Source organism: Gossypium arboreum, chromosome 6 (assembly GCF_025698485.1).
Source record: "Gossypium arboreum isolate Shixiya-1 chromosome 6, ASM2569848v2, whole genome shotgun sequence".
Classification (NCBI taxonomy): Eukaryota; Viridiplantae; Streptophyta; class Magnoliopsida; order Malvales; family Malvaceae; genus Gossypium; species Gossypium arboreum.
This window is the reverse complement of record NC_069075.1, coordinates 41,478,270-41,550,358: the sequence shown is the minus strand read 5'-3', so window position 1 is coordinate 41,550,358 and position 72,089 is coordinate 41,478,270. Positions and strand designations below refer to the sequence as shown.

The 72,089-nt window shown below is 36.8% G+C and overlaps 1 protein-coding gene and 1 non-coding gene across 2 annotated transcripts; one reads left to right on the top strand and one right to left on the bottom strand.

Annotated features, from left to right (window-relative positions):
* Nucleotides 1-26,018: 26,018 nt before the first annotated feature.
* On the top strand, nucleotides 26,019-26,654 carry LOC108465011 (uncharacterized). Its single transcript, XM_017765311.1, has one exon. The coding sequence runs from the start codon at nucleotides 26,019-26,021 to the stop codon at nucleotides 26,652-26,654; it is 636 nt and encodes a 211-aa protein (XP_017620800.1).
* A 13,942-nt stretch (nucleotides 26,655-40,596) lies between these two features.
* On the bottom strand, nucleotides 40,597-40,702 carry LOC128294982 (small nucleolar RNA R71). The gene has a single exon (XR_008285289.1). It is a non-coding gene; the product is annotated as a small nucleolar RNA R71 (small nucleolar RNA).
* Nucleotides 40,703-72,089: the final 31,387 nt, after the last annotated feature.

Below are 72,089 nucleotides of genomic sequence, written 5' to 3'. Positions count from 1 at the left end.
AGAGATGCTACGACCAGATCCGAGGCTCAAGCGCTCTGCTAGGGCTTATGCTAGACGCACGCCGAGGATGCTTCCTCGCCAGATGTTATTACCGGTACTTTCACTCTCTTTGATACTAATGTGATTGCTTTGATTGACCCTAGTTCTACTCATTCTTATATATGCGAAACCTTAGCATCCAGTAAGACTTTACCTATTGAGTCTACTGAGTTCGTAATTCGGGTGTCAAATCCCTTAGGTCGTTACGTGCTTGTCGACAAAGTGTGTAAGAAATGTCCCCTAGTAATTCGAGGTTCCTGTTTTCCGGCAGACTTGATGCTTTTGCCGTTTGATGAATTTGATGTCATTCTTGGTTTGGATTGGTTGACCGTGCATGATGTGGTTGTGAATTGCAAAAGCAAGACTATTGATTTGAGGTGCGCAAATAACGAGATGATCCGAGTTGAGTCTACGGACTTAAAAGGGTTGCCAGCTGTAATATCATCAATGTTGGCCCAGAAATATGTAAGAAAGGGGTGCGAAGCATACCTTGCGTATGTACTTGATGATAAGGAGTTAGAAATAAAACCCGAATCTGTGCCGGTGGTTTGTGAATACCCGGATGTTTTTCCCAAAGAATTACCGGGTTTGCCACCTGTTCGGGAGATAGAGTTTGGTATTGAGCTTGTACCTGGGGCTACGCCGATTTCGATAGCTCCGTATCCTATGGCACCAACCGAGTTAAAAGAGTTGAAAGCTCAGTTGCAAGAATTGACGGATAGAGGTTTCGCTCGACCAAGTTTCTCACCTTGGGGTGCACTAGTATTGTTTGTGAAAAAGAAGGACGGAACCATGAGGTTGTGCATTGACTATCGTCAGCTGAATAAAGTGACGATAAAGAATAAATATCCGTTACCGCGTATTGATGATTTGTTTGATCAAATAAAGGGAGCCTCGGTGTTTTCAAAGATAGATTTGAGATCTGGTATTACGATTCATAATTCGAGATTCGGATGTACCCCAAACGCTTTCGAGCGAGGTACGGTCACTACGAGTTCTTAGTGATGCCGTTTGGGCTCACTAATGCCCTGCGGTATTTATGGATTTGATGAATCGGATCTTGAGCGAGATTTGGACCAGTTCAGTAGTTGTGTTCATTGATGACATCTTGGTCTATTCAAGAGATGAGACCGAACATCTTTGAACACCGAGATTAGTGTTGTAAATTTTACGGGATAAGCGGTTATATGCTAAGTTCAGCAAGTGTGAGTTACGTTAAGAGAGGTTAGCTCCTTGGGTCATGTGGTATCGCATCGGTATTCGAGTCGACCCGAGCAAAATTTTAGCCATACTTAACTGGAAGCCTCCGAGAAATACTACTGAGGTTCGGAGCTTTTTAGGACTTGTCGGTTACTACCGATGGTTTGTAAAAGGTTTCTCGATAATAGCCACACCCATGACGAAGCTACTTCAAAAAGATGTTAAGTTCGAATGGACGGAAAAATGTCGAAAAGTTTTGATCAACTGAAAACTTATTTGACTGAAGCTCAATTTTAGTGCGGCCGAATCGGGCAAAGAGTTTGTCATCTATAGTGACGCCTCCCTACTTGGGTTAGGTTGCATATTGATGCAAGAAGGTCGGGTTGTGGCCTATGCGTCGAGACAATTAAAGCCATATAAGAAAAATTATCCGACCCATGATCTCGAATTAGCTGCCATCGTATTCGCCTTGAAAATATGGCGACATTACTTATTTGGTGAGAAGTGCCATGTATTTTCGGATCACAAAAGTCTCAAATATTTGATGACTCAAAGAGACTTGAATCTGCGACAAAGACGTTGGCTCGAGTTGTTAAAAGATTATGAGCTTGTCATTGATTATCACCCGGGAAGGCTAATGTGGTTGCGGACGCCTTAAGCGAAATCACTTTATTTACTTCTGACGATGAATGTACACTTGTCTATTCTACCCGACAATGTGTTAGTAGCGAATTAAAGGCCAAACCATTATTGATTCATCAAATTCGTGAAGCTCGTAAAGTCGACGATGAGTTGGTTGCAAAATGGGCTGAATGTGTTCAGAATGTGGAATCGGAGTTTCAAATTGATGATGACGATTGTTTGAGTATAAGAAATCGGTTGTGTGTTCCAAGAAATTCAGAACTCATTTCGATGATTCTGAACGAAGCTCATTGTAGCCGAATGTCAATTCACCTGGAGTACGAAAATGTACAACGATCTGAGATGCCGTTTTGGTGGCATGGTATGAAACGAAACATTTCGATTTTGTTTGAAGTGCTTAGTATGTCAGCAAGTGAAGGCGGAACATCAAGTGCCTACGGGTTTGCTTCAGATGATCATGATACCGAATGGAAATGGGAACGAGTCACGATGGATTTTGTATCTGGGTTGCCAATGTCGGCAAGTAAGAAAGATGCGATTTGGGTCGTTGTCGATAGGCTGACTAAGTCGGCTCACTTTATCCCCGTACGTACGGATTTTTCATTGGATAAACTAGCTGAATTGTATGCTTCTCAGATTGTGAGATTACACGGGGTACCGATTTCTATTGTGTCAGATAGAGATCCGAGATTCACCTCGCGATTTTGGAAGAAATTGCAAGAAGCTTTGGGTACCAAACTGCATTTTAGCACTACTTTTCATCCACAAACAGATGGTCAATCCGAGCAGATAATTCAGATACTTGAGGATATGTTGAGATGTTGCATCCTCGAGTTTAGTGGTTCATGGGAACGGTATTTACCTTTGATTGAATTCGCTTACAACAATAGTTTTCAGTCAAGTATTAAGATGGCACCTTACGAGGCTTTGTACGGTCGAAAATGTCGTACGCCATTGTTTTGGACTGAACTCGGTGAAAGTAAAATTTTCGGAGTGGACTTGATTAAAGATGCTGAACAGAAAGTAAAGGTAATCCGTGAAAGTCTAAAGGCAGCCACAGATCGTCAGAAATCGTACGCGGATTTGAAACGAAAAGACATTGAATATCAGGTGGGAGATAAAGTGTTGCTTAAAGATTCACCTTGGAGAAAGATACTTCGATTTGGCCATAAGGGCAAACTGAGTCCGAGATTCATCGGGCCATATGAGATATCCGAACGAGTCGGTCCAGTTGCGTATCGTTTGATTTTGCCCCCTGAACTTGAAAAGATTCACAACGTCTTTCATGTTTCGATGCTTGACGTTATAGATCCGATTAAATCGCACGTAATTAGTCCATCGAGGTTGAAATTCAAGCCAATATGAGTTATGAAGAAGAACCGATTCGTATCCTAGCACGTGAAGTGAAAGACTTGCGAAACAAAAGGGTTCCGCTAGTGAAAGTGTTATGGCCCAAACACGGGATAGAAGAAGCTACTTGGGAACCCGAGAACTCTATGAAAGAGCGATACCCAAACCTATTTACCGGTAAGATTTTCGAGGACGAAAATTTCTTAAGTGGGGGAGAGTTGTGACAGCCCTAAATTGACCCTAGTCGGAAAATGGTCTCGGGACCACTAAACCGAGTCACAAAAATAATTAGCCGTCATAGTTGATGCTCATTATATGTACATATGCATGTGTGAAAAATTCATGTTTGAATTTTGTTAATTGTAAGTGAATTTTATCAAATAGGACTTATGTGAGAAAATTTAGAAATGTGCTAGGCAAATGTAAAGTGGCCTATTAATGCATGTTGTGAAAATGATGGGCTTGCATGTCAAATTTCCCTAGATTAAAGCCTAGTGGCCGGCCATGACAAAGGGGGATGGGCAAAACATGTCATAAAACATGTTGTGTAAGTGGTTTATGTTGGAATAAATAAAATAAGGAGTATGGGTAATAAAGAAATGGAAAAAAAAAGGAAAGAAGGTGTGTGATTCTCCCCCCCCCATTGCCGTGAGTTGAAGAAAAGAGAAAAAAAAATTTGTTCATCCTTTTCATTTTCTTTTGGCCGAAAATTCTAAGGAAGAAGGAAGGAATTCTTGCTCCATGTTTGGTTTAGAAGAGGATTAGGAGGAGGTTTGGCCATACTTGTATCAAGATTAAGGTATGTTTGATGTTGTGCCATGAGATTCATGCATGTTTTTAGTTGCTAGCTTGATGTTCTTATTAGCCCATGGTTCAAATCTTTGCTATGTCATGGGGATGGTATTCGGCCAAGGTGGATTTTGTGTTGATATCATTGCATGCTAAATGTGAAGCTTGTTAATGATGCATGTGATGGTGGATTGATAACTCTTGAATCTCCTTTTAGCATCCTTGAGTGAGACATTAAGTTCCTTGTTCAACCATGACAAAAATTGAAATGGTAAGGTGTTGTGATGCATTCGGCCATGGTAGGATATAGAAGAGAAATAAGGTTGTTGTTAGATGAAGTAGAGTCTAACAAATGAGCTCGTATGTGCATTGGTTGCTAAATGGAGAAGAATCGGCTAGCAAGTTGTGTGCTAAGGCCGAATGTAATTTGGTATATTATGGGTAATGCATGTGTTGAATTAGTGTAAAGGGAGAGGATGCTTTAATAGTGTATATATGTGTATTAGCCAAGTTTTGAACTTGAAACAAATGGTGTTTAGTCAACACAAGTGACCATACTTGTAGAATGTATTAAGTGTTGCAATCGGCCTTAGCATAGATGTGTATGTTCGGCCATTGGTAGCCTATTGATGGCTTTAGCTTGACTTAGAAAATTCGGCTAAGGGGAAATATTAGCTAGTATGTTGAATTCGGTTCGTGATTTCGTACATATGTGACTCTAATGTCTAATGTATATATATGGGCTAAGAACCTTGAGCTTCTCTTTTGATGTTCGAATGAATTGTATTAAATTGTTGATGTGATTAAAAATGCGTATGATCATTGTGTATTTGAGCTAAAAGGTGGCCATATGACCTATCAAACTCCTTGTCATATTCGCCATAAGCTAGCAAAATGAGACTTTGATAAGTTAAATTTGTTTGAATTAGCTCAAGAGCTTAGGGACCACAGTTGGATAAGGGAAAGGAAAAAGTGATCGAATAGCCGTTGAAGCCGTTCGACAACATCCGAGGTAAGTTTTCGAGTAATGGAACTTAAATTATGATTCGATTAGATTATGTCTTAAGTAAATCAAAATCATGCTCTTTGTATGTGGCTATTGAGCCGAAATTGTAAAAATGATAAGTGTCTTGTGTTGAGCTTTGGTAATGAAAATGAAATATGGATGTGTCATGATTTATTGATATATGTGTGCATGGTTCTTCGAATGATGTCCGGGCTAAGTCCCGAAGGCTTTGTGCTAAGTGACTATATCCGGACTAAGATCCGAAGGCATTTGTGCGAGTTACTAAATCCGGACTAAGATCCGAAGGCATTTGTGCGAGTTACTAAATCCGGATAAGTCCGAAGGCATTTGTGCGAGCTACTATAACCGGGCTATGTCCGAAGGTATTTGAACGAGTAGCTATATCCGGTTAAACTCAGAAGGTACGTGATTCGGGAATGAATGAACTTGCTGTAAAAATTTCAGTTAATACGCTTGTGAAATCCCGACAATAAGGTATGTTTCAGTATGTGCTTTGAATTAGTCGAGCCCTTACAATTAAGTATTCGCCGGTTGATAAATGAGCTACGGCCTTTAGCTAAGTTGATCTTTGTGTATGAACATAAGGGTTGGTAATGTGAAGTAAGTATGATATTGAGAATTTGTGCATATGAAATTATCCGTTTAGCTATATGAATCTTTGTGCTTTTGTTGTCTTTGGAATCCCTTGCTCAAAACTTACTAAGCATAAATTGCTTACTCCGTTTCTTTGTTTCTCTGTTTTATAGATTTTGGCTCGTCACTATCGGACTCGGGATATTTGGAAGTCGAAGTCTCCCACACTATCAAAGCCCCTTTTGGTACAATTTTGGTTGAACTTTGAAATGGCATGTATAGGACTACCCTTTTGTTGTTGGTCATGTACCCATGGATTTTGTGTAAATTTGGATAGCCATGCGAAAATGGCTTATATCGTTTTAGCATAGTACTATAATCGTTTTGTATCTTGATCACTAAGAGGTATGGAAATGTTTGGAACGATTAGCCATTGGAATGGTTAATCATGATTATACTTTGTGCTATGTATGCAAAAAGGGCTAATTGAATCATGGAAACTATGAAATAGGTAAAGTCTACCTTAAAGGCAGATGCTGACAGCAGCAGCGATGTGGATGTGAAAAATCACTAAAAATAGTAGGAATGGAATTAAATAGTGAATAAATTATGTAAATGAACCTTGATGAATATACTTTCATATGGAAGAAACGAAACGGTCATATGAGTTGTATGTTAAGAGATATTTAGGTTTTCGTGAAATAGGGCCAGAACAGTTTCTGGATTCCCTGTTCCGACTTTGGAAATTCATTATATATTAACCAGAGATAATTAGGAGTCATGCCATATATTTATAGATTCCACTTTGAGTCTAGTTTCTATAGAATCAAACGGAATCAGTATTGAAGCCCTGTACAGGGAGATATCCAGGTCGTAATGCATGATGGTCAGTGTAGTCGCACCCTGTAACAGGAGAGAATTTAACTAATAAACTGTACTAATTGGCCCAACCAAAAATTCTAGAAAAATATTTGTAGATGTATATATGAGTCTAGTTTCATGGAAAAATTACGAAACTGATTTTCGAGTTTTGGAACTCAAGATATGATTTTTAAAGTGACAGTGATGTAGTTAGCCAACTGCCTGGAAAATTTTTAAAATGGACTGTGAAAATGAATGGTTTAAGCCGTTAACCCCTCGTGTCCGACTCCGGCAGCGGTCTCGGGTACGGGGTGTTACAGGCACTGTTTCACAAAAGTTTAAATATCTCATAAAATATAATTTATATGCCTGTTTTGTTCAATCCACATGAAAATATACTCATTAAGCTTCAATTTCATAACTTACTCATCATTTATTTCCATTTATACTATTTTAGTGATTTTTCAAATTCATGTCATTGTTCTTGACAATATTCTGCTTTTAAGGCAAGTTTCATCTTTCCATGAATTTTTATGAACTAGATAACTGTTAAACTTCCATGATATCAAACATGATCTAAATTAGCCATCACCATGACTTATCAATATCAAACATTTTCTCAACCAAACATGGCCATATCATAAAATTATTTACACAAAATAAGTATATTGCTATACATGCCATACTTAAGTTTTACAAGCCATTTACCCAGATGAAAGTCCTTTGGATAGTGTGATCGAACCTTCGACCCGTCCTGATTCCCGAGCTAGCTTGTTCAAAACTAAAGTAAATAAAGAGTAGGGAGTAAGCATAAATGCTTAGTAAGTTCATATGTAAATAACAAGTAACATAACAATACAAATATACCAAACAACTTTAGCGTGGTACCACCAAAACATATATCACATCTTTAAACATCATTCATCATCTTACCACCTTATCGTTGTTGTATCTATTTTCAACCCGAGGGTTAAGAACATACCTGTCCAAAGTGTCCATTTCACAACACTTACCCAAAACATCACTTATATCTTAAGTGCTCTTCCATTAAACTAAAAATTTCACCCGTTGAACACATCGGAATATAACTCGGATACATGGATAATTTGCACATAAGTGCCACATATGTAATCAAGAAATCATGTAACCCGCCCCTAAGTGAAGTCAAACTCAACTCAACGAGCTCGGGCGTTCGCATCCATAAATGAAGTCGGACTCAACTCAACGAGTTTGGATGCCTAGTTACATCTCACGAACTCGGACTCAACTCAACGAGTTCGGACATTTGCATCCATAAGTGAACTCGGACTCAACTCAACGAGTTCGGATGCTCAACCATCCTAGTGACATGTCACTTGTATCCTAATCTATTCCTAAGGTTCAAACGGGATTTTTTCCTCGATCTCACATCTTTGCCATCTTCCACGGGATATCGAAATTGATACTTCGGTGATAGTTCATACTCATCAAGTAATTCACATAATTACATATTATTCAACAATAACCACAAAGCATAATATTTCATGATAATAATCAGCATCATATCACATAAACAACATTAAATTGCTTAAAATGACAATTATGTTACTACATTTACACATGAACTTACCTTGGTACCAAAATATAAAGATTTTGCAATTTAGTCCACAATCTTTTCTTTTCCTTGATCACGACTTGAATCTCGTTTTTCATGATCTATAATACCAAATTAATCTTATTTAATACATACATTTATCAAAACAGCATTTAATACGAACTTTAAAAAAATTACACTTTTGCCCCTAAACTTTTGCATAATTACACTTTTGCCCCTAGGCTCGGGAATTAAACTTTATTCCTTATTCTTATGTTTTATAACATGCTGATGACTTTTCCTTCTATGGCAACATCAAATTCTCTCTCTAACATATACTTGTGACTATTAGGTATTTTTGCCGATTAAGCCCTTTTACTCGCTTTCACTAAAACCGAGTAGCACAAGTTGTCTAACATAATTTAAAACCCCATATTCTATCATAAAACATCAAAATACACAAATTTCACCTATGGGTATTTTTCCAAATATAAACCCTAGGTTGAATTATTGCTAGCATAAGCTTAATCGAGCTTCCGGATTTCAAAACGTAAAGAACATTAAAAGCGGGCTTGGAATCACTTAGTATGGAGCTTGGAAGCTTGAAACAAACCCTAGCTATGGAGAACCCTTGAAATTTCGGCCTAATGAAGAAGATGGACAAAATTGGCTTTTAATTTTGTTTTTAATTCATTTTAATAACTAAATGACCAAAATACCCTTACTACTAAACTTTCCAAAATTCCTTCCATGTCCTAATTTTGTCCATGAACTTAAAATTGGTCAAATTGCTATTTAAGACCTCCTCATTAATATTCCAAAACAATTTCATACTAAAAACTTCTAGAATGCAAGTTTTGCAACTTATTCGATTTAGTCCCTACTTTCAATTTAAGCACTTTAGGCATAGAATTTCATCACGAAATTTTCACACAATCATGCAATCATATCATAAACATCAAAATCATTGTAAAATAATTATTTCTATCTCGTATTTGTGGTCACAAAACCACTATTTTGATTAAGCCCTAATTTAGGATATTACAACTCTCCCCCCCTTTTAAGGATTTTCGTCCTCGAAAATCTTATCGGTAAACAGGTGTGGGTATTGGTTTCTCATAGTTTCTTCAGGTTCCCATGTAGTCTCTTTTACCCCATGCTTTTGCCACAACACTTTTACAAGTGCAACACTTTTATTTCTTTGTTGTTTGACTTCTCGAGCTAAAATCTTAATCGGTTCTTCTTCATAAGTCATATCCGGTCGCCGTTCAATTTCTGTCGGTGAAATTATATGTGAAGGATCCGAACGATACTGACGTAACATAGATACGTGAAACACATCATGAATCTTCTCTAATTCGGGTGGTAACGCTAGCCGATATGCTACCGGTCCAAATTTTTCAATTATTTCATACGGTCCAATAAAACGCGGACTTAACTTGCCCTTTCGTCCAAATCTAAAGACTTTCTTCCATGGAGACACTTTCAAAAATACCTTATCACCAACTTGAAACTCCATTTCCTTTCATTTCAAATCCACATAAGATTTCTGTTTATCTGAAGCAGCTTTTAAACAATCTCGAATCACTTTCACCTTTTCTTCGGTTTCTTTTATTAAATCAACTCCATAAATCTGATTTTCCTTGAGTTCAGTCCAATACAATGGGGTCCGACATTTACGACCATATAATGCTTCATAAGGTGCCATCTTCAAACTTGTCTGATAACTATTATTATAAGCAAATTCTACCAACGGTAAATACTTTTCCCAACTACCTTGAAATTCCAATACACAACATCCGAGCATGTCTTCAAGAATCAATTACTCTCTCCGATTGTCCATCGTTTGTGGATGAAAGCGGTTGAAATTTAACTTTGTACCTAATGCTTCTTGCAACTTTTGCCAAAACCGTGAGGTAAACCTCGGATCTCTATCCAAATGATTGACAAAGGTATCCCATGAAGTCTAACAATCTCGGATATACAATTCAGCCAACTTATTAAGAGAATAATCAGACGCACGAATAAAATGAGCCGATTTAGTCATCATCAACTATTGCCCGGATGGCATTTTTCTTCCCGAGTTAACGGCAACCCCGATATAAAATCCATAGTAATCCGATCCCATTTCCATTCAGAACCATAATAGGTCAAGTAATCCCGAAGGTACTTGGTGTTCAGCTTTCACTTGTTGGTAAACTAAGCACTTTGATACAAACTCGGAAATATCTCTTTTCATTCCACTCCACCAGTACATTTTCTTCAAGTCATTATACATCTTCGTACTACCAAGATGAACCACTAAACAACCATTATGTGCTTCATGCAAAATCTTTTGAATCAACTCATCATTTTCGGTACAAAAATCTGATTTTTAAACATCAAACAACCATCGAACCGATTCAAATCGATCCCGTGTCGCCTTCACATCGCTTTTCTTTCGGCTAGCAAATCTTGATCATTTTTTGAGCTTCGAAATTTCTTATAAAACATCGGTCTTGCTCTTAACTCGCTAGAATCGAACCGTCATCTGAAATTTTCAACGAGCGCTCATAACTCTCAAAGCAAACAACAACTTTTCGCTTAAAGCATCGGCAACCACATTTGCTTTTCCGGATGATAATCGATAACAAGCTCGTAATCTTTCAATAACTCCAACCATCTTCATTGTCTCAAATTCAAGTCTTTTGTGACATCAAGTATTTAGGACTTTTGTGATCGGTATATACTCGGTACTTTTCACCATACAAATAATGTCGCCAAATCTTCAAAGCAAATACCACCGCACCAATTCCAAATCGTGAGTAGGATAATTCTTCTCATGAGGTTTTAATCGCCTCAAGCATAAGCCACCACTTTTCCTTCTTGCATGAGTACACACCCCAAACCATTTAGAGAAGCATCACTATACACCACAAATTCTTTACCCGATTCGGGTTGTATCAACACCGGTGCTTCATTAATAACTTTTTCAATTCTTCAAACTCGTTGACATTCTTCCGTCCATTCAAATTTAACATCCTTTCTGAGTAGTCTAGTCATAGGAGCAACAATTATAGAAAATCCATTTATGAACCATCGATAATACCCACTAGCCCCAAGAAACTTCTAACTTCGCCACGTTTTTGATGGTTTCCAATCAACAATGGCTGAAATTTTACTAGGATCACCAGTATACCATCACCAAACAATATGACCCAAAATCCAACTTCCGGAGCCAAAATTCACTTTTACTAAACTTAGCATACAAATGCTTATCTCTCAAAGTTTGCAAAACTATCCTCAAATGCTCAAAGATGCTCGTCTCATCTTTTGAATAAATTAAAATATCATCTATAAACACCACAACAAATCTGTCCAAGTATGGCGAAATATGCGATTCATTAAATCCATAAACACAGCAGGAGCATTTGTCAACCCGAATGGCATAACTAAAAAGTCATAATGACCGTACCTTGTTCTAAAAGCAGTTTTAGGCACATCTGACTCTTTTACTCGCAGCTGATAATACCCAGATCTCAAGTCAATCTTTGAAAACCATGTCGCTCCTTTTAGCTGATCAAACAAATCATCAATTCTCGGCAGCGAATACTTGTTTTTGATTGTCACCTTGTTTAACTACCGATAATCAACACATAATCTCATAGAACCATCCTTCTTTTTCACAAATTACACGGGAGCACCCCAAGGTGAAAAACTCGGTCTCACAAAGCCTTTATCAGTCAACTCTTACAACTGTGACTTTAATTCTTTCACCTCTGTTGGTGCCATTCTATATGGAGCAATCGAGATCGGAGCTGTTCCCGATATTAAATCAATATCAAATTCTACTTCCCTGACTGGAGGCAAACCCGGTAATTTTTCTGGAAATACGTCCACAAATTCACACACAACCGGCACTGATTCAACTTTCTTTTCAACTTCTTTTGTATTAATTACATACGCCAAATAAGCTTTATAACCCTTTCTCAAATATCTCTGAGCCGACATCGAAGAAATCATACTAGATAATGCCTCTGATTTGTCTGGCTCAACCCGCAGAATTTCACCACTTTCACACTTTAATTCTATAACCTTTTCTTTGCAATTTATTATAGCATCATGCAATGTCAACCAATCCATACCCAAAATAACATCAAATTCATCAAACGGCAACAACATCAAGTCGGCCGGAAAGTAATGACCCCGAATCATTAAAGGGCGTTTCTTGCTTACATTATCAACTATCACGCATTTGCCTAACGGGTTCGACACTCTAATCATAAATTACGTGTTCTCAACGGTATATTCATACTAGACACCGTTTAATGCATACGATGAATAAGTAGAACCAGGATCAATCAAAGCAATAACATTAATATCATAAAGAGAAAATGTACCGGTAATCACATAGGGCGAGGAAGCATCTTCACGCGATTTAATAGCATAAGTTCTAGCGAGCTCTTCCTCGATCTAATCACTGCATCTCTGGCTACATTCTTATCGCTTGTTTCACTTCCACTTTTCTCGGATACCTTCCCTCGAGTTTGCACCACTAGCTTTTACACTCTGAAAATTTTCTTTCTCAGCTCTCTCTGGGCCGTCTCTAATAAAATGATCTCGAGAACCACATCGAAAACATTCATTTGCTCGCACGGACCAAAATGATTTCTACCACACCACTGGTACTCGGGTTTAAAAATCTCGTATTTCCACACTAGCCACGTAGTAGTCTAAGATTTAGGACCCACATTTCGCTTCTTAAAATTTCCATTTGATTGCCCAAATTGAAACTTGGGAACGAGGATTCATATTTCTTGACTTTCCGGTTTCTTTGTGAGGGTGCATTACTCATTGGTCTTTTCTTCCAATTTCGCGTTTGATTCTACCTTTTTCTTTTCCTTCAAGAATTCTTCACCTTGCAAGCTCGATCGACAAGTACCACCATTTCTTTTAGTTCAAGGATCCCAACAAATACCTTAATGTCTTCGTTGAGCCCGTCTTCAAATCGTCGGCACATCTTGGCTTCAGAGGAACATATTCCCCGCATACTTACTCAATCGAACAAACTCTCTTTCATATTCGAGACTGTCATATTACCTTGCTTCACTCAAGAAACTCTTTACATTTCGATCAATAAATCTTTCACTAATATATTTCTTCCAAACTCTTCTTGAAAGAATTCCCTGTGTTACCCTCTCTTTCGGTACCACCAAATCAAAGTCTTCCACCAATTATAGGTGAATCTCTCAACAAAGATGTAGCACATTTCAAACATTCTTCGGTTGTACAAGATAATTCATCAAATACCGGATAGAATTTTCAAGCCGTAACTCGCTTTCTCGCATCATCATCAATATTTGCTCTAAATTCTTCACCCCTTGTTTACGAATTCTATCAACGGGGTTCTGTGAAATTTTATCATATCCACTCCTTGAGGCATTGGAGGCATAGGTTGAGGAATTGGGGAGGTGGGGAGGTCGTACATTTGGGTTCGTATTTAACGAACTCGATGTACCATGCACTCATTATTTGGAGAAAGGCTTCCGATCCCTTTCTCCTCCTTCCCGACCAACAAGAGGAGGTGGGTTTTGGTCGGCACGCCCTTCAAAGGAGTTGGCACATTACTCTCTACTTCATCGCCCTAACCGGATCGGGATCCATTTACTATATAAAATCATTTAAAAGGTCAAGTCGTCACACTATCACAATTCATACATATGGCATGTATAGCAAAATCAGACATACAACACGTAGTCCGAGAACCGACTAAACTTGCTCGATACCACTAATGTAACGCCCCACGCCTCAAACCGTCACCGAGTCGAGCTTGAGGGGTTACCGAACATAATTTATCAAATTAAGAACTTCAAATCATTTGTTTCTACATTCACACTTTCTAACTACCCGCATCACGCTTACAAGAAAAATCATATCTCGAGTTACTTAAACTCAAAATCAAGATTTGTAAATTTTCCTAAATATAGACTCATATATCTATTTACTAATATTTTTATAAAATTTTGGTTGGGCCAATTAGTACAGTTTATTAGTTAAAATCTCCCTGCTTCGTGGTTTGACTGCTTCCGACATTGTGTATTACTTAATCGATATCTCTATACGTAATTTCAATGACTACGAGGTTCATTTTTATTAAAACTAGACTCAATAAGGAATCTTAATATATAAATAAAAACTTCTAATTATTTTTGTAAAATGTATTATGAATTTTTAAAATCGAACGGAGATCTAGAAATCAGTCTGCCCCTGTTTCACAAAAGTTTAAATATCTCATAAAATATAATTTATATGCCTGTTTTGTTCAATCCACATGAAAGTAGACTCATTAAGCTTGAATTTCATAACTTACTCATCATTAGTTCCATTTATACTATTTTTAGTGATTTTTCAAATTCATGTCATTGTTGCAGCAATATTCTGTTTTAAGGCAAGTTTCATCTTTCCATGAATTTTTATGAACTAGATAACCTGTTAAACTTCCATGATATCAAACATGATCTAAATTAGCCATCACCAGGACATATAAATATCAAACATTTTCTCAACCAAACATGGCCATATCATAAAATTATTTACTCAAAATAAGTATATTGCTATACATGCCATACTTAAGTTTTACAAGCCATTTACCCAGATGAAAGTCCTTTGATAGTGTGATCGAACCTTCGACCCGTCCCGATTCCCGAGCTGGCTTGTTCAAAACTACATAAATAAAGAGTAGGAGTAAGCATAAATGCTTAGTAAGTTCATATGTAAATAACAAGTAACATAACAATACAAATATACCAAACAACTTTAGCATGGTACCACCAAAACATATATCACATCTTTAAACATCATTCATCATCTTACCACCTTATCGTTGTTGTATCTATTTTCAACCCGAGGGTTAAGAACATACCTGTCCAAAGTGTCCATTTCACAACACTTACCCAAAACGTCACTTATATCTTAAGTGCTCTTCCATTAAACTAGAAATTTCACCCGTTGAACACATCGGAATATAACTCGGATACATGGATAATTTGCACATAAGTACCACATATGTAATCAAGAAATCATGTAACCCGCCCCTAAGTGAACTCGGACTCAACTCAACGAGCTCGGACGTTCGCATCCATAAATGAACTCGGACTCAACTCAACGAGTTTGGATGCCTAGTTACATCTCACGAACTCGGACTCAACTCAACGAGTTCGAACATTTGCATCCATAAGTGAACTCGGACTCAACTCAACGAGTTCGGATGCTCAACCATCCTAGTGACATGTCACTTGTATCCTAATCTATTCCTAAGGTTCAAACAAGCTTTTTTCCTCGATCTCACATCTTTGCCATCTTCCACGGAATATCAAAATTGATACTTCGGTGATAGTTCATACTCATCAAGTAATTCACATAATTACATATTATTCAACAATAACCACAAAGCATAATATTTCATGATAATAATCAGCATCATATCATATAAACAACATTAAATTGCTTAAAATGACAATTATGTTACTACATTTACACATGAGCTTACCTTGGTACCAAAATATAAAGATTTTGCAATTTAGTCCACAATCTTTTCTTTTCCTCGATCACAACTTGAATCTCGTTTTTCTTGATCTATAATACCAAATTAATCTTATTTAATACATACATTTATCAAAACAGCATTTAATACGAACTTTAAAAAAATTACACTTTTGCCCCTAAACTTTTGCATAATTACACTTTTGCCCCTAGGCTCGGGAATTAAACTTTATTCCTTATTCTTATGTTTTATAACATGCTGATGACTTTTCCCTTATATGGCAACATCAAATTCTCTCTCTAACATATACTTGTGACTATTAGGTATTTTTGCCGATTAAGCCCTTTTACTCGCTTTTCACTAAAACCGAGTAGCACAAGTTGTCTAACATAATTTAAAACCCCATATTCTATCATAAAACATCAAAATACACAAATTTCACCTATGGGTATTTTTCCAAATATAAACCCTAGGTTGAATTATTGCTAGCATAAGCTTAATCGAGCTTCCGGATTCCAAAACGTAAAGAACATTAAAACGGGCTTGGAATCACTTACTATAGAGCTTGGAAGCTTGAAACAAACCCTAGCTACGGATAACCCTTGAAATTTCGGCCTAATGAAGAAGATGGACAAAATTGGCTTTTAATTTTGTTTTAATTCATTTTAATAACTAAATGACCAAAATACCCTTACTACTAAACTTTTCAAAAATTCCTTCCATGTCCTAATTTTGTCCACGAACTTAAAATTGGTCAAATTGCTATTTAAGACCTCCTCATTAATATTCCAAAACAATTTCATACTAAAAACTTCTAGAATGCAAGTTTTGCAACTTATTCGATTTAGTCCCTACTTTCAATTTAAGCACTTTAGGCATTGAATTTCATCACAAAATTTTCACACAATCATGCAATCATATCATAAACATCAAAATCATTGTAAAATAATTATTTCTATCTCGGATTTGTGGTCATGAAACCACTATTCCGATTAAGCCCTAATTCAGGATATTACATTTTTAGTAATTTTTCAAATTCATATCATTGCTGCAGCAATATTCTGTTTTAAGGCAAATTTCATCTTTTCATGAGTTGTTATGAACTAGATAACCTATTAAACTTCCATGATATCGAACATGATCTAAATTTAACCATCACCATGACTTATCAATATCAAACATTTTTTCAACCAATCATTGCCATATCATAAAATTATTTACACAAAATAAGTATATTGCTATACATGCCATACTTAAGTTTTACAAGCCATTTACCCAGATGAAAGTCCTTTGGATAGTGTGATCGAACCTTCGACCCGTCCCTATTCCCGAAATGGCTTGTTCAAAACTACAAGAATAAAGAGGAGGAGTAAGCATAAATGCTTAGTAAGTTCATATGTAAATAACAAGTAACATAACAATACAAATATACCAAACAACTTTAGCATGGTATCACCAAAACATATATCACATTTCTAAACATCATTCATCATCTTACCACCTTATCGTTGTTGTATCTATTTTCAACCCGAGGGTTAAGAACATACCTGTCCAAAGTGTCCATTTCATAACACTTACCAAAACGTCGCTTGCATCTTAAGTGTTCTTCCATTTCACTAGAAATTTCACCCGTTAAACACATCGTATACAACTTGATACACGGATAATTTGCACATAAGTGCCTCATATGTAATCAAGAAATCATGTAACCCGCCCTAAGTGAACTCGGACTCAACTCAACGAGCTCAAGCGTTCAGATCCATAAGTGAACTCGAACTCAACTCAACGAGTTCGGATGCCTAGTTACATTTCACGAACTCGGACTCAACTCAACGAGTTCGGACATTCGCATCCATAAGTGAACTCGGACTTAACTTAACGAGTTCGGATGCTCAACCATCCTAGTGACATGTCACTTGTATCCTAATCTATTCCTAAGGTTCAAACAGCTTTTTCCTCGATCTCACATTTGCCGCCTTCCATGGAATATCGGAATCGATACTCGGTGAGCAATTCATATTTATCAAGTAGTAAACATAATTTGCATATTACTCAATATTAACCACAAAGCATAATATTTCACGATTAAAAATCAGCATATCATATAATTAACATCAATAACTTAAAAATAACAAGTATGCTACATTATTTACACATGAACTTACCTTGGTACCAAAATATAAAGATTTTGCAATTTAGTCCACAATCTTTTCTTTTCCTCGATCGCGACTTGAATCTCGTTTCTCTTGATCTATAATGCCAAATTAATCTTATTTAATACGTACATTCATCAAAACAAAGATTTAATACTTAACTTTGGAAAATTACACTTTTGCCCTAAACTTTTGCATAATTACACTTTTGCTCCTAGGCTCGGAATTAAAATTTATTCCTTATTCTTATGTTTTATAACATTCTGATCATTTTTCCCTTCTATGGCAACATCAAATTCTTACTCTAACATATACTTGTGACTATTAGGTATTTTTGCCGATTAAGGCCTTTTACTCGTTTTCACTCAAAACCGAGTAGCACAAGTTGTCTAACATAATTTAAAACACCATATTCTATCATAAAACATCAAAATACACGAATTTCACCTATGGTTATTTTTCCAAATATAAACCCTAGGTTGAATTATTGCTAACATAAGCTTAATCGAGCTACCGGGATTCCAAAAACGTAAAGAACATTAAAAACGGGGCTTGGAATGACTTACTATAGAGCTTGGAAGCTTGAAACAAACCCTAACTATGGAGAACCCTTGAAATTTCGGCCTAATGAAGAAGATGGACAAAAATTGGCTTTTAATTTTGTTTTTAATTCATTTTAATAACTAAATGACCAAAATGCCCTTACTACTAAACTTTACAAAAATTCCATCCATGTCCAATTTTTGTCCATAGACTTAGAAATTGGTCAAATTGTTATTTAAGACCTCCTAATTAATATTTCAATGCAATTTCATACTAAAAACTTCTAGAATGCGAGTTTTGCAACTTATTCGATTTAGTCCCTACTTTCAATTTAAGCACTTTAGGCCTAGAATTTCATCACGAAATTTTCACACAATCATGCAATCATATCACATTCATCAAAATAATTATAAAATAATTATTTCTATCTCGAATTTGTGGTCACGAAACCACTATTCTAATTAAGCCCTAATTCAGGATATTACATAGACTCTTACATGTGCAAGGTTAGTCCGAGAACCAACTAAACCATAGCTCTGATACCACTAAATGTACACCCTTACCTGTGTTCGACACTGGGACAAGGTACGAGGCATTACCGAACTTAAACATACACATACATGAAAAAATCAGGCCATAAAATTTCTTTTAATTCAAATATTTTCAAACACATGCATGTCATCCCTTATTTGGCTAGCCTAAAACACACATCGGGATTGATTCGGGACTAAATCGAGAACTTTGAAAGTTTCAGGAAAACTTAGAAAATTTTTCCATGAAACAGGGTCACAAGCCCGTGTGGACATAGGGACACGCCCGTATCCTCAAGCCGTTTAACTCTCTACTTATGATGTCAGCATGCAAATCGAACCACACAATCGGGCCACACACCCATATGCTAGGTTGTGTCATCCACATGGCTGAGACACATAGTCGTGTCTCTGCCCATGTGGCTAACATTACACTATTTTCCAAGCCTTTTGTTACCATTAATCCCTGACATCTTTACACACATTAAACTTATTCATCATGGCATCATTTTAATGATTTAGCATACTTCACTAAGGTGTATTCTCAACTTTAACATGCTATCGTACACAAGTTTCACCTACTCATATAATATCAAGTCTAGACGCAATAAATCCATATTCATGGACCTTGTCGAGTGATCTTATTTAAACATTAAGCATTCATGTTCAACCATCATTGTCTTGTTTCTATACCATACAATTACTTTATGGCTATAACCATTTTGATTGGGCATGAAACATTTATCATACACGCATGTCTTAACACCCAACATGCATGTCCCACAAGCATAAAAACATCATCGCATCACAAGCATTAGAACTTATCATGGATAACTAGGATTACAAGCCACAATCATTATAAGCCACATCTCATGGCTATATAAAATAAATCAATATAAGCCAATACATTTGGCTGATCATAACAACATCTATCATAAAAACTAAGTCCCTATACATGCCATTCACTTAAAGGTACTTAATACACATATGTTAGTACTCCAAAGGTGATGGCTTGATAGTGTGATGCTACCTCCGATGATCTCCAACCCCGAGCTAACCTGACAACACTAAAGAAATGGAAAGGATAGGTAAGCTTTATATCTTAGTAAGATCGTACGAAAATAATAAGCAATTTATCAACTTGCTTCTCAAGGTAATACAACCCTATTTGCATTTTTACTTATGTTCTAGTCAAGTTGTTTTCTAGAGTCATAGCTACTAAATTATTTATATCTGGAGCTACGGAACTCCAAATTAAGATCCGTTAATTTTTCCTAAAACTAGACTCATATTTTTTTCTTACCATAAAATTTTTAGAATTTTTGATCTAGCAAATAAGTACAGTTTATTCCATAAAGTTACCCCTTTTTTGTTGTCTAATAGTTTCGACCCCTCTTCACTAAAAATTAATTATCTCATAATACAGGACTCAGATGATGTTCCTATCTATTTCTCTTCAAAATAGACTCATTAATAATTCTAAGCATATAAATTATAACCCATAAATATTTTTATACAATTTTCAATTAATTTCTCAAATCAAAACATGGGATTTCGAAATCATTCTAACTCTGTCTCACAACAATTTAAATATTTCATAGTATGAAAATCCTTTGCTGACACCGTTTCTTCTATGTGAAACTAAACTCATTAAAATTTAATTTAATATTTCATTCAGCCTCTAACTCAATTTCCACAATTTTTGATGGATTTTCAAATTCAGACTACTGCTGCTGTCCAAAACTGTTTTAGTGTAAATTAATGATACTAAGTTCGTCACACCTTATTAATTCATTTTCACCGCATTGGTGAAAATACATGTTTATACATCATAAGTATAGACCTACAATCACAAGGTCATCACAAGATCATTATCATAGGAATGCCTTATCCATTTACATCCTCACCAAATGTGCACCATAAACCGAAATCATTTCTCATGAGTTTGGCATACATACCTGTGTTACTCAACATGCTCATATACTTACTCATATTCATTCCTTATTAATCATACAACATTCACATCTCATCAATTTTATATAAGTGCTTGTACCACTCACAACATAGCCATAAGCTCTATCATTTCGATATAAACCACACATCTCCCGTTGAACCATTTGGAATACTACAGGATATTAAATAGCCCAAACTTGGGATAAGATGTCGACGTCATGTCCTAGACATGGCCTTACACTAGTTAGGACATCAAAGTCAATGCCATGTCCCACACAGGTCTTACATTGACTTTTATATATCGAGGCTAATGCCGTGTCCCAGATAGGTCTTACACTGGCTCTCATTTATCGATGTTGATGCCATGTCCCAGACAGGTTACACTGACACGCAACAAGCTAACACCATGTTCCAGACAGGTCTTACACTAGCTTGTATATCTTGAGGCTGATGCATGTCCCAGACATGTCTTACACTAGCTCTCGTCTCAATTCTGATGCATGTCCCAGACATGTCTTACACTGGCTTGTACATCTCCAGGCCGATGCATGTCCTAGACATGTCTTACATTAGCACACACATCACCTAATGTCATGGTATGAATATCCCAATCTATTCCTAAGGTTCAACCGAGAGTTATTGCTACGTAAATTCTCATAATTTACATTCACAATGCAAGTCAACAATTTAGACCATACTAATTGTACAATACATGGTAACATTATATTTGCATTATTTACGTACAACTTACTCGTTTCAATGGAATATGATATTCCATCAAATTTCTAATGTATTCTATCATCACATGAGTGTTATTAACTTTTGGCATCACTTTCTCATACATAACTCCATCAACATATAATTCAATACACTTATAGCAAAATAGATTTCATGTATATTAACAATAATATGGATAACATGCCTATTTAGTCACACGGACTTACCTCGAATGCAAATTTTGGACAATTATTCCATTTTAGTCCATAACCTTGTACTTTCCTATTTAAGCTTGAATCTTAATTTTCTTGATTTGCAAAGGGTGAAGAGTGGCTGCAAATTTCAAGCTTTCAAAACCCCTATTTTGCTGGTATTTTTAGTGGAGAGAATGAAGGTGAAAAGATGATATCACTTTCTCTTTATTTTATTTTATTTTATTTCTAATCGAACAAGTCACCAATTTCACCTAACCTTTGAAAATTTTCATTCCCTTGTCTTTGTAGCTAGCCACCACTAATTTAAAGGCCTATTTGCACTTTGAAGACCCACAATTATGGTTCTCTAGCTATTTAACACATTTGGCTAGCAAAACAAAACTTTTGCCCTTTTTGCGATTTAGCCATTTTTCTCAATTAAGCTCACAAACACTAAAATTAATTCACCAAAATTTTCATGCTCTCATATAATCTTGTTATAATACCCAAAATAATTTCTCCGACCTCAAAATAGTGGTTCTGAAACCACTGTTCCGACTAGGCCCAAAATCAAAGTGTTACAGTATCTATGATAAAGGAAGATGAACAACTGAATGACAGCAAGAAAAAGCAGGTTATTAATTTAAATCTAGCTAAGAAGACAAGCTGGAAAAGAATTGCTCTAGTGGTCACAATAAATCAAAGAAAGGATGAAAGCAACACGAGGAAAAGGAAATACCCAGAAGAACGAATCGACATTTGTGGGATGGAAGTTGCATATGAAGATGGAACAAAAAGATTAAAAAAGGAAGGAAAAGAGGACCTTAGTAAAGTCTTAGCAGAAGCGATGACTAAAAACTCAGAGAAAATTGATGCTTCAAAATTTATGGGATTGGCGGTTGCCAAAAGGCAAGCCGACCGGACGCAATAAAAAACATAAGTTGGAATGTCCGTAGATTGGGGAGTCTATGGGCGGTAAGAAGTCTACGGTATTTTTTAAAGCAACACAATCCCCATATGGTCTTCTTAATGGAGACCAAACTTGACAAGCAACGCATGGAATAGGTCAAAAGGAGCTGTGTTTTCTAAATGGGATTGATGTCGAAGCTGAGGGTTCACGAGGTAGATTATGTTTAGCATAAAAAGGCGATATTGTAGTTAATTTAAAAAGTTTCTCTAAGAACCACATTGATGTCTTGGTTAAAGAGGAAAATGACAAAAAAGAATGGAGATTCACGAGTTTCTATGGTTCACCCTATGTTAATAATAAGAATGCTTCTTGGAATCTGTTAAGAAAATTATCAAAATCACTCATGGTTAGTGAGTGGTGATTTTAATGAAATCATGTATTCTTTTGAAAAAAGTGAAGGGATACTAAGGGAGGAGAGAAGAATGGAGGCCTTCGGGGAGACTTTAGAAGAATGCTAGTTAGAAGATTTATGATACTCGGGGGTTTGGTTTACATGGAAAAGGGGGAATTTACGAGAAAAAATATAAAGGAAAGACTGAATAGGGGAGTTGTAAATGATAAATGGAGGCATCTATTTCCAACAAGTAATATTCAACATTTATCCCATTCGATGTTTGATCACTATCCACTTCTTCTAAATACAAAAAGTGGAAACAATTATGTAGGAAACCCAATATTTAAATTTGAGGCGTGGTGGATCATGGATGAGACGCTTGAGAAAGAAATTAAAGCATCATGGGAATCAATAACAGGCACAATAGTGGAGAAACTTGAACGATTACAATCAGATCTAAAGGTATGGGAGAGATCAATTAAAAAAGGGGGGGAGGGACTAAAGAAAAAGCTCACTGAGAATCTTGAGACGCTTATGGCGGAAGAAAGAAATAATGAAACAATGGCGAAAATTATTGATACTAAGATTTTGTTCAATATAGAAATTGATAAAGATGAACCATACTGGGAACAAAGGGCAAGGGCAAATTAGCTTAAAGTAGGGGACAAGAATTCAGCCTTTTTTCACAAGTACGCCTCATTTTGTAGACAAATAAACACAATATCTAGGCTAGAGCTAGATAGAGGAGGAGAGGCTACTGAAGCAAGTGAGATCAATGAAGCTGTTACTTTATTTTTTCAGAAGCTATTTACATCAAATGGAGTTAGGGATCTATCTCATCTCTTAACGGGCATAGAAAATAATATTTCGCAAGATATTAATATTGCTCTATTGTCAACTTATACAGAAGAAGAAGTACATTCAGGCTTTAAAGGAATGGGGCTTACTAAAGCACCAGGACCTGATGGTTTCCCAGCACTATTTTTCAGAGATATTGGCACATCGTAGGTGAGGAAGTCACTACTTTCTATTTGGAAATTTTAAATAATGATCAGAGTTTTGGCTCTCTTAACCTAACGGATATCGTGTTGATCCCAAAAATTCCAAATTCCATAAGTCTTGTCAACTATAGACCTATTAGTTTGTGTTTGGTCCTATATAAAATTGTGGCAAAGATAATTACTAATCGACTTCAAGCAGTAATTGGGAAATGTATTGATAAGGCCCAAAGTGCTTTTGTCCCGGGAAGGTTAATTTCTAATAATGTGCTCTTAGCTTATGAGATTTTGCATACTTTTCAACAGAAGCGCATAGGGAAAAAAGGATATATGGAAGTAAAGCTTGATATGAGCAAAGCCTATGATAGAGTTGAATGGGATTTTCTTAAGGAAGTTATGTTACGGATGGGTTTTGCAAAGGAATGGGTGGAACTGATTATGAAATGCATTACCACAACGTTTTATACAGTTAATATAAATGGAAGAATCTCTCAATCAATTAGAGGCTTGCATTAGGGAGATCCTCTAAGTCCCTTCATTTTTCTATTGTACAATAAGGGACTTTCATCATTGATGAGATTGGAAATGAAGGAGGGTTTGCTAAAAGGTACAAAGGCTAGTAGGAGAGGTCTAGAAATATCACATTTACTTTTTACAGATGATTGTATACTGTTCAGTAAAGCATTTGACAGGAAAGTGATGCTAATAAAAGGAATCCTGAAGGAGTACGAAAAATGCTCAGGCCAATGTGTAAATTTCAATAAATCCATGACCTTCTATAGTTCGAACACTTTAGAAGAAAAGAAAGATGAAGTCTCGGTAATCTTAGGGGTAAGAAGTTCAACAAATTTGGAAAAGTATTTAGGCATTCCTGATGTGGTTGATAGATGAAAGAAAGAGCTTTTTCAGAACCTTAAAGAGAAGGTTTACTCCAAAATTGAAAGGTGGAGCATAAGATTATTATCACAAAGAGGTAAGGAAGTCTTCATAAAATCAGTGCTTCAGGCTATTCCAACCTATACTATATATTGTTTTCTTCTTCCAAATTCTCTTTGTAGAGAATTAGAAAGTATTTTTGCTAAATTCTGGTGGCAAAAAGCACACAAGAAAAAGGGAATCCATTGCTGTCAATGGAAGTATATGTGTCGACCTAAAGAAGAGGGTGGAATGGGCTTTAGGAGTATGGCTCAATTTAATGTCTCACTGCTAGCTAATCAAGGTTGGAGAATTCTAAACAATCCAAACTCTTTAGTTGCACAAGTTTTAAAAGTGAAATACTTTCTAAGTGTGAATTTTTTAAATTCGTGTTTGGGGAATTTTTGTAATAGTTCGTACACATGAAAGAGCATATGGGCAACAAAGGGAATTTTAGAGGAGGGACTATGCTGGAAGGTGGGCAGGGGTGCGGATATTTCAGTTATTAATGACGTTTGGATTTCAGATACAAGAAATATCAGATTATCGTCTTTAGTTAATAATTTGAGCGATTTTAAAGTTTGCTAGTTAATTGATACTAATAGAAGAACATGGAAAAATGAGTTGATAGTCTCTACTTTTCCAGAGGAAGTAGATGAAAAGATTCTCCGCATCCCGTTGGTAGAGGAACCCCATGATGATTTTCGGACCTGGAGTGGTGAGCCTTCAGGAAAATACACAATACGTAGTGCCTATAAACTATTACAAAGCATGGAAGAAGATCTTAGAGCTTATGCTTTAAAACTAACTATAGGGAATTTTATAAAAAATTATGGCTACTCAATCTACCCTTAAAAATAAAAATTACAGTCTGGAAAATATCATGGAACTATCTACCTGTATAAGTCAACATGAAACATAGGAAGTTATCAAACACTACAACCTGCCCCCGGTGTGAAAAAGGAACAGAGAATATGAACCACCTCCTCTATGAATGTCCTATTTCAGTATCAGTATGGAGAGAGTTATCATGCCAGAATTTTCTATAAGAACCTCATTTGGAGTTTTTACAATGGCTAACCTAGGTGTTTGCGCAGAGTACTCCATCCCGTTATAGGATTTTTTTATGTGTCTTATGGGTAATTTGGGAGACAGGAATGCTAGAATGCATAAGAAGGTAAGCAAATCTGGAAAAGAAATAGTGAGTTTCGTTAGTAGCTACATTTCAGGGTTAAACGAGATTGAAAAAAGAAGCCCCAAAATTTCTCCAACAGTTAGTAAGTGGAACAACCCACTTGACCAGTTCGTGAAGATAAATTTTGATGTAGCATATGATGGGAGACTTTGTCAATCGACAGTGGGGATTATGGCTAGAAATAGTAAAGGCAATGTTCTGTTATCATGTGCAGAGATCCATCAACAAGTAGCATCAGCCTTTGCTGCTGAGGCTCTTGTGTGCTACAAAGCAACCCAAATCGGCACCGACATGCAATGGCCAAAGATTATCATTGAAGGCGATTCATTATCAATAATAAAAAAGTGCAAGGTGAAAAGTCCAGATAAGTCACTGGTAGGTGCTTATATACATGATATTCAACAGCTACTGTTAAAATCTAGAAACTGTAGATTTGAATATATCCCACGAATAGCAAATAGTCTAGCACATATTTTAGCTATTGAAACGTTGAAGAAGGAGTTTTACCTGGTAGGAAACGTCCCTGAATATGTAGAAAAGCAAACAGAAAGAGATAGGATGAGAGAACCAGACTAAAAATGAAGGGGAAAAGATGAAATATAGAGAGTTTGAAAATGGAAATCAACGGATTTAGTGGAAAAAAGCTCTCCTTGGTAATCTGAAAGCTTTTTAGGGATAGGGTGAGAGAACATGACTGAAAATGAAGGAAAAAGATGAAATATAGAGAGTTTGAAATAGAAAACCAATGGATTTGGTGGAAAAAGCTCTCCTTGGAAGTCTGAAAGCGTTCTAAAGAAGAAATGGCAGATGATAAGACAAGACATGCAGCAGATTGGTTTCTGATTGGACAGAGTAATGGCAGTTTTAATGCGGTTCTAAAGTCTTTTGATTTTTCTTTGCTTGAATTTTCCTGGCCAAACATTAATTTGGGCGTTCTTTTTCTGTTAATTTGATATTAGGGTTGGTTTCAGCTATTGTTTTAAATTTCATGGTTGATTTGTTCGGGCCAAGATCTATTTCTGAGCCTCTTTTCTATTTGTTTCTCCATTAGGTTTATGTTTTGTATTATTGATTTATTACAATAAAGCCCAATTTGATTATTAGTTTAAAAAAAATATTGTAAAAGTACAAAACACGAAAAAATCCAAGACAATTGGGTGACAAAAAATAAATTGAATAGTTGAGTGACCAAAAATAAAAATAATGATTAGGTGTCTATTTTGTAACATTTTATTGTTGAATAATTAAAAAGGAAAAGAACCATAGTTTTTAGTTTACCCTAAACAACACATAAATTGAAAAAATCTCCCTTCCCCCCCTCTCTTTGAAGAAACTGAATTCAAGATAAACTAAAAATAAAAATCTAATTTTTTTTAGTATATGTTAGTTATTTGCTTGATTTTCTATTAGATCTGATAATTTTAGGTCTTTATTTTTCATGTTTGGCTTTGTTTTTTTTAATTGGAACTGATAATGCCAAAGTTTTTTTTGGTTTTTTTATTCAAATCTGAACAGTGTTAAACATTTAAGTCATTTTGAATGCTTTAGGAGATTATTGCCATTTATCTTTGGAGTTTAATGTTTGGTCAATAAATAACAAGCAGTTGTGTTCGTGTTAACAACTTGACAAGGCTATTGAAGGAGGTGATGATACTTTTAACAACATTTTCAGTGAAACTAGTGTTGGAAAGCACATCCCTCGTGTTATGTTTGTTGAGCTTGAGCTCACTGTCATTGATAAAGTCAAGTCTAGCACTTCCCTCTAATGCTTCCACTCTAAGCAATTCATTGGCCAGGAGAGAGATAGAGAGGCCGAAAAGGAGAGGGAGAGAGGGGTTTGGTTCTGTTTGAGAGAGGGAAAGGCTAAGGTTTCGTTTTCTTATTTTTTTATAATTTAAATTTTTTTCAATTTTTCATCACGTGCAATTGGTTGACTGAGATAACAATTAAGGCTATAATGATTACAAAATTATATATTTTGAATATCTTATTAAGTGGGTGTCTATAAATATTAAGATAAGTTTTGATATACTTTAAATTCATATAGTCATTAGAAGTAGATTTCTACTTCATTTATACTTCTTATGCCTACAAATAGAGATTTTAAAGAAGCTTTGTAAATATTCCGATTGATCAATAAAATACGGTTTCTCTTTGCTTTCTCATGCTCTTCGTTCTTTTCTTTCTGTCCTTTTATTTTATAATACGTTATCAACACTATTCTCTTTTAATTGTTTTTCTCTATAAGCCACAAAAAATTTTCCCTTTCACCAAGCCTTACCCCTTTCAAGCAACAACCAATACAATAGTCGGTCACTCAAATTTTCTACTCAAGTTGTTGTCAATTGCCTTTTAGAGATACTATTATTTCAATATTCAATTGAGGCCTACTGATACGTAATATTCGTGATAGGTTTTAAAAATTAATCGTTCTTGAAACTAACTATTATCACGATGAAGGCAAGTGTACCTATCACACAGTAGTATAGCTTTAGCAAGACCAGATTGTCGAACCCAAAGGAACCAAGAGTACTAGTAATTGCTTTCTTTTTATTATCTAGCCTAAAAATTAAGGGATTTGTTTATCTAAACTAATTAACTAAATTAAGAGTGCACAGAGAGAAAATTGGGGAAAAGCTTTTGGGAAAACTTGATTGATTAAGACAATACCCAAAGAGAAATCCACCTAGACTTGACTTGTTATTTAACTCTGAATCAGACGATTTCTTCATTTGACTTGATCTGTAGAAATCCCTAAGTTATATTATTATCTCTCTCAAGACTAATAACGTCTAACCCTAGGTTGATTAATTGAAATCTCTTTCTAATTAACACCCTAGTGTTGCATTAACTCAATCTATAGACTCCCTTATTAGGTTTCACCCTAATCTGGCAAAAACTTGTCACCCTATCTCTAGGCGTGCAATCAACTCCACTTAATTACGAAAAATTTACTCTTAGACAGGGACTTTTTCTCCTCTGAATAAGCGCATTAACTTGAATCAATATCTTGGAATATTAAAACAAGAATTAAGAACACATAATTAAGAACAAGTCAAATATTTATCATACAATTCAGATAATAATAACAAGATCCGTCTTAGGTTTCATTCCCCTTAGGTATTTGGGGGATTAGTTTATAATTATGAAAGAAAACATCTCAAAAGAATAAAGATAACAAAACATAAAGAAAACCCAAAACTCCTGAAGGAAATTGTAAGGAGATCTTCAGTCTTTACGATGAATCTGGCTTCTGAGATGGATCAATAGGCTTTCCTTGAGTAATTCATTGCCTCCTACTCCGTGTCTCCTTTCTAAGTGCCTCCTCAGGTGTTTAAATAGGCTTTAAAATGCCTAAGAGCCCTCAAAAGTGGCCTTTTTCCAAATAGAACTATACTTGGGCTCGACAGGGACACGCCCGCGTGACACGCCTGTGTGCGATTGCTTCAGACCGTGGTCAAGGCAGTTAAATAGGCACGAGCATGTGGTCTACCCTTGTGAAGAAGTCCAGGCCGTGTTGATTTCCCATGTTGGTCCATTTTCTCTGTTTTTAGCCTGTTTCTCGTTCTTTTAGTCTCCTATGCTCACCTAAGTATAAAACATGAAATTAAAGGATTAGGAGCATCGAATTCACCAAATCTTAGGAGAAATCATCCATAAATGTGCTAATCATGGGATAAAAATATGTATAAATTACGGTTTATCAAATACCCCCACACTTAAGCATTTGCTTGTCCTTAAGCAAAATCCTCAACTCACAATCAAAATAAATTCTTCTCAACTTATAATCCCTATCAATAATATCTCAAGCTAATCCATAAGTGATCACACATTGAGAATTCAACTAGAAGAACATCAAAGTTTCAAACATTCCAAGTTGAGCATTTTCTCACGAAAACATAGGTGTCTCCCCTCATCTAAGTGATTACCTTTGATTTAAAATATTACAAAGTTTAACATCCTCACTAAAGATTCACTCAAATTACTCGAGGTGTTTAAGGACAGTAAATGAAGCACTCATTAGTCAATATGAAAAGTTATTACCATAGGCTTGTATGAAAATCAAATCTCCACCACTTTATATTGAGATGATACATCAATCAAAAGGTCTTTAGAGGGTTGTAACATGGCTTTGGTTAGGGGGTGTGTTCACAAGCTAAAAGAAAAGGTTAGAATCGAGATTGAATTGAAAAATTACCTAACTAGAAAAATAACTAATCATCAATTGAATACAAGTAAGCTTCTTCTCAGAATATGGAATTAAACACTTAAGCTCAAAAACAAAGAATTACTACTAATATATATGTATGTATTGTAATTTTTTTTAAGAACAAGTCAAATAACATAGGTTATCTATCAAAAAATAAGACATAGCTAAGCAATTTATTCAAATCAAATCTCGACAAAAATAGGAATCAAATTAATTTAGGGGATTTCAACAATAATGGGTTAAGGGTTAATGTTGAGGGTAAATCAGTGAATGGGTTGTTAGGCTCAAGGGGGTTCACTAAGGGTTAATTGTAAAGGTAGGCTTTTATGGAGTGAGTGGATTAAACCTAAGTGCCTTTATCATCTCGGTATATCAAATCAAATGGTGTGGTCTTGACATGCATAATCAAGCAAGTTCTAGAATAACATATCAAGATTGATGCACTCAAAGCAACAATAAAAGTGAGCATGAAAGGAATAATAGATGCTCTTTAAAGGTTCAAAATCTCACAAAAATTATGGCTTTTTGATGTTAAACCTGTGAATTTCAACTCAATATAATACCTAAACTTAGGGAAACATCCTAAAAATTTTTAAAACTCAAAAATCAACTTATCATGCTTGATTCTCTAATTCCTTAAAGTTTAAACCATCAATACATGAATACCTATGTTTTAATTCAAGACATATCAATAAAGATCATAAATTAATCAAAATTCATTCTAATACTGATATGAGAATATCACATGAGAATAAGACAAAATTTAGGGATTTTTCTGATAAAGATATAAACAACCCCCCACACTTAAGATGTACATTACCGTCAATGTACAATGATAGATATACTAAAAAGTATAGATATATAATCATAAGATAGGGAGAGTGTTACAGCCCAAAATTGACCCTAGTCGGAATGTGGTTTCGAGACCGCAAAACCGAGGCATAAAAATAATTTAATGCTCATTTTGATGCTTATGATATGTGTTAATTCGTGTGTGACATTTTTGATGTTTGATTTAGAGTTATAAATGTGAATTTCACTAGAAAGGACCTAGTAGAAAACTTTGAAAGTATGATGGGGAAATGTGTGATGACTAATTAAAGCATGCATGCAAAACAATGGCCTTGCTTGTCAAATATCCCTCTTTTATAGGAGGTGGCGGCCATGACAAGGAGTATGGGCTAAACATGTCATGAAACATGTTTTGTTGGTGCATTAGGGAGAAACAATAAACAAATAAGTATGGGTAATAAAGAAAGAAAAAAAAATGTGTGAGTGAACCCCCCCCATTGCCATGCATTGAAGAAAAGAAAAGAAAAAAAATTTGCTCATCCATTTCATTCTCTCTTGACCGAAAATACCAAAGAGGAAGGAAGGAATTTTTGCTTCATGTTTGGTTTGGAAGGGGATTAGGAAGAGATTTGGCTATACTTGCATCAAGATTAAGGTATGTTTGAGGTTGTGCCATGAGATTCATGCATGTTTTAGTTGCTAGCTTGATGTTCTTATTAGCCCATGGTTCAAATCTTTGTTATATCATGGGGATGGTATTTGGCCAAGGTGGATTTTGTGTTAATGCCATTGCATGTTAAATATGAAGCTTGCTAATGGTATATGTGATGGTGGATTGATGGCTCTTGGACTTTCTTTTTAGTATTTTTGAGTAAGACATTAAGTTCTTTGCTTAATCATGACCAAAATTATGGTGTTGTGATGTATTCGGTCATGGTATATCCATAAGTATGATTCATGCATGTTGCATGGTAGGTAAGATTTGAGCTTTGGATATGTGTTTATATTTGGATATAAACAACTTGAGATTCGCCCTTGCACCTACATGAATATATGTTTGCACATGATGTATTGGTATGACATATATACTATTTTAAGGTGTATATTTGCTTGTGATGTTGTTTGGTTATGAAGTAAACGAGAGATGTGTATTGAGCTACAATATGTAATGCGTTAGTTAGTAAAATGTATGCTGTTTTTTTGTGTAGTATTAAGTGTAAAATTGGCCTCAACATAGACATGCATATTCGCCAAATGAAGTAGATTGGTGTGCATGTATTCGGTTAGAGGCAACCATATTGAAGCCTTATCTTGGCTTAGATTATTAACTAAATGGGTAATAAGTGAGGATGGTTGCCGAATATACAAACATACATATGCATGTGTAATTGAATTATGAATGTTTAGCAAGATGGTTAAACTAGTTGATTTATTGATTAAGCTCAAGAAGTTAAAGAAGGAGAATCAAGCAAGGGAAAGACGAAGGTCATCGAGTAGCCGACTTGGACTATTTTACCCAACACAAGGTAAGTCACTAAGCATATATTTTGTATTGATTTGAATAGACATAATGTCTATATAATTATGCCGAAAGGAATGATGAATTTATATACATGTATGTATGTGGTGATGGAAGTATTGAATGAAAGGAAAAGAGGTGAGATGTATTGAGTTGTTGATTTCGGCACTAAGTGTGTGGGTATAAACATTTGTGATCATGAGAATGGCACTAAGTGTGCGGGTTTAAAACTTGTACAGCACTAAGTGTGCGAGTTTGATCATATAGCACTAAGTGTGCGAGTTGATTATATAGCACTAAGTGTGCGGACTCACTATATGCTTTTGAATCACTATTGACACTGAGTGTGCGACACTATTGAGTTGATCACGGACAGCGGATCGGGTAAGTACCTTGAGTTCATGGCTAATAGGCGCTATGTTTATATTTGGGGTTGAGCTTGGTAAGTTTGAACCTATGTGACAATGTAAATTGAAGTCACGTACATAAGAATTATCGTGGAATGAGTGAAAGGTCATGTAGATGTATGATTGTGACGAAAACAAAATGGTGTATAGAAATGCTTCAAATATCCTATTGATTAGTATATGGAATGTGAATGTGTAACTTGGTATGTGGTTGAATCGAATGGTCTAAGGAACTATGGTATAGTTCGGTTTGAATGGAGTAATTAGCCTCGTTCCATTTTGTTTCCTTTTGCGATAATGTTATTAATGGACTTACTGAGTTATATACTCATTCGGTGTTTGCTTGTCACCTATTTTAGGTTTCTTGGACTCGAATTTTTGCGTATTCGGGACCGTCATCGAAGTCATCACACCGACTAGCGACTTTTTGGTATCTTCTTCTTAGATGGTCTAAGAGAACATTTCGGCATGTATAGGCTATTATGTTTTGTTTGAACTTGGTATGTAAAATTTTGAATAGCCATGCGAAAGTGGCTTATAAATGTTTTGAGCATAATGTTATAATCATTTGGTATGTATATGCTCATTAAGAGGCACGGAAATGTTTGGCAATGACCAGCCATTAGAATGGGTCATCATGATTATATTTTGGACAATATATGAAAAAGGGGTGGTTGAATCATAGAAACTATGTGTTAGAGAAAGTCTACCCTAGAAATAGATGCTGGCAGCAACAATGATGTGGATGTGAAAAATCACTAAAAATAGTAGGAATAGAATTAAATAGTGAATAAATTATTTAAATGAACCTTGATGAATCTATATTCATATGGAAGAAACGAAACTGTCATATGAGTTGTATGTTAAGAGATATGTGGGTTTTCGTGAAACAGGGCCAGAACGGTTTCTGGATTCCCTATTCCGACTTTGAAAATTCATTATAAATTAAACCGAGACATTTAGAAATCATGCCATATATGTATAGATTCCTTTTTGAGTCTAGTTTCTATAGAAACAAACTGCATCAGTATTGAAGCCCTGCACAGGGAGTTATTCGAGTTGCAACGCACGAAGGTCAGTGTAGTCGACCCCTGTAACATGGGAGACTTTAACTAATAAACTGTACTAATTTGCTTTACCAAAAATTCTAGAAAAAAATATGTAGATGGACATATGAGTCTAGTTTCAGGGAAAAATTATGAAACTGATTTTCGAGTTGTAGAACTCAAGTTATGATTTTTGAAGCGACTAGTACACAGATTGGCAGCTTGTCTGGGAAATTATCAATAAGTGGTTTGAAGTTTGTTAACACCTCGTGTTCGACTCCGGCGACGGTCTCGGGTTAGGGGTGTTACAGAGAGAAGTGAAACTTCCTGAATGATGAATAGACTCCTTGAATTAGAGTTATGAAGAATAATCGGCTAAGGCAATGATGAGAGTGGAGGAGGATACTCCGGTGGTGGTAGAGGTTCATTAGTTCATAAGTCCTGCGCCAAAAGAATATTATATCTGGTAGTAGCTATGATCGTGGTCGAGTAGGACATGGCAGTCGTGGAGAACCTTTTCCAGTGGAGTTTTAAGTTCCTAAGTGATGATGAGCATTGGAGCTCTTTATAACTGTGATAAAATCAATAACTCTTTAGGAAATATAAGGAAGCATAATTACTCGTAATGAAATAGCCGAAATTATGAAGTGTTCAATAAAAATTATAACACCTAAAAATGAAATAGTATTAAAGGAAAATAAAATTAAAAGTACTTTAAGAAGATAAATAAAGGTAAAAGTGAAAATAAAAATAATAAATAAAAGGTTCTTAAACATCGTCATCGCAGGATGGTTCCCGAGGTGGTGGCGGTGATGAAATGTGAAGGTGCTGACAAATCTGATGTAGAGTAGCATCAATGTGATCAAAGCGCTGAAAACACTACTGCTCAAATAGAGTAAGGCACTCAGAGACATCAGAGTATGAAGCCACCGAATGAACTAGACGATGGATGGGTGGTGGTTAAGACGGTGGGTCCTCGTGCTGTGGAGGGACATCATCAGTAATATCCTCTGGGTCCTCCTCCTTGGCGGACTGGATGAGGCAGTACTAAGGAGGGTAGGTTCCACATCGTTTCTCGATCATCCTCATATGTAGCATACTCAAGATGCCCTGTGGGGACATCTAGCCAATGAGGGTGAGGGAGGATGATTGTGCTACTGTGTTGAGGAGCCCGAAGTACTGTGCCCGTCTAGTAACATAGGGGCCAATGGAGATGACTCCTCTCCTATGCCGCTCCGTCTGATGGCGAATGGCGAGAGCAATGAAATAGGCAAGGTCGAAGACTACCCATTCACCATGCTCCACAAGAAATAGGCATCGTGAGTGTTGACGATGCCAGTGCTCTCTCGCCATCCTTTCAGAGTGTAGGCCAAAATGGCGTGTAGGTACCGCAGGGATGGGGCGAGGGCTGATGCCTTAGAGCGGCTAGGGTCATAGGTGGTCGATTCAGGGACTAAAGCACTCCAGCACTTCAAAGGAGAATAGTGAATATGGCGATGGAGGGTGTCGAGTTCGTTGTCATCCATAAACTCCTCCGTGTACAGTCCCAGTGCGATTCCAAACTTAGGTACGCTCAACTGGATAACCAAACCACCGAGGCAGAACTGGACCGTTCCTGGATCATCAAACTTTATCATAACGGTTTGGAAGTGAAAGGTCAAACAGAGTTCCAGTGTGAGCTCGAGGTACGTCAGCTTGATGATCCCAAAGAAGAGTTCCCATGGATCAGTCGATAGAAGGGCTTTGACCACGCCAGCCAGTTGGACTTGTTCCAGTGCGGCCCAGTCAATGCAGCGGCCCACACCTAGAGGTCGGCCCCGTAGTATTTGAAAAAGTTCCTCCTGTTGTCCCAGTGGGAATTGGAGGAATAGGTGCCTGATTTTAGCAGTAGGACCCGACGATGATGCTGCTCCTTTCCTTCTCTTCAAGGCAAGGACGGTAGTTTTCTTACCATGATTTGACATGATGTCTGTAATGGCAAGGCGAAAGCATGGAAAAATATGCAATGCATGTTAGAACTAAATGAAGATACTTCATAGGAGTCATGTACTAAAAAAAATTATGCTGAAAGATAACCCAATCAGATATTTTAAGTCATTACTACGAATAGGAATACGAGAATAGTGCTTAGTGAATGATGCATATGGAAATGATAATATGTGAAATAGATTGAATTCCATGGCAACACAAGAATGAATGTACCATAATCCATTAACTAGATTAGCAAGAAATAAGGGGTATAAGCATTGCTATTATTAGAACTATGAAGATTAATAGTCAAAATAAAACAAGAAAAATCAAATTAGTAAACGAAATAGAGAGAAAAGAATGAACAAACGCAAGAGCTTGGTAGAGAGAAAAGCTTGGGTTGTCGATGGTGGTGTTGTGGTCGGCGCACGGGCGTTGCAGGAAGGCGTGGACAAGAGTTGTGGCAGCTAGGGTTATGGATTTTGTGGAAAGGAATGATGAATAGTAAGGGTTTATATAGATTTTGGGGCACACGGTCGTGGGGTACGCCCGTGTGCCCTTATTTAAGCCCGTGTTTATCGTGATTTTCAAATTTGGGCGCGTTTGAAATTTATCCCACGCTTGTGTCCTTTGGGCGTGTTGGTGCACCCTGCCGTGTCGCACGGTCGTGTCCTACTTCATTCGCTTCTCCCACGCTCGTGTGTATAGGCACACGCCCGTGTTGTTTTATTAGTCTTGAGCACAGGTAGTGGGCAAGGGCGTGCCGCACGCCCGTGCTAAATTCTCAGTTTCAACCATGGTTTCTAGACACGGGTGTGTCGCACGCCCGTGTTGTTTTGACAGATTCACCCACGGCCACGTCGCACAGTCGTGGCAACTTATCGCATCTTGTGTTGCGTAAAAATTTTGCCCTATTTTCACACGGCTGTATCACACGGCTGTGTCTCTGCCGTGGTGTGAGCACGGCCTAAGGCACGCCTGTGTGCCTGGCCGTGTGGATTAGAAAACCTGTGTTTCAAGGACTCAGTTAGTGATTAGATGTTAAAAACTAAAATTTTAAAGAAATCAATACTGTTAGTGCTCGTTTTGCCTCCCGAGAAGCGCTTATTTAGAGTCTAAGCTCGACTTACCTCCCTTTTGCATGGTCATGGTAGTGCGAGGAGTTTACACTCCTCGTTTTTGCTATCAATTTCATCAAAATAAGGTTTTAAATGAGTACTATTTACCTTAAAAGTGTCAAATTTGGGATGAATTACCTCGACTGTACCGTATGGAAAAATGCTGAGTGCCGTAAGAGGGATTGCTCCGTTAGGTTCAAAAGTGGTAATACGAGGGTCTGCTGCATCTAATAGTACTTTGTCTCCAACCTTAAGTTGATTTGGTGAAATATTGAGCTCGTCATGGCATGGTTTTGGTTTATTGTATGTCCTTGGTTTATGTGTTCGCCATTCATCTAGTTCCTTGATTTGCAGCCTTCATTCTTCATAGATGGGTTCTTTGTTGTTACTTGAACAATGCTCATGTGTGCTCTTCGAATGTGTTTCCTGTAAAGAAGGTTGCACCACATGGTCAGTATTAATAGGATTACGAGCTTGAAGCGTAACTGAGTCATCACCCACACGAAGTGTGAGTTCACCTATACCAACATCAACAACGGTTCTAGCAATTGCTAAAAAGGGTCATCCTAGAATTAGAGGTGCGTCACTACACTCTTCTATGTCTAGAACAACAAAATCAATTGGGAATATGAATACTCATCCTAGTTTGTTTGGGTTTCCCAAGACCTAGTTGTTTAAACATTTTGTAGGGCATGACATTAATACTAGCCCCTAAATCAGCCAAAGCATTTTTAACATTTAAGCTACCAATTAAACAAGGAATCGTAAAACTCCCTGGATCTTTCAATTTGTTGGCCAGCTTGTTCTGTAGAATGGCTGAGCAAACTACATTTAACTCTACATGCGATGTCTCATCAAACTTTCGTTTATTTTCTAAAAGCTTCTTTAAGAATTTGACTGCGTTTGGCATCTGCGAAAGAGCTTCAATAAACGGTAAGTTAATGTGTAATTTCTTTAATAGTTTAAGGAATTTACCAAATTGTTCATCTGTGTGGTCTTTCCTTGTCGTATTGGGGTATGACACTCGTGGTTTGTACTCTTTACTTACCAGTTTCTGCTCACTGTGGTCTACCTCGCCTTTACCTTTACTTACCACAATTCCTTGCCTCGGTTCTTGTTCAAGTTCAACTAACCCTTCCTCTTCTTGGATGGTAATTGCGTTGATTTGTTCCCTTTTGTTAGATTCAGTGTTACTCGGTAGGCTACCTTATAGTCGTTCAGAAATCAATTTGGCGAGTTGGCCTATCTAAGTTTCGAGCCCTTTGATCGAAGCCTGTTGATTCTCAAGTGCTGTCTCGGAATTCTAAAAACTAGTTTTTGACACCGAGATGAATTTTGTTAGCATCTCCTCAAGGTTCGGCTTTTTCTTTTGTTGGTAAGGTGGTTGTTGGAAGCCTGGAGGTGGTGGTGGTCTCTGATTCCCTTGGCCTCCCCATGAGAAATTTGGGTGGTTCCTCCATCCTGCATTATAAGTGTTGCTATAGGGATTATTTTGAGGTTGAAGATTATTACCCATATAATTATTTTAAGGTTGAAGATTATTACCCATATAATTTAATTGCTCGTTTTCCATTTTGTGGCCATAAGGTGGGTATTCTAAATTGCTCGTTCCTCCTTCACTTGCATTGTATTGCATTACTGGGTGTGTAACACCCCTCGCCTGTATCTAACGTCGGGACAGGGTTCGAGGTGTTACCTGACTTAAACTTAACCAACTATATAAAACGGGGTCGTAAAATTTTGATCAATTTAAAAATTTTCATTTCACATACATTTTGTCAATTAAACGGGCTCATGAGGCCCAAAACATGCATTAAAGGCGGTTCGGAGTGAACCAAGAACTTAAGAAAACTTGAAAAATTTCATCCTTTAAGGCTCCACCCGCCCGTGTGGGTATAGACCGTGTATTCACCATCAAGACTGAAGATCTCTCCTCAATTTCCCCTTCAGGAGTTTTGGGTTTTGTTAATGTTTTGTATTCTTTATTATTCTGAGATGTTTTCTTATTTAGTTATGAACTAAAACCCCTAAATACCTAAGGGGAATGAAACCTAAGATGAATCTTGTTATTATTTTCTGAATTGTATGATAAATATTTAACTTGTTCTTAATTCTTGTTTTGATATCCCAGGACACTGATTCAAGATAAGCTCTTATTCAGAGGAGGAATAGACCCTGTCTAAGAGTACATTTGTCATAATTAAGCGGAGTTGATTGTACACCTAGACATAGGCTGACAAGATTTTGCTGGATTTGGGTGAAACTTAATAAGGGGATCCATAGATCGAGTTAATACAACCCTAGGGTGTTAATTAGAGAAATGTCTCAATTATTCAATCTAGGGATTAGACGTTATTAGTCTTGAATAGGGATAATAACATTACTTAGGGATCTCTACGGAACAAGTTAAATGAATAAATCATCCGATTCAGAGCCAGAATAACAAGTACAGTCTAGGTGGATTTTTCCTTAGGTATTGTCTTAATTCAATCGATTTTCCCAAAAGTAATTCCCTAATTCCATTATCTGTGAATTCTTAGTTTAGATAATTAGTTAGTTAAAACAAAAACCTCTTTATTCTTAGGCTAGATAATAAAAAGACAGTCACTACTAGTACTTTTAGTTCCCTTGGGTTCGAAAATCCGGTCTTGCTAAAACTATACTACTGTTCGATAGGTACACTTGCCTACATCGTGATAATAGTTAGTTTCAAGAACGATAAATTATAAATATTTAAAACCTATCATGAAATCACGCGATCAAGTTTTTGGTGCTGTTGCCGGGGAACTAAGATATTAGGAACACTCAATTTTTATTACTTTAGCCATTTATTTTTCTTGCAATTTAATTTAATTTAATTACTTATTTTTTCCTTCTCTTGGCAGGTTTTTATAGTTTATGACTAGAAGAAACCCGTCAAGACCACTACTTTTTGACAAAAAAATCGATCACACAGTTCGCAGAAACCAAAAAGAAATAAGGACACAGAGAACGAGCAAGAGAACAATACTTAAACCCCAACTACAGAGATGGCTGAAAACCAAGACAATCAGCTACCTCCTGCAATTCAGTTAATCAAAATCCTGCTCCACGCACTATGTATGATTATGCTAAACCTTCTTTAATAGGAACTGACTCGAGCATAGTTAGACCTGCTGTAGCTGCAAATACTTTTGAACTAAAACCTAACACTATTCAAATGATACAGCAATTTGTTCAGTTTGATGGTTTGCAGGATGAGGATCCCAACGCTCATTTAGCCAACTTCTTAGAACTATGAGATACATTTAAAATTAATGGTGTTTCTGATGATGGCATTCATCTTCGGTTATTCCCTTTTTCGTTAAGGAACAAAGCTAAACAGTGGTTGAACTCATTACCACGAGGGTCAATCACTACTTGGGAACAAATGACCGAAAAATTTTTATTAAAATATTTCCCGCCGGCTAAAACGGCCAAATTATATAATGATATCTCTTCATTTGTACAGATGGACTTAGAAACTCTTTACGATGCATGGGAGAGATACAAGGACTTACTGAGAAGGTGCCCTCACCATGGGTTACCGCTTTGGCTTCAGGTTCAAACGTTCCATAATGGCCTGAATCCTTCGACTCGGCAAATGGTTGACGTAGCTGCTAGTGGAACCATCAATAATAAAACACCTAAAGATGCTTATGAGTTTATAGAGGATATATCACTCAATAACTACCAGTGGCAAGTTATGAGGACAAAGCCAACGAAAACAGTCGGTGTTTATAACGTCTATTCGGTCACCATGCTCTCTAATCAGGTAGAACTCTTGAATAAGAAAATTGATGGTTTTCTTAGTTTTTCACAGGTTCACCCAAGAATTAGTGCGAAGCAAGTGGAGGTGGAACAAGCCATTCGAAATACCAACCTTATGGCCACAACATCGATAACGAGCAATTAAATTACATGGGTAATAATCCTCGACCTCAAAACAATCCATATAGTAACACTTACAATACAGGTTGGACGAACCACCCTAATTTCTCATGGGATAGTCAAGGAAATCAAAGACCACAACCACCTCCAAGTTACCAACAACCACCCTACCAACAGGAAAAGAAACCGAGCCTTAAAGAGATGCTCACAAAGTTTATTGCGGTGTCAGAAACCCGTTTCCAAAACACCGAGATAGCACTTAAAAATCAACAAGCATCGATCCAAGGGCTCAAAACTCAGATAGGCCAACTTTCCAAACTAATCTCCAAATGACCACAAGGGAGCTTGTCAAGTAATACTGAACCTAACCCAATGGAACAGCTCAACGCGATTAATGTTCAAGAAGAAGAAGGATTTGTTAAGCCTGAGCCAGAACCGAGGCAAGAAACTGTGGTAAGCAAAGGTCAAGGTGAGGTAGATCACAATAAAAATAAATCTGTGAATGTCAAATATAAACCTCGTGTGCCATACCCCAACGCGACAAGGAGAGACCGCTCAGATGAACAATTTGGTAAATTCTTTAAACTCTTAAAAAATTTACATATTAACTTACCGTTTATTGAAACTCTATCACAGATGCCAAACGCAATGAAATTTTTAAAGCAGCTTTTAGCAAATAAACGGAGAAATTTTTAAAAGAGCTTTTAGCAAATAAGCGGAAGAGGGATGAGGCATCACATGTGGATAATGCATTTGCTCAGCTATTCTCCAGAATAAACTACCAAACAAACTTAAAGATCCAGGGAGTTTTACTATTCCTTACTTAATTGATAGTTTAGATGTTAATAATGCATTAGCTGTTTTGGGGGCTAGTATTAATGTCATGCCTTACAAAATGTTCAAACAATTAGGTCTCGGGAAACCCAAACAGACTAAGATGAGCATTCAATTAGCAGATAAAATTATAAGATTTCTTAGGGGTATTATTAAAGATGTGCTAGTTAAAATCGATAAATTTATATTTCCCGTTGACTTCATTGTTCTAGACATAGAGGAGGATAGCAACACTCTTTTAATTCTAAGAAGGCCCTTTTTAGCAACTGCTAAAACGATTATTGATGTTGGCACAGGTGAACTCACACTCCATGTGGGAGACGAAACAATCACTCTTCAAGCTCGCAATTCTGGCAACACATCGGAAATTGAAGGTGATCGTTTAACCCATTCTACTAAAACTGACAATATGGTACAACCTACTTTGTAGGAAATGAGTCTAAAGGAAGCACATGAGTCATTCTCAAGCAATAGTAGAGGACCTATTCATGAAGAACGAAGGCTACAAATTGAGCTTGATGAATGGCGAACGCATAAACCGAGAACACACGATAAACCAAAACTACGCCAAGACGAGCTTAATACCTTTCCAAATCAACTTAAGGTTGGAGATAGAGTCCTATTAGATGCCGCAGATCCCCATATTTTCACTACCACACCGAATGATGAAATCCCTCTTACGGTACTCAGCATTTTCCCATTCGGTACAGTCGAGGTGAGTCATCCCAAGTTCGGTACTTTTAAGGTAAACAACACCCGTTTAAAACCTTATTTTGATGAGATTGATAGCAGGAATGAGGAGTATATACTCCTCAAACCACTATGATCATTCAATGGAGAGGTAAGTCAAGCTTAGACTATAAATAAGCGCTTCTCGGGAGGCAACCCGAGCACTAACTGTATTAACTTCTTTAAAATTTAGTCTTCAACATCTAACTTACTAATGGAGCACTTGAATACAGGTTTTCCACAGGGACACGGCCAAGAGCACGGGCGTGCTTAGGGCCGTGTGAAAACAGGACAACAATTTTTCCCAAACATGGGCTACGATAAAATGTTACGACCGTGCGACATGGCCGTGGTTGAACCTGCCAAAACAACACGGGGGTAAGACACTCCCGTGTGGAAGAACCGTAGGTGAACCTGTTAAAATAGCACGGGTGTGCGACACGCCTGTGTCTAGCACCCGTGGTCGAACCTGTTAGATTGACACGGGCGTGGGTCTTAATACAAGGGCGTGGGAGAAGCGAACAACGTGCGACATGGCCGTGAAACACGGTCGTGTACACCCACACGCCCAAGGAAAACGGGCGTGTACTAAATGTCAGACGCGCCCAAATTCAAAATTCGCGAATCACAAGGGCTAAAATTGGGGAACACGGGTGTGTTACCTAGCCGTGTGCCCTAAAATCTATAAATACCCTGCGCTATTCATTGTCTTCTCCACTCAAAAACCCTAACCCTAGCCGCTGTAATTCCACACGACCTCCTTGCCACGTCCGTGTGCCGCCTCCAACTCCATTTTTGATGCCCATTCTCCTCTTTCTAGCGTTTTTCACTCCTTTCTTGTTTATTCTTACTAATTTCTAGGGCTATTCATCATAATAATATGAAATTTTTCATGTTCCTTTCTTATTTTTATCATACAAATGTCATATCTAGAATAGTTATTATCTTTCTCATGTTAAAATTCTTACTCATTATATGATTTCTCTACTTTATTTGATTAGTTAGAAGTAAATATTCATGATTAGAACAATATATATATACTCATGCCTTTAGTTTTAATATTTTTCATCCGTCACACATGTTGTATTCCATGAAATTCGTTGTCATTTTTATGCCATACAATTGATTGCTTTGATTAACTTGTTAGTCTTAGTAGTTGCTGAAATTATGATTGTTATTTACAAATTATCTTCATTTTACTTTGATCATTCCTCAAAATGAATTAATGGTTTTTGATCGTAGGTACCATGTCGTCTTCACGAGGAAAGAAAACTACTGTACCTGCTTCGAAGAAGAGGAAGGGAGCGTCATCTTCTGCAGGTCCAACCACGGAAATTCGTCACCCTCTCCTACAGTTCCCCCAAGGGCCCCAAGAAGAGTTTTTCTAAATACTTCGGGCCCGACCTTTAATTGCGGGCCTCTGCATCGACTGGGCTACCGTAGAACAAGTTCAGTTGGCTGATGCGATTCGGGCCCTCCTAACCACCGACCCTTGGAAGCTGTTCTTTGGGATCATCAAACCAACATACCTCGAGCTCACGATGAAACTATGCTCAACATTCCATCTTCAGACCGTAATGACGAATTACGATGATCCAGGCATGGTCCAGTTTCGCCTAGGCAGGTTAGTCTGCCAACTAAGCATCCCAAAGTTTGGTGCTGCACTGGGCTTATATACGGAGGAGTTCAAGGAGGAGAATGAACTACATGCTCTCACTTGCCACATACATTTCTCTCCTTCGAAGTGCTAGCACACTTTGGCTTCTAGCCCAGCCTCCTACAATCCTAGCCGCTCCAAGGCATCATTTCTCCCACCATCCCTGAGGTACCTACACGCCATTTTGGCTCACACGATTACAGGGAGGCGAGAGAGCACTGGTGTCATCAACACTCACGACGCCTACTTCTTATAGTGTATGTCGTACAGGCACGTCATCGACCTTGCCTATTTCATCGCCCTCGCAATTCAGCACCAGATGGAGCGGCATAGGAAGGGGGTCATCTCCATTGGCCCTATGTTACTCGATTGGCTCGACACTTCGTCTCTTCAGCACCGCGGCCCAAGAATCATCCCTTACCCTCATCAGCCAGATGTCTCCACAAGGCATCTCGAGCATGCTTAGCATGAGGATGATCGAGAGGCGCCGAGGAACCTACCCTCCCCAATATCGTCTCACCCAATCTACCGAGGAGGAGGCCTATGAGGACATTCCCGATGATGTCCCTCCACAGCACGAGGACCCACCAACTCGGCCACCACCACCCTCTCGTCCAGTTCATGCAGCGGCTTCATATGCTGACATCTCTGAGCGCCTCACTAGATTCAAGCAGCAGTGTTTTCAATGATTTGACAACATTGATGCTACTCTACAGTAGATTTGTCAGCACCTCCACATCTCATTGCCAGACCCACCTCGCGAACCATCCAGCGATGAAGATGTTTAAAAACATTTATTTATTATTTTATGTTTTTAATTTTTATTAAAACTACTTTTTATTTTTATTAGATTTTAGAATTTTATTTTTAATTATCAATTTCGATTATTTCTTTATGAGTAATTATTCTTCCTAATATCCCCTAAAAAGTTCCTGATTTTATCACAGTTATATAGAGCTCTTAAGCTCATCATCGCATAGGAACTAACTACTCCACCGGGAAAGGTTCTTCACGACTGCCATGTCCTGATCAACCACGACCATAGCTACCACTAGATATAATATTCTTTTGGCACAGGACTTATGGACTAATGAACCTCTACGACCGCCGGAGTATCCTCCTCCACTCTCGAACCGATTACTCTCCAAAACTCCAGTTCGAGGAATTCATCATACAGGAAATTTCACTTCTCTCCCTATCTTATTTTTATGCTCTAATATCTATCTTTGTACATTGAGGGCAATGTACATCTTAAGTGTGGGGGGTATTTATTTCATTATCAGAAAAATCCCTAAATGACTACCTTATTCTCTTGAAAAGCTCTCATATCATATTTAGGATAAATTTTGATTGATTTATGATTTTTGTTGATATATCTTGAATTAAAACATAGGCATCTATGCATTGATTGTTTAAACCTCAAGACATTAGAGAAACAAGCATGATAAGTTCATTTTTAAGAATTTAAAATCTTAGGTTGTTTCCCCAAAGTTTAGGTATTACTTTGAGTTGGAATTCACAATTTTTTAACATCAAAAAGCGATGATTTTTGTGAGATTTTTGAGCCTTTTGAGCATCTATTAATTCTTTCATGCTCACTTTTATTATTACTTTGAGTGCTTCAGTGTTGAACTGTTATTCTAGAACTTGCTTGATTATGCATGTCGAGACCACACCATTTGATTTGATATGTCAAAATGATTAAGGCACTTAGGATTAACCCACTCATGCCATGAAAAGCCTACCTCCACGGTTAACCTCTAGTAAACCCCCTTGAGCCTAACAACCTATTTCTTGTATTACCCTTAATATTAACCCTTAACCCATTATTGTTGAAATCCCCTAAATTTATTTGATCCCCATTTTTTGTCGAGATTGGAATTGAAATAGTTGCTTAGCTAAGTTTTATTCTACTTTGTATTTAACTTGTTCTTAAAAAAAATGTATACATCCTAGTAGTAGTAATCTTCTGAGCTAAAGAAGTTAAATTCCATATTTTGAGAAAAGCTCTGTTGTACGCAATTGATGACTAGCTATTTTTCTAGTTAAGTAATTTTTCAACTCAATCTCGATTTTAACCCTTTCTTTCAGCTTGTGACCACACCCCCTAACCAAGCCTCGTTACAACCCTCTAAAAACCTTTTGATTGATGTATCATCTTAAATTATAGTGGTGGAGATTTGATTTTCATGCAAGCCTATGGTAGTGACTTTTCATTATTGACTATTGAGTGCTTCATTTATTATCCTTAAACACCTCAAGTGATTTGAGTGAATCTTTAGTGAGGATATGAAACTCTGTGATATTCTGAATCAAAGGTAATTACTTAGATGAGGGGAGACACCTATGTTTGCATGATTAAATACTCAACCTGGAATGTTTGAAACTTTTATGTTCTTTTAGTTGAATTCTCAATGTATGATTACCTATAGATTATTTTGAGATATTATCGATAGAAATTATAAGCTGAGAAGAATTTATTTTGATTATGAGTTGAGAATTTTGCTTGAGGACAAGCAAATGCTTAAGTGTGGGGGTATTTGATAAATCGTAATTTATACATATTTTTACCCCATGTTTAACGTATTTTATGGATGATTTCCTATTAGAATTGGTGAATTCGATGCTCCTAATGCTTTAATTTTATGTTTTATACTTAGGAGAGCATAAGAGAGTGAAAGGAACGAGAAACGGGCCAAAACCGGAGAAAATGGGCCAAAGTATGAAATCAACACGACCTGGACCTCCTCACATGAGTAGACCATATGGTCGTGTCAATTTGGCAGGCTTGAGCACAGCCTAAAGTAATCGCACATGGGTGTGTCCCTGTCGAGCCCAAGTTGAGTCCAATTCAGAAAAGGCTAATTTTGAGGGCTTTTAAGCATTCCAAAGCCTATAAATACACCCTAGAGGAGGAAGGAAAAGGAGGCATAGAATAGGGAGTAATGAATTACTCTAAGGAAGCCGATTGATCCATCTCAGAAGCTAGATTCACCATCAAGACTGAAGATCTCTCCTCAATTTCCCCTTCAGGAGTTTTGGGTTTTCTTTATGTTTTGTATTCTTTATTATTACGAGATGTTTTCTTATTTAGTTATGAACTAAAACCCTAAATACCTAAGGGAATGAAACCTAAGGCGAATCTTGTTATTATTTTCTAAATTGTATGATAAATATTTAACTTGTTGTTAATTATATGTTCTTAATTCTTGTTTTGATATCCGGATCTTGATTCAAGATAAGCTCTTATTAGAGGAGGAAGAGACCACATCTAAGAGTACATTTGTCATAATTAAGCGGAGTTGATTGCGGCGCCTAGACATAGGGTGACAAGATTTTGCGGATTAGGGTGAAACCTAATAAGGGGATCCATAGAGAGTTAATGCAACCCTAGGGTTTTAATTAGAAAGGTCTCAATTATTCCATTATTAGTCTTGAATAGGGATAATAACATAACTTAGGGATCTCTACGAAACAAGTTGAATGAATAAATAGTCGATTGAACCCGAATAACAAGTAAAGTCTAGGTGGATTTTTCCTTAGGTATTGTCTTAAGTCAATCGATTTTCCCCAAAAGCAATTCCCCAATTCTTTTCTTTGTGAGTTCTTATTTTAGATAATTAGTTAATTAAAACGAAAACCTCTTTATTCTTAGGCTAGATAATAAAAAGACAGTCATTACTAGTACTTTTAGTTCCCTTGGGTTCGACAATCCGGTCTTGCTAAAACTATACGACTGTTCGATAGGTACACTTGCCTACATCGCGATAATAGTTAGTTTCAAGAACGATTGATCGCGATATTTCGTGATAGGTTTTAAATATTTATAATTACTCGTTCTTGAACTAACTATTATTGCGATGTAGGCAAGTGTACCTATTTAACAAAGTAGTATAGTTTTAGTAAAACCGGATTGTCGAACCCAAAGGAACTAAAAGTACTAGTAATGACTGTCTTTTTATTATCTAGCCTAAGAATAAATATGTTTTGTTTTAATTAACTAATTATCTAAAATAAGAACTCACAAATAAAAGAATTGGGGAATTGCTTTTGGGGAAAATCGATTGACTTAAGATAATACCTAAGGAAAAATCCACCTAGACTTTACTTGTTATTCTGGCTCCGAATCGGACTATTTATTCATTCAACTTGTTCCGTAGAGATCCCTAAGTTATGTTATTATCCCTATTCAAGACTAATAATGTCTAATCCCTAGATTGAATAACTGAGACTTTTCTCTAATTAACACTCTAGGGTTGGATTAACTCAATCTATGGATTCCCTTATTAGGTTTCACTCTAATCCGGCAAAATCTTGTCACCCTATGTCTAGGCGCCGCAATCAACTCGCTCGCTTAATTATGACAAATGTACTCTTATGTGGTCTATTCCTCCTCCGAATAAGAGCTTATCTTGAATCAAGATCCCGGGATATCAAAACAAGAATTAAGAACTCATAATTAAGAACAAGTTAAATATTTATCATACGATTCGTAAAATAATAACAAGATTCGCCTTAGGTTTCATTCCCTTAGGTATTTAGGGTTTTAGTTCATAACTAAATAAGAAAACATCTCGTAAGAATAAAGAATACAAAACATAAAGAAAATCCAAAACTCCTGAAGGGAAATTGAGGAGAGATGTTCAGTCTTGATGATGAATCCCACTTCTGAGATGGATCAATCGGCTTTCTTGGAGTAATTCCTTACTCCCTATTCTCCGTGTCCTCTTCTTCCTTCTCTAGGGTGTATTTATATGCTTGGGAATGCCTAAAAGCCCTCAAAATTAGCTTTTTCTGAATTGGACTCAACTTGGGCTTGGCAGGGACACGCCCGTGGCACACGCCCGTGTTCGATTACTTTAGGCCGTGTTCGAGCTTGCCAAATTGACACGGCCATGTGGTCTGCCCTTGTGAGGAGGTCCAGGCCGTGTTGATTTCGTACTTTGACCCATTTTCTCCGTTTTTGGCCCATTTCTCGTTCCTTTCGCTCTCATATGCTCTCTTAAGTATAAAACATGAAATTAAAGTATTAGGAGCATCGGATTCACCAATTCTAATGGGAAATCATCAATAAAATGTATTAAACATGGGGTAAAAATATGTATATTTAACAGTTTATCAAATACCCCCACATTAATCCATAAGTAATCATACATTGACAATATCTATCGATAATAAATTCTCAACTTATAATCAAAATAAATTCTTCTCAACTTATAATTTCTATCGATAATATCTCACATTAATTCATAAGTAATCATACATTGAGAATTCAACTAAAAGAACATAAAAGTTCCAAACATTCCAAGTTGAGCATTTTATTCATGCAAACATAAGTGTCTCCCCTTATCTAAGTAACTACCTTTGATTCAGAATATCACAGAGTTTTACACCCTCACTAAAGATTCACTCAAATCACTCGAGGCGTTTAAGGACAATAAATGAAGCACTCAATAGTCAATAATAAAAAGTCATTACCATAGGCTTGCATGAAAATCAAATCTCCACCACTATAATTTAAGATGATACATCAATCAAAAGGTCTTTAGAGGGTTGTAATGAGGCTTGGTTAGGGGGCGTGGCCACAAGCTAAAAGAAAGGGTTAGAATCGAGGTTGAATTGAAAAATTGCCTAACCAAAAAAAGAGTTAATCTTCACTTGCGTACAACAGAGCTTCTTCTCAGAATATGAAATTACTAATAAATATTCATAGTTTTTTTTTAAGAACAAGTTAAATAACATAACTATTAAGAACAAAACATAGCTAATCAATCCATTCAACTCAAATCTCGACAAAAATAGGGATTAATTTAGGGGATTTCAACAATAATAGGTTAAGGGTTAATATTAAGGGTAATACAAAGAATGGTTTGTTAGGCTCAAGAGGGTTTACTAGGGGTTAATCGTGGAGGTAGGCTTTTCATTGCATGAGTGGGTTAATCGTAAGTGCCTTAATCATTTTGACATATCAAATCAAATGGTGTGGTCTCGACATGCATAATCAAGCAAGTTCTAGAATAACAATTCAATACTGACACACTCAAAGCAATAATAAAAGTTAGTATGAAAGAATTAATAGATGCTAAAAAGGCTCAAAAATCTCACAAAAATTATGGCTTTTTGATGTTAAAAACTTGTGAATTCCAATTCAAAGTAATACCTAAACTTTGGGGAAATAGCCTAAGATTTTGAATTCTTAAAAATCAACTCATCATGCTTGATTCTCTAATGTCTTAAAGTTTAAAAAATCAATGCATAATTGCCTATGTTTTAATTCAAGATATATCAATCGAAATCATAAATTAATTAAAATTTATCCTAAATATGATATGAAAGCTTTTCAAGAGAACAAGGCAATCATTCAGGGATTTTTCTGATAATGAAATAAATACCTCCCACACTTAAGAAGTATATTGCCCTCAATGTACAAAGATAGATATTAAAGTATAAAAAGAAGATAGGGGGAGAAGTGAAACTTCCTGTATTAAGAATGGATGATATTCTTGGATTGGCGAGATCGAGTATTAGAGATAACTCTGGATGGCAAGCTTGACTTTGAAGGTAAGCCGTTTTTAAAAGGAAAAAAAATGAATCTTAAAAATAAATGAATCTTAAAAACTTAATAAAAGAAAAATAAAATAAGATAATTATTCTAATTTTTCAAGTGGCATGGCCAGTGCACACGCCCGTGTGGTTTGTATCCCGTCCGTGTTCGTCGCGAATTGTGACGTCGTTACACGGCCTTATCGCACACCCGTGTGTGTAGGCCATGTGGATACATGATCGTGTCACACGGTCGTGTCTGGCGTGGTTCGATTCTCCCACGGTCGTGTAGGTTTTCGCACGTCCGTGTTATTCTGATAGTGTGGTCCACGGGTGCTAGACACGGGCGTGTCTCACGCCGTGTTCGTTTGTCAGATTTGACCACGGCCAGGTCGCACGCTCATGGCCACTTATTGCATCCCGTATTGGGAAGGATAACTTTTACCCTATTTTTCGCACGGCCATCTCGCACAACCGTGTTTCTGTCCGTGGTGGTCACACGGCCATAAGCACAACCATGTGATCGGCCGTGTGGAGTTGGGAACCTATGCTTTAAATACTCTGTTAGTGACCTAAATGTTTAAAATTTGAAATTTAAATAATTTAAAATAGTTAGTACTCAAGTTGCCTCCCGAGATGCGCTTGTTTATAGTCTAAGCTCGACTGTTACCTTGTTGGTTTATTCAGGGTGGTTTGTGGAGTCGTAGCTCCTCTCCATCATTTTTAAAATTCTCGCCAATAAAAAGTTTGAGACGATGTCCATTTACTTTGAAAGTACCGTATGACGGGTGACTCACCTCTATTGTGCCATATGGAAGAACAGATTGAATTACAAAAGGTCCTGACCATCGTGATTTGAGTTTCCCAGGAAACAATCTGAGTCATGAGATATATAGTAAGACAAGATCTCTAACTTCAAATTGCTTTCGTTGCTTTAAGTGAGTGTCATGGTGCCGCTTTGTTGCTTCTTTGAATAGGCGTGAATTTTCATATGCATTGGCTCACCACTCATCAAGCTCGTTCAGCTGCATCAACCTACTTTTCCTGCAAGTTCGGGATCAAGGTTTAGAAATTTGATAGCCCAAAAAGCTTTATGCTCTAGTTCGAATGGTAGATGACAACTTTTTCCATAAACAAGTCTGTAAGGTGATGTCCCTATGGGGGTCTTAAAAGCAGTTCTGTAAGCCCATAAGGCATCATCTACTTTCATTGCCTAATCTTTTCTATTTGATTCTACTATTTTTTCAAGGATCCGTTTGATTTCTCGGTTTGCTACTTCAACTTGTCCATTAGTTTGAGGATGGTATGGGGTGGTTGTTCTATGATGAACTCCGTATTTCTTAAGGGTTTTTTCAAATTGGGTATTACAAAAATGAGTGCCCCTGTCACTGATAATTTCTCTAGGTGTTTTGAATCTCGAGAAGAGTTTTTTAAGGAAACGTACTACCACTCTGGCATCATTAGTAGGTAGAGCTTGGGCTTCCACCCATTTGGACATGTAATCAACTGCTACTAAGATGTATTTATTCCCAAATGAACTGGGGAATGGGCCCATGAAATCGATACCCCAAATGTCAAATATTTCACATGAAAGCATATAGTTTTGAGGCATTTCATCATGTTTAGATATGTTACCTGTCCGTTGGCATTTGTCACATGAAGTACCGTACCTGTTAGCATCTTTGAATAATGAAGGCCAATAAAAGCTTGATTCAAGTATTTTGTGTGCGGTCTTAGTTCCACTATAGTGTCCTCCGGTTGGCTCTGAATGGAAATGTTCCAATATTTTTTATGTTTCTGATCCTGTAACACATCTTATAATGACTTGATCTGCACATCTGCGAAATAGAAAGGGGTCTTCCCAAAAGTAGTGCTTCACATCATTAAAGAATCGCTTCTTTTGTTGGTGTGTTAACCTTTTTGGGATAATGTTAGTGGCAAAAAAATTTACGTTGTCTGCAAACCAAGGTACCTCAGAGTCAAATATAGCGAAAAATTATTCTTCAGGGAATGAATCATTTATTTCAACTTCATCTAGTTCTCTGGTATTGGAGTTCTCAAGCCTGGACAGATGATCAGCCGTAAGATTTTCAGCTCCTTTCTTATCCTTAATTTCCAAGTCAAATTCCTGCAATAGGAGAATCCATCGAATGAGTCGATGTTTTGCATCAGTTGTAGTTAAAAGGTAGCGAAGGGCGGAATGGTCAGTGTACACAACAACTTTAGACAATATGAGATATGATCGAAATTTATCAAATGCAAAAACCACAGTTAGCAACTCTTTTTCCATAGTGGTATAATTCCCTTGTACAGCTGTCAAAGTTTAACTAGCATAATAGATAGGTTGAAAATGCTTGTCTCTCCGCTATCCCAGTTCTGCACCTACTGCAAAGTCACTCGCATCACACATTAATTCAAATGGTAAATTCCAATCAGCTGCAATTATGATTGGAGCATTAATTAATTTATCCTTTAGAGTATTGAATGCTTCTAAGCACTCTTGATTGAAATTGAAAGGTATATCTTTTTCTAGCAATTTAGTCAAAGGCTTAGCTATTTTAGAAAAATCTTTAATAAATCTTCTATAAAAACCAGCGTGTCCTAAAAAGCTTCTAATAGCCTTAACCGAACTAGGAGGCGGTAATTTTTTGATTGTTTCTATTTTAGATTTGTCCACCTCAATCCCTCTACTAGAAATTTTATGCCCTAATACAATACCTTCTTGAACCATGAAGTGGCATTTCTCCCAGTTAAGCACAAGGTTCGTTTCCTCACATCTTATTAAAACTCATTTTAAATTTTTAAGACAGAGATGGAAAGAGTTACCGAATACCGAGAAATCATCCATAAATACTTCCATGATATCTTCCACCAGTTCGTCGAAGATGGCCATCATGCAGCGCTGAAAAGTACAGGAGCATTCATAATCCAAAAGGCATTCTACGATAAGCGAACGTACCATATGGGCATGTGAATGTTGTCTTTTCTTGATCTTCAGGAGCTATTGGGATTTGGAAGTAACCCGAGAGTCCGTCTAGAAAGCAATAGTACATGTGCCCGAATAATCTTTCCAACATTTGGTCAATGAATGGCAAGGGGAAGTGATCTTTACTTGTGGCATCATTTAGTTTCCTGTAATCGATGCAAACTCTCTATCCTGTGACTGTCCTTGTTGGGATTAATTTATTCTTCTCGTTGGTCACCACTGTCATGCCGCCTTTCTTTGGGACAACCTGCACTAGACTTACCCAAGAACTGTCAGAAATAGGATAAATAATCCCAGCATCTAGAAGTTTAATTACCTCTGCTTTTACAACTTCCTTCATGTTGGGGTTCAGTCATCTTTGAGCTTGCACACATGGTTTGTATTCATCTTCCATCAAAATTTTGTGGGTGCAAAAAGAAGGGCTGATTCCTTTAATGTCAAAAATTTTCCAAGCTATGGTCTTTTATGTTCTTTTAGTACTTGGATTAATTCCTCTTTCTCCTTAGGTTGGAAGTTAGAAGCAATGATAACTGGTAATGTAGAGTTATTTCCAAGGAATGCGTACTCCAAGTGGTTTGGTAATTGTTTAAGTTCCAGTTTGGGAGGCTCTTCAATAGAGGGCTTTTACTTAAGTTTATTGTTTAGCTTAATGCCCTCATATTCTACTTGTCTTGAACTCATTAGGTTCATCATCTGTCTCCTCTTCTTGAGCTAGATACTGTAACACCCCTATCCCGTATCCGTTGCCGGAATAGGTAAAGGGGCATTACCGGACTTGAAACTCATATCAGAACAGTAAAAATCTTGAAATTTTTTTTTTTTGAAGTAAAGAACATTCCTTTAGATAAATACTAAAGACAGCCAGTGTAACACCCCGTACCCGAGTCCGTTACCGGAGTCGAACACAAGATGCGTACAGACTTAACTTTAATTATTTTCACAGTCCATTTAAAAATTTCCAGACAAGCTGGCTACTGCACCACTGTCGCCTTAAAAATCATATCTTGAGTTTCAAAACTCGAAAATCAGTTTCGTAATTTTTCCCTGAAACTAGACTCATATTTCCATTTACATATTTTTTTCTAGAATTTTTGGTCAAGCCAATTAGTACAGTTTATTAGTTAAAGTCTCCCCTATTCCAGGGTTCAACTACACTGACCTTCATGCATTACGACTTGGATATCTCCCTGTACAGGACTTCAATACTGATCCCATTTGTTTCTATAGAAACTAGACTCAAAGAGGAATTTATAAATATATGGAATGACTTCTAATTATCTCTGGTTAATTTATAATGAATTTCCAAATTCGGAACAGGAAATCCAGAAACCGTTCTGGCCCTGTTTCACGAAAACCTAAATATCTCTTAACATACAACTCATATGACCGTTTCGTTTCTTCCATATGAAAGTAGATTCATCAAGGTTCATTTACATAATTTATTAACTATTTAATTCCATTCCTACTATTTTTAGTGATTTTTCACATCCACACCACTGCTGCTGTCAGCATCTGTTTTCAAGGTAAACTTTACCTATTTCGTGGTTTCCATGGACCAACTAGAGTTTTGTCATACATAGGTCCACATATGATCATATTTAGCCATTCCAAAGGCTGATCATTGCCCAACACTTCCATTCCAATCCATAGTCACATCATGAAACCATATATTCATAAACACAAATGGTCTAATGCCATACTCCACTTCTACGAGCCATTTTCGCATGGCTGTACACACATACATCACAAAAAGTACTTGAAAAACAACAAAGGGTAGTCCTATACATGCCATTTCAAAGCTCAACCAAAATTGTACCAAAAAGGGGGCTTTGATAGTGTGGGAGACTTCGACTTCCAAAAATCACGAGTCCGATAGCTGACGAGCCAAAATCTATAAAACAGAGAAACAAAGAAATGGAGTAAGCAATTTATGCTTAGTAAGTTTTGAGCAAAGAATTTAAGCACAACAGAGGTATAGCATTCATATAACTAAACGGATAATTCCGTATATACATATTCTCAAATCATTCCTACTTCACATTCCAACACCTGAATTCATACATGAGGGATCATCTTAGCCAAATACCGGAAGCTCACTACTCGACTGAGCGAATATTATTCGAAGGGAATCAACTATTCCAATGCACATACGAACATACCTCACCGCTGGAATTTTGCAAGCGTATTAACTGAAATTTTACAGCAAGATTGCTCATTCCCGAATCACGTACCTTGAATTTAACAGGATATAGCTACTCGCCGATTGTCTTGGGACATAGCCCGATTCTGATGGTCGCACAAATGCCTTCGGACTTAACCCGGATTTGGTAACTCGCACAAATGCCTTGAGAATTAACCCGGATTTGGTAACTCGCACAAATGCCTTCGAATTAACCCGGATTTGATAACTCGCACAAATGCCTTGGGACTTAACCCGGATTTAGTCACTTAGCACAAAAGCCTTGGGACTTAGCCGGATACCATTCAATAACCAAGCACATATATCAACAAATCATAACACATCCGTATTTCATTCTCATTACCAAAGCTCAAACACAAGACACTTATCATATTTACAATTTCGGCTCAATAGCCACATACAAGGGCATGATTTGGATTTGTTTATTACATAATCTAATTAGATCATAATCTAAGTTCCATTACTCAAAAACTTACCTCGGATGTTGTCGAACGATTTCGATGGCTATTCGACCACTTTTTTCTTCCCTTTATCGGATTTAGATCCCCTTTGCTCTTGAGCTTAATTAAACAAATAAATCGATTTAATCATTTGAGCATCGAAAAGAGGAACAAGCCCACATTTATACATTAGACCTTAAAGTCACATACATGTGAAATCATGCATCAACTCAAGATATTAACCCACTCCCCTTCTTAGCCGATTGTCCTAACCAAGATAAAGGCATCAATATGCTTGCCTCTAACCGAATGCATGCACACCAATCCATCTCATGTGGCTGAATATGCATGTTGATGTTGAGGCCAATTACATATTTAATCCCACACATAAATGGCATACATTTTACTAACTAATGCATTACATATTGTAGCTCAATACGCATCTATCATTTACTTCATAACCAAAACATCATCATAAGTAAATATATACCTTGAGATAGTATATATGTCATACCAATACATCATGTGCAAACATATATACATATAGGTACAAGGGCCGAATCTCAAGTTGATTATAACCAAATATAAACATATATCCAAAACACAAATCTTACCTACCATGCAATAAGCATAAATCATGCTTACGGATATACCATGGCCGAATACATTACAACACCATACCATTTCAATTTTGGTCATGGTTAAACAAAGAACATAATGTCTCACTCAAAAATGCTAAAAAGAAAATCCAAGAGTCTTCAACCCACCATCACATATATCATTAACAAGCTTCATATTTAGCATGCAATGGCATTAACACAAAATCCACCTTGGCCGAATACCATCCCCATGACATAGCAAGGATTTGAACCATGGGCTAATAAGAACATCAAGCTAGCAACTAAAAACATGCATGAATCTCATGGCACAACATCAAACATACCTTAATCTTGATACAAGTATGGCCAAACCTCTTCCTAATCCCCTTCCAAACCAAACATGAAGCAAGAACTCCCTCCTTCTTCCTTAGAATTTTCGGCCAAGAGAGAATGAAAAGGATGAACAATTTTTTTTTCTTTTCTTCAACTCACGGCAATGGGGGGGGATCACACACCTTCTTTCTTTTTTTTTTTTCATTTCTTTATTACCCATACTCATTACTTTATTTATTCCAACATAAACCACTTACACAACATGTTTCATGACATGTTTTGCCCATCCCCCTTTGTCATGGCCGGCCACTAGTTCTTAAATGGGGAAATTGACATGCAAGTCCACCCCTTTGATTACATGCAATAATAGGTCCTTATAGATTAACCTATCACATTTCAAACGTGTCACACCTAAGTCGTATTGACTAAATTCACATGCAATCGACTAAATCGAAGCTTGAAATTTTCACACATTCATAATTACATATTCTAGACAATAAATATTACATTCAAACATTTCGGTGACTCGGTTTAGCGGTCCCGAAACCACTTTCCGACTAGGGTCAATTTAGGGCTGTCACAACTCTCCCCCACTTAAGAAATTTTCGTCCCCGAAAATCTTACCGATAAATAGGTTTGGGTATCACTCTTTCATAGAGTTCTCGGGTTCCCAAGTAACTTCTTCCATCCCGTGTTTGAGCCATAACACTTTTACTAACGGAACCCTTTTGTTTCGCAACTCCTTCACTTCACGAGCTAAGATACGAATCGGTTCTTCTTCATAACTCATATCGGCTTGAATTTCGACCTCTGATGGACTAATTATGTTCGATGGATCAGATCTATAGCGTCGAAGCATCGAAACATGAAAGACGTCGTGAATCCTTTGAAGTTCAGGGGGCAAAATCAATCGATACGCAACTGGACCGACTCGTTCGGATATTTCATATGGCCCGATGAACCTCGGACTCAATTTGCCCTTACGCCCAAATCTGAGTATCTTTTTCCAAGGTGAAACTTTAAGAAACACTTTGTCTCCCACCTGATACTCAATGTCTTTTCGTTTAAGATCCGCATATGACTTCTGGCGATCTGTGGCTGCCTTCAAACTTTCACGGATTACTTTTACATTCTGTTCAGCATCTTTAATCAAATCAACTCCGAAAATTTTACTTTCACCGAGTTCGGTCCAAAACAATGGTGTACGGCATTTACGCCCGTACAAGGCCTCATAAGGTGCCATCTTAATACTTGATTGAAAACTATTGTTGTAAGCGAATTCAATCAAGGGTAAATACCATTCCCATGAACCACTAAACTCGAGGATGCAACATCTCAACATATCTTCAAGTATCTGAATTATCCGCTCGGATTGACCATCGGTTTGGGGGTGAAAGGCGGTGCTGAAATGCAACTTGGTACCCAAAGCTTCTTGCAATTTCTTCCAAAATCGTGAGGTGAATCTCAGATCTCTATCCGACACAATAGAAATAGGTACCCCGTGTAATCTCACAATCTGAGAAACATACAATTCAGCTAGTTTATCCAATGAAAAATCCGTACGTACGGGGATAAAGTGAGCCGACTTAGTCAGTCTATCAACAATGACCCAAATCGCATCTTTCTTACTTGCCTACACTGGCAACCCAGATACAAAGTCCATCGTGACTCGTTCCCATTTCCATTCAGGTATCATGATCGGCTGAAGTAAACCCGTAGGCACTTGATGTTCCGCCTTTACTTGCTGACATGTTAAACACTTCGAAATAAAATCGAAAATGTCTCGTTTCATACCATGCCACCAAAACTGACGTCTCAGATCGTTGTACATTTTCGTACTCCCCGGGTGAATTGACATTCGGCTACAATGAGCTTCGTTCAGAATCATCGAAATGAGTTCTGAATTTCTTGGAACACACAACCGATTTCTGTACCTCAAACAATCGTCATCACCAATTTGAAACTCCGATTCCACATTCGAAACATATTCAGCTCGTCTTGCAACCAACTCATCATCGACTTTCTGAGCTTCACGAATTTGATGAATCAATAATGGTTTGGCCTTTAATTCGACTACTAACACATTGTCGGGTAGAATAGACAAGTGTACATTCATCACTCGTAAAGCAACAAAGTGATTTCGGCTCAAGGCGTCCGCAACCACATTAGCCTTTCCGGTGATAATCAATGACAAGCTCATAATCTTTTAACAACTCGAGCCAACGTCTTTGTCGCAGATTCAAGTCTCTTTGAGTCATCAAATATTTGAGACTTTTGTGATCCAAAATACATGGCACTTCTCACCAAATAAGTAATGTCGCCATATTTTCAAGGCGAATACGATGGCGACTAATTCGAGATCATGGGTCGGATAATTTTTCTCATGTGGCTTTAATTGTCTTGACGATAGGCCACAACTCGACCTTCTTGCATCAATACGCAACCTAACCCAAGTAGGGAGGCGTCACTATAGATGACAAACTCTTTGCCCGATTCAGTCGCACTAAAATTGAGCTTAGTCAAATAAGTTTTCAGTTGATCAAAACTTTTCGACATTTTTCCGTCCATTCGAACTTAACATCTTTTGAAGTAGCCGTCATGGGTGTGGCTATCATCGAGAAACCTTTACAAACCGTCGGTAGTAACCGCAAGTCCCAAAAAGCTCCGAACCTCGGTAATATTTCTCAAGGCTTCCAGTTAAGTATGGCTGAAATTTTGCTCTGTCGACTCGAATACCCGATGAGATACCACATGACCCAAGAAGCTAACCTCTCTTAACCGAACTCACACTTTGAACTTAGCATATAACCGCTTATCCCGTAAAATTTGCAACACTAATCTCGGTGTTCAAGATGTTCGATCTCATCTCTTGAATAGACCAAGATGTCATCAATGAACACAACTACGAACCGGTCCAAATATCGTCTCAAGATCCGATTCATCAAATCCATAAATACCGTAGGGCATTAGTGAGCCCAAACGGCATCACTAAGAACTTGTAGTGACCGTACCTCGTTCTAAAAGCAGTTTTGGGTACATCCGAATCTCGAATCCAAGAATCGATAATAACCCGATCTCAAATCTATCTTTGAAAACACTGAGGCTCCCTTTAGTTGATCAAACAAATCATCAATACGCGGTAATGGATATTTATTCTTTATCGTCACTTTATTCAGCTGACGATAGTCAATGCACAACCTCATGGTTCCGTCCTTCTTTTTCACAAGCAATACTGGTGCACCCCAAGGTGAGAAACTTGGTCGAGCGAAACTTTTGTCCGTCAATTCTTGCAACTGAGCTTTCAACTCTTTTAACTCAGTTGGTGCCATACGATACGGAGCTATCAAAATCGGCGTAGTCCCAGGTACAAGCTCAATACCAAACTCTATCTCCGAACAGTGGCAAACCGGTAATTCTTGGGAAAAACATCCGGTATTCACAAACCACCAAGCACAGATTCGGGTTTTATTTCTAACTCCTTATCATCAAGTACATACGCAAGGTATGCTTTGCACCCCTTTCTTACATATTTCTGGGCCAACATTGGTGATATTACAGCTGGCAACCCTTTTAAGTCCGTAGACTCAACTCGGATCATCTCGTTATTTGCGCACCTCAAATCCATAGTCTTGCTTTTGCAATTCACAACTGCATCATGCACGGTCAACCAATCCAAACCAAGAATAACATCAAATTCATCAAACGGTAAAAGCATCAAGTCGTGGGAAACAGAACCTCAATTACTAGGGACATTTCATACACACTTTGTCGACAAGCACGTAACGACCCAAGGGATTTGACACCCGAATTACGAACTCAGTAGACTCAATAGGTAAAGTCTTACTGGATGCTAAGGTTTCGCATATATAAGAGTGAGTAGAACTAGGGTCAATCAAAGCAATCACATTAGTATCAAAGAGAGTGAAAGTACCGGTAATAACATCTGGCGAGGAAGCATCCTTGCGTGCGCGTATAGCATAAGCCCTAGCAGGAGCGTGAGCCTCGGATCTGGTCGTAGCATCTCTAGATCCTCTCTAACCACCACTAGCATTGCCCGTATTTCTAGATGGTCTACCTCGAGTAGTGGTAGCACCCGGTTTCCCACTCTGATTTACATTCTATTCAGGCAACCTCGGGCAATCTTTAATGAAGTGGTCAACTGATCCGCACTTGTAACAGGAGCGGTCATGGAATCTACAACTTCCAGAATGCCATTTGCCACAATACTGGCACTCCGTTACGTCTCGACGTTCATTCCCAACACCGGCGATCAAGTGCCTCGTGTACCCATTCAGGGGTCGATCACGATCTCGTCTAAAAGGCCGAAGTGCCTCTAGACCGCCCACATCATCTCGAAATTTCTTCGATGCTGTTGAAGAGACTTTTCCGAGGATCTTTTACGAAACTCTCCGGTTCTCACATCAACTTTTGTTTTTCTTTTCTAAGCTCTTGACTTTACAAGCTCGCTCGACAAGTACTACGAACTCTCGTATTTCAAGAATGCCAACGAACATTTTATATCTTCATTCAGCCCATCCTCGGCGTTTACACATGATAGCCTCGGACGAAACATATTCCGAGCGTATCTACTAAGTCTAACAAATTTTCGTCGAATCGATGAATCGACATAGAACCTTGCTTAAGCTCAAGAAATTCCTTCCGTTTTGATCAACAAATCTCGATCGATATACTTTTTCCAAACTCGGTTTGGAAAAACTCCTGTGTTACTTGCTCTCGGGCACAAACAAGTCGAGTACTCCACCAATAGTAGGCGTAATCGCGTAGCAAGGAGATAGTACACTTTAGGCATTCATCGGGTGTACAAGATAGCTCATCGAAAATACCGGATAGTTTTGTCCAACCAAAATTCAGCTTGCTCGGCATCGTCGCTATCCGTAGCTTTAAATTCAGTAGCCCCATGTTTTCGGATTTCATCAACTGGGGCTTATTTGACCTAATTTGGTCGATTCGGAGGCATTGTAGGTGCGGGGTTGTGTTTGTTGGGAATGGAGGTTGTGGAACAGCCGTATTAGTTCGAATATATTGGTTGAACCAATCATTCATCACGCTATAGAAAGCTTGTCTAGCTTCATCATTCGGATTACTAGCATTAGGTTGAGAGTCCGCCGGCGCTGTCCCTTGTGCGGGAGCAGGCGCTACACTCTCAAGATCATCAGCTACCGCTCGGTCGGGATCGGGATCCATTACTATAAATAAACACATTTGAAATGTCAGAAATCACCACACTATCAAATAATCACATAAAATGGCATGTATAGCTAGACCCAAACGCATCACGGTAGTCCTAGAATCGACTAAACCGTAGCTCTGATACCAATAAAATTGTAACACCCCGTACCCGAGTCCGTTACTGGAGTCGAACACAAGATGCGTACAGACTTAACTTTAATTATTTTCAAAGTCCATTTAAAAATTTCCAGACAAGCTGGTTACTGTGCCACTGTCACCTTAAAAATCATATCTTGAGTTTCAAAACTTGAAAATCAGTTTCGTAATTTTTCCCTGAAACTAGACTCATATTTCCATTTACATATTTTTTTCTAGAATTTTTGGTCAAGCCAATTAGTACAGTTTATTAGTTAAAGTCTCCCCTATTCCAGGGTTCGACTACACTGACCTTCATGCATTACGACTTGGATATCTCCCTGTACAGGGCTTCAATACTGATTTCCTTTGTTTCTATAGAAACTAGACTCAAATAGGAATCTATACATATATAGCATGACTTCTAATTATCTCTGGTTAATTTATAATGAATTTCCAAAGTCGGAACAGGAAATCCAGAAACCGTTCTGGCCCTGTTTCACGAAAACCTAAATATCTCTTAACATACAACTCATATGACCGTTTCGTTTCTTCCATATGAAAGTAGATTCATCAAGGTTCATTTACATAATTTATTCACTATTTAATTTCATTCCTGCTATTTTTAGTGATTTTTCACATCCACACCACTGCTACTGTCAGCATCTGTTTTCAAGGTAAACTTTACCTATTTCGTGGTTTCCATGGACCAACTAGAGTTTTGTCATACATAGGTCCACATATGATCATATTTAACCATTCCAAGGGCTGATCATTGCCCAACACTTCCATTCTAGTCCATAGTCACATCATGAAACCATATATATATACATAAACACAAATGGTCTAATGCCATACTCCACTTCTACGAGCCATTTTCGCATGGCTGTACACACATACATCACAAAAAGTACTTGAAAAACAACAAAGGGTAGTCCTATACATGCCATTTCAAAGCTCAACCAAAATTGTACCAAAAAGGGGGCTTTGATAGTGTGGGAGACTTCGACTTCCAAAAATCCCGAGTCCGATAGCTTACGAGCCAAAATCTATAAAACAGAGAAACAAAGAAACGGAGTAAGCAATTTATGCTTAGTAAGTTTTGAGCAAAGAATTTAAGCACAACAGAGGTATAGCATTCATATAACTAAACGGATAATTCCGTATATACATATTCTCAAATCATTCCTACTTCACATTCCAACCCCTGAATTCATACATGAGGGATCATCTTAGCCAAATACCGAAAGCTCACTACTCGACTGAGCGAATATTATTCGAAGGGAATCAACTATTCCAATGCACATACGAACATACCTCACTGCTGGAATTTTGCAAGCGTATTAACTGAAATTTTTACAGCAAGATTGCTCATTCCCGAATCACGTACCTTCGAAATTTAACCGGATATAGCTACTCGCTCGATTGTCTTCGGGACATAGCCCGGTTACAGTAATTCGCACAAATGCCTTCGGGACTTAACCCGGATTTGGTAACTCGCACAAATGCCTTCGGGAATTAACCCGGATTTGGTAACTCGCACAAATGCCTTCGGGAATTAACCCGAATTTGATAACTCGCACAAATGCCTTCGGGACTTAACCCGGATTTAGTCACTTAGCACAAAAGCCTTCGGGACTTAGCCCGGATACCATTCGAATAACCAAGCACATATATCAACAAATCATAACACATCCGTATTTCATTCTCATTACCAAAGCTCAAACACAAGACACTTATCATATTTACAATTTCGGCTCAATAGCCACATACAAGGCCATGATTTGGATTTGTTTATTACATAATCTAATTAGATCATAATCTAAGTTCCATTACTCGAAAACTTACCTCGGATGTTGTCGAACGATTTCGATGGCTATTCGACCACTTTTTCCTTCCCTTTATCGGATTTAGATCCCCTTTGCTCTTGAGCTTAATTAAACAAATAAATCGATTTAATCATTTGAGCATCGAAAAGAGGAACACAAGGCACTTAGCCCACATTTATACATTAGACCTTAAAGTCACATACATGTGAAATCATGCATCAACTCAAGATATTAACCCACTCCCCTTCTTAGCCGATTGTCCTAACCAAGATAAAGGCATCAATATGCTTGCCTCTAACCGAATGCATGCACACCAATCCATCTCATGTGGCCGAATATGCATGTTGATGTTGAGGCCAATTACATATTTAATGCCACACATTAATGGCATACATTTTACTAACTAATGCATTACATATTGTAGCTCAATACACATCTATCATTTACTTGTAACCAAACATCATCATAAGTAAATATATACCTTGAGATAGTATATATGTCATACCAATACATCATGTGCAAACATATATACATATAGGTGCAATGGCCGAATCTCAAGTTGATTATAACCAAATATAAACATATATCCAAAACACAAATCTTACCTACCATGCAATAAGCATAAATCATGCTTACGGATATACCATGGCCGAATACATCACAACACCATACTATTTTAATTTTGGTCATGGTTAAACAAAGAACTTAATGTCTCACTCAAAAATGCTAAAAAGAAAATCCAAGAGTCTTCAACCCACCATCACATATATCATTAACAAGCTTCATATTTAGCATGTAATGGCATTAACACAAAATCCACCTTGGCCGAATACCATCCCCATGACATAGCAAGGATTTGAACCATGGGCTAATAAGAACATCAAGCTAGCAACTAAAAACATGCATGAATCTCATGGCACAACATCAAACATACCTTAATCTTGATACAAGTATGGCCAAACCTCCTCCTAATCCCCTTCCAAACCAAACATGAAGCAAGAACTCCCTCCTTCTTCCTTAGAATTTTCGGCCAAGAGAGAATGAAAAGGATGAACAATTTTTTTTTTCTTTTCTTCAACTCACGGCAATGGGGGGATCACAGACCTTCTTTCTTTCTTTTTTTTTCATTTCTTTATTACCCATACTCATTACTTTATTTATTCCAACATAAACCACTTACACAACATGTTTCATGACATGTTTTGCCCATCCCCCTTTGTCATGGCCGGCCACTAGTTCTTAAATGGGGAAATTGACATGCAAGTCCACCCCTTTGATTACATGCAATAATAGGTCCTTAAAGATTAACCTATCACATTTCAAACGTGTCACACCTAAGTCCTATTGACTAAATTCACATGCAATCGACTAAATCGAAGCTTGAAATTTTCACACATTCATAATTACATATTCTAGACAATAAATATTACATTCAAACATTTCGGTGACTCGGTTTAGCGGTCCTGAAACCACTTTCTCGAGGGTCAATTTAGGGTCATCATGACCAGGATACAAATTTAAACTTCTATAAGTACACATTCAAAAGATGCCATTTTCGCATGGCTTATATACATTAACCAAAATATTCTTCTACCTTTGGTCTATTCTATACATGCCATAAAATAATTCAAAACATAACAAGAATAAGCGGTGGATAGTGATAGTGTGACTAGTTGTCGACGATCCCCGAGCCCCGTAGCTTCCAAATGAGATCTATAAAACAGAGGAAACAAAGTAAACGGGTAAGCATTACAATGCTTAGTAAGTTTTAAGCAAGATCAACAGATAACAATCAAATTATAACATAGTTGTTCGTATTTTATTTCACTCTTCCTTCAGCATACCATCCCTTTATCGAATATGCACATCCCATCATATATAATAGGCGATAAACTTTCACATAAAAGTGAGCTCATGTGACATAGATATATTGTATAATTTCACATAACCCCTCACACTGATCCGATGTCACATAATCATAGGAATAGTCTCATTGATTGCTCACGTATACATCACATAACTACCTTATGATTTAGTTCAAATCAAGCTCACATATAAACTTGGAGTACATACCTGTTTAACCTTTCGCATTGAATATATTTATAAGCAATTCTTATTGCGAAGTCTTATAGCTTTAAACTCTACTCGGATTATTGGCGAGACCTTTAGCTCAGATGAAATCTCCACACGAAGTCAGCGGATCTTAACCCAGACATAGTCACCACATATGGTCATCTGGTCTTTAATCCCAGGTTTACATCATAGAGTTTCATGCATATTTATTCACATGTTACAACATTCACATCGACTACCATATTTGTAATTCATTTACCTTATCAAATATCTAATAAAACACACCTTTCGCCGTTTGTCATTTGGCCACAATATATATATACACATCTCATACATATCTCACATTAGCCATTTGGCTTTACCACATATCCATCTCATACACGTTTCGCATTAGCCATTCGGCTTTACCTCATATCTATCTTATACACATTTCTCATTAGCCATTCGGCCTTACCACATATATACATGTTCACATTCATCACATTGGCCATTCGGCCTTATCTCATATATGCATGTTCACATTCATCACATTGGCCATTCGGCCTTATCACACATACGCATGTTCACATTCATCACATTGGCCATTCGGCCTTATCACACATACCCATGTTCACATTCATCACATTGGCCATTCGTCCTTATCACACATATATATACAGGTTCACATTCATCACATTTGCCATTCGGCCTTATCTCATATATACACATTCACATTCATCACATAAAATCCTAAATCAAAATATAAATTTTCATGTATTCACATCACAATTATCCAAATATACTTCACATATCACATATACTTTCATGTATACACTTTGTCTTGGCTGAATCTACATCTATCATTTTTCGATGAATAATTCAATTTCAAGCCATACTATCATTTCATATTCGAATACTTATAAACTTACAATTTCAAAAATTTTAATATCAAAGATCCATCTAACACTCATATATCATTTTATAATATCACAATTTAGAATTCACGTATGGGTTTAATCAATAGCTTATGAGCAACTAAAACAAGTTTTATCCATGTTTACAACATGACCACAATTTCTCTGCAAGCTGTTTTCCTGAGCAACAGTCGTTAAATTATTTGTAACTAGGGCTACGAAATTCCAAATTATGTGCCGTTAATTTTCCCTAAAAATAGACTCAGATATCCTCTATCCACAAAATTTTCAGAATTTTTGGTTTGGCCAATCAATACCAGATTTTTCTTAAAGTTTCCTATTTTACCGCTTGACTACTCGACTACTCTTCACTAAGAATTTAATTTCTCATTGTACAAAATTCAAAATATGTTTTCGTTTATTTTGTTTGAAACTAGACTCATTAAGGAGTCTAAGCATAAAATTTATCTTATAATCATTTTTGTACGATTTATAATGATTTTCCAAATACTGAACAGAGGATTTTGAGCCATTCGACTCTGTCTCACACAACTTTGAAAATCTCATTATCGGCAACCCCTTTACTTACGATTTCTTTTATACGAAACTAGACGCGTCAAGCTTTAATTACATCATTTATCCAGATTTTAACTCAACTCCCACAATTTATGGTAATTTTTCCAAAACACGCCATCGTCTGCTGTCCCTAGCAGATTTATACAATTTACTCAGAAAGTTCTCATTCACATATTTAAAACATAATATCATATTCATCCCGTTTTAAAACTTAAGACTTACAAAGGAATCAAACTCAAATACTTAAGAACTTACCTTAAATGTCGCTGGACAACTACGAATCGACTATTCCATTTGTTTCGCTTTTCCTTTTCGAGTTAAGTTCCTTTCGCTCTTGAGCTAGGTAAAATAAATTAGTTTGTTTAATTACTTAACTAATTTATTTAGATTCAAACATTAATAATTTTTCTTAATAAGAAACATACGACAACTCATTAACAACCATTCATTCACATCTTTATTCTTGATTACAATCGGCCATTATAACATATACAAATGCATATTAACCACTTTGACCGATTGTCCATTAACCACTAATTCATATACATAAATTTTACAACTCAACTCATCCTTCTCCACATTATTTACCTTAATTCACATTCGGAAATCATAGAACACATACTAACGATTTAACGTTACAATTCAAATTTTCACACACCAATAAACACATTCGGCAAAACTTCATTTCAATTTACTTTACTAATTAATCATTGAATTTACCATTTCCATAATTAACCAAATATACATATAATTTATTAACAATCCCTAAATTCTTGAATTTTATAACTTAACACCATGCTAATTTAATTTATAGCATTAAACTCCTTGCAAGCTAATACTAACAAAACTCATGGTACAAAATATTTTAATTACTTACTAAACCTAGTAATTCAATTCAAATTTCCAGCAAAAAGAACAATCCACCAAAATAGTCCCTAGACTTCACAAAATTAACAATTTAACCTCTAATTCTATCAAAACAACTTCAAGCAGTAAAGTTTTTCGAGAATGGCAACTTCCACAAAAGTCATAATTTCTCTAAATTTCCACATGAGTAACCTACTACAAAATTTTAAGGTTCCAAAAATATAAAATTTAATTGAAAATAATCAAATCATCCCAACAGAAATAAGCTTCAAAAATGGCACTTAAAGGCCGAATGATGCTAACCTTTTTTTTTTCTCCCCAAATCGGCATGCGAGAGATGAAGCTTTAATTTTTGTTTCTCTTTCCTTTTCTTTCCCCCACTACTCTATTTGTTTCTTTTATTTTATTCCTACTTTCATATCATTTTCATTTTCTTATTATAACTTAACATATATTACATATATATATATAATTCTCTCATAATTATCCACTAACCAAAACTCATCAAATTAATGGACTATTTATTTAAATAATCCTTTATTATAATCTCACTTTGAAATTTAATACTAATTACTAATTTATCTCCCACTTAAGTTAATCATTGTACTTAATTAAACACTAATAATTAAAATTATCAAACTATCATTCTACTCGTTTCTAAAATGACTATGTAAATATTAATCTCAATTTCATATACCATTTAATTCAAAACATTTAGCTACTTATTTACACTTTTACACATTTTCCCCAAAACATTTACATCCTATACAATTTAATCCGTCATATCCACCAAGTTAATTCCACAATTAACACATAACCCACTATTGCCAAATACTTAACCCTTAATATACAGCGTGTATATGTATATCTTTAATTTATAATAAAATCCTTCTCATTTATAATATACTCAATTAAATCCTTAATTTTTAAATGTAGTAAAATTTACTCTATAAAATAACACAAATTCAACATCAAGCACCCAAACAAAACTCTTTCAAATAAAAGACTTCAAAATATGTCAATGACGTATTTTTTTTTTATACATTGATAATTTCACATAAATAAACAATTTAATCCACCATATTTTAAAATTTTCCATAATAATCCTCAATGTGAAATTTCATGAATTGACTTTGCAAATCATCTCACTTCACTTCCAACTTTAAAAAATCTACCATAATAATATTAAGAACTTAGATTTTCTACCGTAGTAATTTCTATTAACTACAATCATTCCACAAATTTCAACATGGGTATGCTAGTTCATGATCCTAAGGTTCCAAAAATATAAATTATAAGCAAAATGATCATTAACATACCAACTAATTTGAGCTTCAAACTAAAACAACAATGGCCGAATATGCTTTCTCCTTTCCCCAAATCAACATGCATGTAAAAATGAAACTTAAAACTCATTCCCTCTCTCCATCGAGCTATTTGTTTCTTCTTTTTTTTATTCCTTAACAATATAAAATTATACAACCATCATAAGTAATTATTTATGTCTATTTTAATATAAATTCCTCATCATGGCGGCCACTATAAACAAAAGGAATATTTGACATGCAAATCCCTCATGTTAACATTTCATGCATTATTTGACACTTTACAAATTTACCTATCACACTTTCAAGTTTTATCACATGAGTCCTATCTTATAATTTTACATACAAATGAAAAAATCAAAGCATGAAACTTTCACACATGCATTTACACATATAATAATCATAGAATTTAACAGTTAATTATTTTTATGACTCGGTTTTGTGGTCCCAAAACCACTTTCCGACTAGGGTCAAATTAGGGATGTCACAGATACAGTTCCAATGTGTCCTCCTGTATAATTTCCTGAAAAGAGTCTTGAGTAGTATGATCAATAGAGTCAATAAAATAACATGAATCATCCTGTTCCCTAGAAAACCTCATAGCATCATAAATTTTAAAGATAATCTCCTCTTCACCTACTCTGAGTGCCAATTTGCCGTCACCTACATCGATTATAGCCCTAGCAGTGGCTAAAAATAGACGCCCTAAAATTAAGGGCACTTCCACATCTTCGTCCATGTCAAGCACAACAAAGTCAATAGGAAATATGAATTTATCTACTTTCATGAGTACGTCTTCTATCGGCTAATTGAATACTCATCCTAGTAGGTTTAGGTACCTCAAGACCAAGTTGTTTGAACATTTTATATGGCATTAAACTAATGCTAGCACCTAAATCAGCTAGTGCTTTTTCAACATTTAGACTACCAATTCAGCAAGGGATAGTAAAACTCCCTGGATCTTTCAATCTGGTTGGAAACTTGTTTTGGAGTATGGCTGAGCACTCCTCGATGAGTTCTACTTTAGACAAGTCCTCGAATTTCCTTTTATTTGTTAAAATCTCCTTCAAAAATTTTGCGTATATAGGCATCTGGGAGATGGCTTCAACAAAAGGTAAGTTGATATGTAATTGCTTAAAAATTTCAAGAAACTTACCGAATTGCTCATCAATGCGATCTTTTTCAATTTTGCTGGGTACGAAACCTGAGGTTTATATTCTTTTGGCACCCGTTTGTCACTATTTTCGATTTTTTCTTCCTCTCTTTCGCTTATCACGGCTTCTTATGTTAGCTTTTTTTCAGTTTTCACTAATACTTTCCCACTCCTTAGTGTAACTGCTTCCACATGCTCTTTTGATTGGGTGTTACTAGGTAAACTCCCTAGTGGTCTTTTTGAAATTAATTTGGATAGCTGGCTTATCTGAGTTTCGAGCCCTTGGATCGATTCTTGTTGATTCTTAAGTCCTATCTCGGTGTTCTGGAAACAAGTTTCTAACACCGATATAAACTTTGAGAGCATCTCTTCAATGTTTGGCTTCTTTTCCTGTTGGTAGGGTGGTTGCTGAAAACCCGGAGGATGTTGTGGTTTTTGATTTCCTTGGCCTCTCCATGAAAAATTGGGATGGTTCCTCCAACCTGCATTATAAGTGTTACTAAATGGATTGTTTTAAGGTCGAGGATTATTACCCATGTAGTTTAGTTGCTTGTTATCCATGTTATGGTCATAAAGTTGGTATTCCGAATGGCTTGTTCCACCGCTACTTGCTTCGCACTGCATTATTGGGTGAACCTATGAAGAACTAAGAAAACCATCAATCTTTTTATTCAAAAGTT

What these genes read in the sequence shown, in the direction of transcription:
- LOC108465011 (XM_017765311.1), top strand. Translation starts at nt 26,019, where the DNA reads ATGGGTAATTTGGGAGACAGGAATGCTAGAATGCATAAGAAGGTAAGC.